Consider the following 72,089-nt stretch of genomic DNA (forward strand, 5'->3'; position numbering starts at 1 on the left):
AGCAAGGTGTCGGAGAGATAACCGTGGAAGCAAGAGAGCATGCCGAATCTCCTTGCGAATCGTTTTGACCTTGGCTAAGGGCAGACTGAGAGACTGATCCAAAGAGTTTATGGCAAAACCTAGAAACTCTACAGAGGTGTCCGGGACCAGACATGATTTCTCTAGATTGAGAACAAATCCCAACCCCTGCAGCAGGGATTTGGCCATCTCTAAATGATACAACAGAAGGGAAGGATTCTGGGCCATGATCAGGATGTCGTCCAAATAAATAATTAGACGCACCCCTCTCGCTCTGAGCCAAGCCACTACAGGTTTCATGATCTTTGTAAAACACCACGGGGCGGATGACAGGCCAAACGGGAGGCAAGTAAACCGCCATGTCTGGCCCTTCCATAAGAACTGAAGGAGATTTCGAGATGGAGGAGCTACTGGAACCGTTAAGTATGCATCCTTCAGATCCAGTTTGACGAACCAGTCTCCCGGAAGGAGCATATCCCGGAGAAGATGGATGCCCTCCATCTTGAAATGTCTGTAGCGAACGAAGACATTTAAATGTTTGAGATTTATGACTGGCCACCCTTCTTCTGTACCAGGAAGATACTGCTCAGAACCCCTGTGAAGGGATCGGGAGATAATTCTATGGCTCCTTTGAATAGAAGGGATGACAGTTCTGTATTTAGGAGCGACTGGTCCGAGGTTGGACCCCATGAAACAGTGGGAAGGCCCTGTGGGGTGGATACTAGCTCGATGGTAAAACCCCGGACCGTAGAAAGGACCCACTGGTCTGAGGTGATCCTTGACCACACATGGGAAAAGTGACGGAGTCTTCCCCCAACCTGCTGGGAACTCAGAGATGACACACAAGGACGACTTACCATATGGGCGCCTTGAACCAGGAGTGACTCGGAAACTTCTGGAATGGGAAGGACCTCCGCGGGACGGAAAGAAGGTAGGTTGGTACCTGGAGTCTTGCAGCGACTGTCGGTAATTAAAGGAGCCACGGCCCGTGCCTCTGGGCTGAAAGTTGGATCGGCCGGACAATCGGCCCCTAGGATTGCCGGCCCTGGAGGAAAAACGCGTCTGAAAGACACGGCGCATGGAGCTCTGCGCTTTATCAAGGGCCGTAAAGGCGCCAACATACTTCCCCAGCTCCTTTATGAAGGGGTCTCCAAACAATAGGCCTTGCGCCTCCTTCCCGGATTCTGACAGGGATAAATTTGCTAATTTCGGCTCAATTTTCATCAGTATGGCTTTCCTCCTTTCAATGGCAATCGAAGTATTTACATTGCCAGCCATACAAATAGCCCTTTGGGCCCAACCACTAAGATCTTCAGGGTCAACCTGTGTGCCCACTGCCTTGGCAGATTCGGCTAGGTCAAAAATTTTGGCCAACGGCCCTGTCATATCCAGTAACTTGTCTTGGCAAGCTTTTAATGCAGAGTCCAACCACTTACGCGGGTTGAACCCCGTTTTTGCTAGAAATTGAACCACTTTAGGGTCCACACTAGGTGTCTCACAAATCCTGTGAGGAATCAGGGGTCGTGGGCATTCTGCCCGAAGCTTACTGCGAGCTTCTTTGGAGAGGGGAGTACTAATCCTCGCTTCCAGATACTGCGCCACATGAGTGGCGGGAAGCCATTCTGAGGATCTAGGATGGTGTAACTGGTCCGGATTAAATAGGGGGTCACCCATGGGATCCAGAATTGTGTCCTTGCCGGACTCCAGAGGGTCTATATCGGTCCCCGCTAATTTAGACGGGTCCTCCTCAATAGCAGGATCAACTGCCACATCAATTAAATCATCTTCCCCAGAATGATGGGGGTAATCATCATAAGCCTCCTCAACAGACTCTGCGTCTGAATCAGAAACCTGCTCCGGTAAGGACCGGGCGGTCTTCCATGCACGTGCCCTTACTGCCGGGCGCGGATTAGCTCTTTTGCGCGATTTGACTGCGCATTCATTGGATGGGCCAGAGCTCACATTCACATTTTTTCTGGAGGCAGGAGGGGGCATTACCGGGTTAGTTTGAGCCCTTAGGGCCTGGGAAATAGTCTGTGATAAGGACACTGAAACTGACCCCATAGCAGCTACTATTGCCTCAGAAATAGACTGCTGTAAATTAGTAGCCTGCAACTCCTGGACAGGGGCATCATTAACCCTATGAGGGGGGGAAGGTGAAACCTGAATGGAGCGTCTGACCTGCACAGAGCTGGCCGGGGACACAGGGACCATAGACATTATGGAACAAATACCTGAGGAGTAGGTCACCCCACCAGATAGAAGAAGAAAAAACGCTGGCACAGAGAGCACAGTAACCGACGAGCGATGCGGACAGCACACTGCGATACAGTGAGCCGACGAGAAGCGCAAGGATAAGACTCCTCCCCTTCACCCAGAGAGACCAATGAGAAGACCGGGAGGAGAAAGATGGCGCCCGAGAATCTCGCCCAGAAGCGCGAGATCTCGGCGCCTGAGGGAAAAAATCAAGATGGCGCCCGAGAATCCCGTCCGACGAGATCTGAGAAGCCGAAGCCCGGGAAAACGGAGCGGGAAGGCACAGGTAGGGAAGAAGAAGAGGGGAGAAATATAAAGGGGGAGAGACAAAATGGCCGGGAGATAATTAATAAGGCTAAGGAAACGGCACCGAAACGGCCGGTGACTGACCGGGCGTCACGGGGGTGAGCGGGAGGGACAGCAAAGCGGCACAATTAACCCATGAAGGTGGGGACAAAACAGGATAAACAATTAAGGGAATGGCATAGAAAGATAAAGGACTAAAAGACCGTCCCAAGAGGGAACTGGGGCAATAAGATATATCAAAGAATACATCTCAAAATAGTACCCCTCAGAAACATATAAGGAGAAAAACACCAATACAGTTAGTATGGAAAATTTAACTACTTATCTGAGCTGGAGCAGCAAAGAAAGAGGAAGTGTCCAGCCAGAGATGTCCCTTATATAGGGGTAGAAGGGGTGGAGCTGTTACCATGGATACTCTTATGGTTTTTTCTTCAATTGTCTTTGCTGCTATATTCCAGTAAAGAAAGAGTTAAGCAAATATGAGCCTCCGTGTCTTGAAATAAAATTGGTGTGAACGGTGTCTCCTACCTGGGTACAGCTGGACTCCTGGATCACTTGCAATAAAATGGAGTGTAGCGATAGGAGGAGTAATAGAGGGATTTTGCAGCAGAAATTGAGGTCCAGACCTTTGGGTAAAGTTAAAACTTGTCTTTACTGAGGGTAACTTTCATCCAAGCAGGTACAGGTACAGCTTTTTGTCTTAGGTCCCAGCAGGCTTTCAGCAATGGTTGGCAGGAATGAAATCTTCTGCTCTATCAACCTGGAGCTTGCAGGAAAGGACATCTGCTTGTTAGCTCTAAAACTGTGCCAGGAATTTAGCGTCTGCACTACTCTTCTGCTTTATGGGGACTGAGTGGCTGAGGAGGAATATGGCTTCTCCTGGGTCTCTGGACTTTACTTACAGTTATCTTCTCAGGTATTGCTTTCTTCCTGGAATTCTGGAGTTTGTCTGCTTGCTTCATCCAGCTGAGGCTGCAGGGCTTAGGCTGGGGATTTGATCAATGTCTCAGCCAAGACAAGATCCTGGCTTTCTTCCCTATATCTGGGAGCTCCTAACACGCACACCCTACCCCAAGCAGGGGGTGGGCTGCACTCCTCACTAACTTCCTTCTCCACCCAGGATGTAGGCTGTGGGAATAGTCCACACCTTCACAGAGGGGGAGCTAAGCTGGAATAAACTATTCCAGCTTATATGTACTAAACTGAACCTAGCTCCTTACAAGCACAATGCTGCCACCTGCTGGTGAACATGGAAAATTGCAACAATAATTTACATTTAACATGGTTTAAAATGCACAGTTGTGAAGACATAATGTAAAATCATATCAGATGACAGTTTAAAGGCTCTTAACAAATTGTAGCAGGGTAGAAGAGTTTCGCAACACAACTCTGGGGTGTTACACCAACAGCACATACGCAAGTGCCAAAGGCAGCCCTCCATACTGTGCACAGGAGATTTGACAACTTTTCCAGGAGTTCAAAGAACTCCCTTTTCTTCAGGAGCCTTCTGGATGTTCCATAAAAGTTTTCAAATATGACTTTGAGTGACCTGAGTTTGTGGCAAATACACTGAACAAAAATATAAACGCAACACTTTCGGGTTTTGCTCCCATTGTGCATGAGCTTAACTTAAAAATCTGAAACATTTTCTAAATATACAAAAGACCCATTACCCTCAAATATTGTTCATAAATCTGTCTAAATCTGTGTTAGTGAGCACTTCTCCTTTGCCGAGATAATCCATCCCACCTCACAGGTATGGCATACCAAGGTGCTGATTAGACAGCATGAATATCGCACAGGTGTGCCTTAGACTGCCCACAATAAAAGGCCACACTGAAATGTGCAGTTTGATCACACAGCACAATGCCGCAGATGTTGCAATGTTTGAGGGAGCGTGCAATTGGCATGCTGACTGCAGGAATGTCTACCAGAGCTGTTGCCCGTGCAATGAATGTTCATTTCTCTACCATAAGCCGTCTCCAAAGGCATTTCAGAGAATTTGGCAGTACATCCAATCGGCCTTACAACCGCAGACCACTTGTAACCACACCAGTCCAGGACCTCCACATTCAGCATGTTCACCTCCATGATCGTCTGAGACCAGCCACCCGGACAGCTGCAGCAACAATCGGTTTGCATAACCAAAGAATTTCTGCAAAAACTGTCAGAAACCATCTCAGGGAAGATCATCTGCGTGCTCGTCGTCCTCATCGGGGTCTGGACCTGACTGCAGTTCGCCGCCGTAACCGACTTGAGTGGGCAAATGCTCACATTCGATGGCATCTGGCACATTGGAGAAGCGTTCTGTTCACCGATGAGTCCCGTTTTTCAGTGTTCAGGGCAGATGGCAGACAGAGTGTGTGGTGTCGTGTGGGTGAGCGGTTTGCGGTGGGGTTATGGTATGAGCAGGCGTATGTTATGGACAACAGACACAGGTGCATTTTATTGATGGCATTTTGAATGCACAGAGAAACCATGACGAGATCCTCCCCCTCCCCCCAGTAAGGCAAAACTGTGCAATATTCATGCAGTCTAATCAGTACCTTGATATGCCACACCTGTGAGGCGGGATGGATTAGGAAACGGAGAAGTGCTCACTAACACAGATGTAGACAGATTTGTGAACAATTTTTGAGAGTAATGGGTCTTTTCTGTATATAGAAAATGTTTTAGATCTTTGAGTTCAGCTCATGCAAAATGGAAGCTAGGGCTGCAACGATTAATCGACGTTATCGATAATATTCGATAACGGATTTCGTTGTCAACGAATCCCGTTATCGAATAATCGGCCAATTTGTTGCTATGCGGGCGGGAGTGGGCGGTCAGGCGCTATGCCTGCAGGTCCTTGAACTTTAGATCACCACATCTTTATTACCTTACAATGAAGCTCCAGTAACAGGCAGAGCGGGCGGCGGCGTAACGTCATTTACTCACGTGACACGCATGCTCCACCTGCTTCATTCATAAAGTAGGTGGAGCAGGCGCGTCACGTGATTAAGTGACGTTACGCCGCCGCCCGCTCTGCCTGTTACTGGAGCTTCATTGTAAGGTAAAAGAAGATGCGGTGATTTAAAATAAAAGTTACTGCCGGTTAAGGAATACTGCTGTGAGCGGCGGGGCCAGGGCTGTTATGGGGAGGAGGATCTGTGTATGGCACTGTTATGGAGGGGATCTGGGTATGGCACTGTTTTGGGGAGGGGGATCTGTGGATGACACTGCTATGGGGGAGATCTGTGGATGACACATAGAGCATAAGATGCTATATAGTGTCATCCATAGATCCCTCCCCATAACATTGTCATCCACAGATCCCCCTCCCCATAACAGTGCCATCCACAGATCCACCTCCCCATAACAGTGCCATCCACAGATCCACCTCCCCATAACAGTGCCATCCACAGATCCCCCTCCCCATAACAGTGCCATCCACAGATCCCCCTCCCCATAACAGTGCCATCCACAGATCCCCCTCCCCATAACAGTGCCATCCACAGATCCCTCTCCCATAACAGTGCACAGATCCCCCATAACAGTGCCATCCACAGATCCCCCATTACAGTGCCATCCACAGAACCCCTCCATAACAATGCCATCCACAGATCCCCCATAACAGTGTCATCCACAGATCCCCCATAACAGTGTCATCCACAGATCCCCATAACAGTGTCATCCACAGATCCCCCATAACAGTGTCATCCACAGATCCCCATAACAGTGCCATCCACAGATCCCCCTCCCCATACCAGTGCCATCCACAGATCCCCCTCCCCATAACAGTGCCATCCACAGATCCCCCTCCCCATAACAGTGCCATCCACAGATCAGATCCCTCTCCCCATAACAGTGCACAGATCCCCCATAACAGTGCCATTCACAGATCCCCCATAACAGTGCCATCCACAGAACCCCTCCATAACAATGCCATCCACAGATCCCCCATAACAGTGTCATCCACAGATCCCCCATAACAGTGTCATCCACAGATCCCCCATAACAGTGTCATCCACAGATCCCCATAACAGTGACATCCACAGATCCCCCATAACAGTGACATCCACAGATCCCCATAACAGTGTCATCCACAGATCCCCCCATAACAGCGCCATCCACAGATCCCCAATAACAGTGCCATCCACAGATCCCCAATACCAGTGCCATCCACAGATCCCCAATAACAGTGCCATCCACAGATCCCCAATAACAGTGCCATCTACAGATCCCCTCCATAAGTGCCATCCACAGATCCCCCATAACAGTGCCATTTACAATTTATTTTAAATATGGCCTTTGAACATAATTTTTCAAGTAAAATCATATAAATCCCTTTTTTTGTCATTTTGGTGTTTTTTTCTAGATTAATCGATGAAATTATCGACAACTAATCGATTATTCAAATAATCGTTAGCTGCAGCCCTAAAGGAAGCAAAACCAAAAGTGTTGCGTTTATATCTTTGTTCAGTGTAGTTGTGTGAGTGATATGTGAAATGTGTGTACAACATCAGTGGCATAGCTAGCAGTGGTCCAGGGTGGGCAATGGCCCTGGGACTACTCACATGATGGGGCCCAGGTAATGAAGATTGTCGATTCCTAGGTGAGAGCCACTTTGCAGTGTATTGGCATCCTTGGCATGGTGCCATATGAGCAATTACTCATACTGAATAATCAAACTTAACTTCTAAACTGGTTAAAATAAACACAAAACCAAGATTGTGGTAGAAATTGGCCGTGGTCTTTTATTAAGGGTTACATAAATATAATATTACTGATAAAATCACCATAATAATTAAATAAATAAATAACCAATAAATAAATACTTATTTTTAAAATGAGTATTCCATTCCAATTGTCCCCCCAGCAAAGCTGGGTGACTAACCCCCCTTCAATATCAGACCACGACTTCTAATTTTCCGTTTTTTTTTTTTTTTTTAAATAATGGGAGGTCGGGCGGACGGGACGACGTCCTCTTCTTCCAGGCTCCGCGGCGGACAAGCTCTGGACCTGATGCGACCTTCCTTAAATATTCGATTTTCCCGCCCCAGAAATCTTAATCTCCAATCAGGAACAGGCAGAGAACAGGTACCTCAGCAACAGGTAGGCAACCAGGTACCAATCAGATTGCAGCATTAGAATCACCTCAGAAAATGTAAAAATGACATTCATTAGAATACAAAAGGCAGGAAAATCAGAGAAATTATAAATTCCAATTAACCCTTACCCTGATGCTCAATGACACCATGGTGGGCATTCAGTATGCCTTCTGTGCCCACTATCATGGTGCCATATGAGCAATTACTCATACTGAATAATCAAACTTAACTTCTAAACTGTTTAAAATAAACACAAAACCAAGATTGTGGTAGAAATTGGCCGTGGTCTTTTATTAAGGGTTACATAAATATTACTGATACAATCACCATAATAATTAAATAAATAAATAACCAATAAATAAATACTCATTGAGTCCACAATTGTCCCCCCAGCAAAGCTGGGTTGCTAACCCACCAGACATGAGGAAATTATCCCACATGTCCCCCCCTAAAAACCACGGCCTTATCAATCATATCCTGCAGACCTGAATTAAAAATATCCAGCCCTATATCCGACAAATGGACCAAATCATTCCGATATAGACCTGCAATAAAACCCTGTAGCTCGGTAAGTCTTATTGACCATCCATTTAAATTAGGAAGAAATTTCTCTAAACTCCTATTAACCCTTTTCCTAATGTTTTCCATAAAACCATACTGATCACCCTTCCAAATTTATCTTGGAATAATTTCGGAAAAAATTAAGGTTACCTCCGGGATTAACGATTTAATATGATACAGGTTTGATTTCATGTGCTCCATTAAATCCAAAGTTTTAATTTTTCCCAAGTCATTACCCCCAGCATGAATAATTAACACATCTGGCTGTGGTAATGACCTCAATTCACCTTTCAGGATCGGAATGATCTGGTACCATTTCAAGCCTCTAAAACCTAACCAAACAATGGAAACAAAAACAGAACCAATAAAACTTTTTTGCAAATAATTACGCTCCGCAGCCCTTCTTTCGGCCCAAAACACGAAAGAATAGCGCAGAATCCATACGACCATTTGCTCTGGACCTGAAAAATATCAAATAAAATTAGAGCACCAGATTAGGTCTAATATACAACTTAAATCTGTCAGATTCCCAGCGACCAATTTTTTTAATTACTGCCTCATTCAATCCCAAACTAGCGGCAACTGTTGCCGCACCAATCCAAAATAAATAAGGCGAATAATTTTCTTTAGATAAGTTTAATAATACCAAACACTTTCTCAAAATAGCATTAAATTGATATATTGTCAATACTGAACCATCTTCGTGAATTAAAAAAGAACCATGTCTCTGAGGTCTAACGTCAAAATATTCACTAACCGTCTTGACTGGGCACAATAGCGATTCAGTTAACGTTAAATCATCCTTAAGAACTTTTGTAATCCTAACATGCGCATAAGGAGATTTTAACCCTTTCGTTGCCATATATAATCTCCTAGAAAAAACACGACCCACCGGAATGACCCTTGACGCAAAAGCCAAAACACCCAATAAACTCTGCACTTCTCGCAACTGAGCTTTTTTCACAGAACCAATTCTCCTAATCAATAAGATTTGCCTTCTCCACCTTTTCAATGGGTAACCTGACTTCCATATTCACTAAATCAATTATAATACCTAAAAATTCTATCACCTGGCAAGGACCTACTGATTTCTCCTCTGCTAAAGGAACACCAAAATACCGGCAGATCTGATTAAAACCTTCTAATAAACTAGAACAATCATTAAAAGAACCAACAAAAAAAAAGTCATCTAAATAATGCAGAACATTAACGGAACCCAACTCCTTAGTAACAACCCAATTAAAAAATGAAGAAAACGATTCAAAATAAAAACACGACCAAGAAAACTCCATTGGCAAACATTTATCAAAGAAAAATTGACCATTAAACTGAAAACCTAATGAATTAAAACCTGCCGGATCCACTGGTAACAAACGAAATGCAGCCTTAATGTCTGCCTATACCATAAAACACCCTCTCCCTACAGAACGTATTAAAGAAACCGCATCGTCAAAGGATGTATAGGCTACCGAAGCTATTTCCTTATCCAAAGAATCATTCAACGATTCTTTAGCAGGATACGATAAATGATGAATCAATCTAAATTCATTAGGATTCTTCTTTGGAACAATCCCCAAAGGAGAGACCCTAAAGTCAGAAAAAGGTGGAAAAGGAAAAGGACCAGCTACCCTACCTTCCTGCAATTCTTTCCGAATCTTAGATTCAACAATATCTAAATGCTTATTAACTGATGGCAAATTATCATGTACTACACAACCCTTCCCAGTAAATTTCGAAACATAAAACCTGTCAACAAAACCTCTAAGGATTAACTCCGCCTTCAGACGGTCTGGAAACAAATCTACCATGGAAGCATTCTTTTACAAAATCTCTATTGGGTTGATTCTGTAACACCGAAACATGGGGTGCGCACCTGAACAAAATGAACATTCATGCCTATATCTACAATTGCTCAGCCATCTGCATGCTGATTCATTATATGCAAAACAAAAACCTTTTTTACAAACAACTCCAGACACCATTGAATTAATTGGCCTAGCCTGAAAACCACTTTTCCGTGGCAACATCAAGCTAAGCCAAAGACCCACATCCTTAGAACCCCAATTCATATTACTATGTACCGCTAACTTCTGACGAAAAGTTTTGTCATATGTAAACCATGCGAAGCCACCAAAATTACAGTAAGCCTCTAAAATGGAATCCATATGTTGAAACAAGCCAACACAACTTTGAGGATGTTTCGCACAAAACACTGAAGCGTAAATAAAAAAGGCTTGCAGCCAATCATTAAAAGATCTTGGCACAATCCTCTTTCTTTCTTCCTCTTTTTCAAAGGCTTTCTTCTCGCTTCTAAAAGATTCTTTGGCAGAAGGAAGCAATGATAAAATATCAATATACTCCCTTCTCCAAATTTTTTCTTTCACGGATTGAGATAAGTGAAACCCCAACGGAGAGACGTCGCATGTCAAAGCTTCCTTTAAACAAGTTTCAATTATACCAACCCCATTATCTAAGGCTAATGTATTCACTGATTTATTAACACTTATCATATCAGCTCCTACATCAGCTGGCAAATTCCTCCACACTGATACAGGCTGATCTACAGAAACAGGCACACTAGCTGTAGCCCATTCAGAAAATAACTTAGCTAAACTAAGCAGTAACTTATTATCCTGAGTACCTATGTTGGTAGGCAAAGACAAGCTCTGCCCACATATCTCCTCACCAGTCTCCGGTCCATGGTCCATGCTGGGGGCACTGGAGGCCGGCAGTTGCACTTGACTCAAAACCCCAGGCTGCGATACCGCACATCTAGGGGAGGAGCGCACACTGCCACCTTTCCGGCTTCTTGATTCCGCTGGCGAATAAGCCCTCCTCGGCCTATTAATCCTCTTGGATACCCAAGCTTCAGCGCTGTGGGAAGCGCCTCCCGATGACATCACCGACGCCGTTGCTTGTTCAGTGACGTCACTGCGCAGTGCGACGTCACGAGGTCCCGCCTCTTCCTCTTCAGCCGACAAGCCATCAGCCAGGCAACGTTGAAGCCACGCCTCCCCTCCTTTTGACTCAGCGCGCTAAATCAGTAGCTCCTCCATCCGACCGGTGAGTTCTTTACTGTCGCCTTCTTTCTTCGGCCCTTGTGCAAGAAATCTTCCTCCTTAGGACAGCCCGCACCTCCGGAACTTCGGCGCCGCTATATTCTTCACAGCAGCGCTGACTCTCAGCTCACACGCCAAATTTTCACCGCAGCTCCTTCACCGTCGCTCCTTCACCGCCACTCCTTCACTGCTGTTTCTTCGCCGCCGCTATCCGAATTCCGCCTGGTAAGGCCGGCAAAGCCAATAGCTCTTTCGCAGCCACACCGGCATTTCCCAGGGCTTCAGACGACGTCCTCTTCTTCCAGGCTCCGCGGCGGACAAGATCCGGACCTGATGCGACCTTCCTTAAATATTCAATGTTTTATGGGGTTCGCTCACCTTCAGGCCCTCATCTCCAATGTTTCATACGGTCTGCTCACCTGTAGGCCCTAACTACAATGTTTTATGGGGTTTGCTCACCTTTAGGCCCTCACCTCCAATGTTTCATACGGTCTGCTCAGCTGTAGGCCTTCACTACAATGTTTTATGGGGTTTGCTCACCTGTAGGCCTTTACCTCCAATGTTTCATAGTCTGCTCAGCTGTAGGACCTCACCTCCAATGTTTCATACGGTGTCTCGGCTGTAGGCCCTCACTACAATGTTTCATATGGTCTGCTCACCTGTAGGCTCTCTTTACAATGTTTTATGGGGGTCGCTCACCTGTAGGCCTTCACCTCCAATGTTCCATACGGTCTGCTCACCTGTAATGCCCTCACTACAATGTTTTATGGGGTTGGCTCACCTTTAGGCCCTCACCTCCAATGTTTCATACGGTCTGCTCAGCTGTAGGCCCTCACTACAATGTTTTATGGGGTTCGCTCACCTGTAGGCCTTCACCTCCAATGTTTCATAGACTGCTCGGTTGTAGGCCCTCACTAAAATGTTTTATGGGGTTCGCTCACCTGTAGGCCTTCACCTCCAATGTTTCATAGTCTGCTCAGCTGTAGGCGCTCACCTCCATTGTTTCATACGGTGTGCTCAGCTGTAGGCCCTCACTACAATGTTTCATACAGTCTGCTCACCTGTAGGCTCTCTATATAATGTTTTATGGGGTTTGCTCAGCTTCAGGCCTCACCTCCAATGTTTCATACAGTCTGCTCAGCTGTAGGCCCTCACCTCCAATGTTTAATACGGTCGGTTCAGCCGTAGGCCCTCACTACAATGTTTTATGGGGTTTGCTTACCTGTAGGCCTTCACCTCCAATGATTTATACGGTCTGCTCAGCTGTAGGCCCTCACTACAATGTTTTATGGGGTTCGCTCACCTGTAGGCATTTACCTCCAATGTTTCATATGGTCTGCTCACCTGTAGGCCCTTACCTCCAATGTTTCATACAGTCTGCTCAGCTGTAGGCCCTCACCTCCATTGTTTTATACGGTCTTCTCAGCTGTAAGCCCTCACTACAATGTTTCATACAGTCTGCTCACCTGTAGGCCCTTATTACAATGTTTTATGGGGTTTGTTTACCTTCATGCCCTCACCTCCAATGTTTCATACGGTCTGCTCAGCTGAAGGCCCTCACAACAATGTTTTATGGGGTTCACTCACCTGTAGGCCTTCACCTCCAATGTTTCATACGGTGTGCTCAGCTGTAGGCCCTCACTACAATGTTTCATATGGACTGCTTACCTGTAGGCTCTCTTTACAATGTTTTATAGTGATCGCTCACCTGTAGGCCTTCACCTCCAATGTTCCACACGGTCTGCTCAGCTGTAGGCCCTCACTACAATGTTTTATAGGGTTCGCTCACCTGTAGGCGTTTAACACCAATGTTTCATACGGTCTGCTCACCTGTAGGCCCTCACCTCCAATGTTTCATACGATGTGCTCAGCTGTAGGCCCTCACTACAATGTTTCATAAGGTCTTCTCACCTGTAGGGTCTCTTTACAATGTTTTATGGGGTTTGCTCACCTTCAGGCCTCACCTCCAATGTTTCATACGGTCTTCTCAGCTGTAGACCCTCACCTCCAATGTTTCATACAGTCTGTTTAGCTGTAGGCCCTCACTACAATGTTTTATGAGGTTCGCTCACCTGTAGGCCTTCACCTTCAAAGTTTTATACGGTCTGCTCGGCTGTAGGCACTCACTACAATGTTTTATGGGGTTCGCTCACCTGTAGGCCTTTAACTCCAATGTTTCATACAGTCTGCTCACCTGTAGGCCCTCACCTCCAATGTTTCATACAGTCTGCTCAGCTGTAGGCCCTTACCTCCAATGTTTCATACGGTCTGCTCACCTGTAGGCCCTTAATGCAATGTTTTATTGGGTTTGTTTACCTTCAGGCCCTCACCTCCAATGTTTCATACGGTCTGCTCAGCTGTAGGCCCTCACTACAATGTTTTATGGGGTTCGCTCACCTGTAGGCCTTTACCTCTAATGTTTCATATGGTCTGCTCACCTGTAGGCCCTTACCTCCAATGTTTCATACAGTCTGCTCAGCTGTAGGCCCTCACCTCCATTGTTTTATACGGTCTTCTCAGCTGTAAGCCCTCACTACAATGTTTTATGGGGTTCACTCACCTGTAGGCCTTCACCTCCAATGTTTCATACGGTGTGCTCAGCTGTAGGCCCTCACTACAATATTTCATATGGACTGCTTACCTGTAGGCTCTCTTTACAATGTTTTATAGTGATCGCTCACCTGTAGGCCTTCACCTCCAATGTTCCACACGGTCTGCTCAGCTGTAGGCCCTCACTACAATGTTTTATGGGGTTCGCTCACCTGTAGGCGTTAATCTCCAAAGTTTTATACAGTCTGCTAGGCTGTAGGCCCTCACTACAATGTTTTATGGGGTTCGCTCACCTGTAGGCCTTTAACTCCAATGTTTCATACGGTCTGCTCACCTGTAGGCCCTCACCTCCAATGTTTCATACGATGTGCTCAGCTGTAGGCCCTCACTACAATGTTTCATAAGGTCTGCTCACCTGTAGGGTCTCTTTACAATGTTTTATGGGGTTTGCTCACCTTCAGGCCTCACCTCCAATGTTTCATACGGTCTTCTCAGCTGTAGACCCTCACCTCCAATGTTTCATACAGTCTGTTTAGCTGTAGGCCCTCACTACAATGTTTTATGAGGTTCGCTCACCTGTAGGCCTTCACCTTCAAAGTTTTATATGGTCTGCTCGGCTGTAGGCACTCACTACAATGTTTTATGGGGTTCGCTCACCTGTAGGCCTTTAACTCCAATGTTTCATACAGTCTGTTCACCTGTAGGCCCTCACCTCCAATGTTTCATACAGTCTGCTCAGCTGTAGGCCCTCACCTCCAATGTTTCATACGGTCTGCTCACCTGTAGGCCCTTAATGCAATGTTTTATGGGGTTTGTTTACCTTCAGGCCCTCACCTCCAATGTTTCATACGGTCTGCTCAGCTGTAGGCCCTCACTACAATGTTTTATGGGGTTCGCTCACCTGTAGGCCTTTACCTCTAATGTTTCATATGGTCTGCTCACCTGTAGGCCCTTACCTCCAATGTTTCATACAGTCTGCTCAGCTGTAGGCCCTCACCTCCATTGTTTTATACGGTCTTCTCAGCTGTAAGCCCTCACTACAATGTTTTATGGAGTTCACTCACCTGTAGGCCTTCACCTCCAATGTTTCATACGGTGTGCTCAGCTGTAGGCCCTCACTACAATATTTCATATGGACTGCTTACCTGTAGGCTCTCTTTACAATGTTTTATAGTGATCGCTCACCTGTAGGCCTTCACCTCCAATGTTCCACACGGTCTGCTCACCTGTAGGCTCTCACTACAATGTTTTATTGGGGTCGCTCACCTGTAGGCCTTCACCTCCAATTTTCCATACGGTCTGCTCACCTGTAGGACCTCACTACAATGTTTTATGGGGTTTGCTCACCTTTAGGCCCTCACCTCCAATGTTTCATACGGTCTGCTCAGCTGTAGGCCCTCACTACAATGTTTTATGAGGTTCGCTCACCTGTAGGCTTCACTTCCAATGTTTCATAAATTGTTCAGTTGTAGGCCCTCACCTCCAAACTTTCACGCGGTGTGCTCAGCTGTAGGCCCTCACTACCATGTTTCATATGGTCTGCTCACCTGTAGGCTCTCTTTACAATGTTTTATGGGGTTTGCTCACCTTCAGACCTCACCTCCAATGTTTCATACAGTCTTCTCAGCTGTAGACCCTCACCTCCAATGTTTTATACGGTCTGCTCAGCTGTAGGCCCTCACTACAATGTTTTATGGGGTTCGCTCACCTTCAGGCCCTCATCTCCAATGTTTCATACAGTCTTCTCACTTGTAGGCCCTCACTACAATGTTTTATGGGGTTTGCTCACCTTTAGGCCCTCACCTCCAATGTTTCATACGGTCTGCTCAGCTGTAGGCCCTCACTACAATGTTTTATGGGGTTCGCTCACCTGTAGGCCTTCACCTCCAATGTTTCATAGTCTGCTCAGCTGTAGGCACTCACCTCCAATGTTTCATACGGTCTGCTCAGCTGTAGGCCCTCACTACAATGTTTTATGGGGTTCGCTCACCTGTAGGCCTTCACCTCCAATGTTTCATAGTCTGCTCAGCTGTAGGCACTCACCTCCAATATTCCATACGGTCTGCAAAGCTGTAGGCCCTCACTACAATGTTTTATGGGGTTTGCTCACCTTTAGGCCCTCACCTCCAATGTTTCATACGGTCTGCTAAGCTGTAGGCCTCACTACAATGTTTTATGGGGTTTGCTCACCTGTAGGCCTTCACCTCCAAAGTTTTATACGGTTTGCTCGGCTGTAGGCCCTCACTACAATGTTTTACGTGGTTAGCTCATCTGTATGCCTTACCTCCAATGTTCCACACGGTCTGCTCAGCTGTAGGCCCTCAGTACAATGTTTTATGGAGTTTGCTAACCTTTACGCACTCACCTCCAAAGTTTCATACGGTCTGTCCACCTGTAGGCCCTCACTACAATGTTTCATGGGGTTTGCTCACCTTTAGGCCCTCAACTACAATGTTTCATACGATCTGCTCAGCTGTAGGCCCTCACTACAATGTTTTATGGGGTTCGCTCACCTGTAGGCCTTTACCTCTAATGTTTTATACGGTCTGCTCGGCTGTAGGCCCTCACTACGATGTTTTACAGGGTGTGCTCACCTGTAGGCCTTCACCTCCAAAGTTCCATACGGTCTGCTTACCTGTAGGCCCTTATTGCAATGTTTTATAGGGTTTGTTTACCTTCAGGCCCTCACCTTTAATGTTTCATACGGTCTGCTCAGCTGTAGGCCCTCACTACAATGTTTTATGGGGTTCGCTCACCTTCAGGCCCTTATCTCCAATGTTCCATACGGTCTTCTAATCTGTAGACCCTCACTACAATGTTTTATGGGGTTTGCTCACCTTTAGGCCCTCATCTCCAATGTTTCATACGGTCTGCTCAGCTGTAGGCCCTCACTATAATGTTTTATGTGGTTCGCTCACCTTTAGGCCTTTACCTCCAATGTTTCATAGTCTGCTCAGCTGTAGGCCCTCACCTGAAATGTTTCACACGGTGTGCTCAGCTGTAGGCCCTCACTACAATGCTTCATATGGCCTGCTAACCTGTAGGCTCTCTTTACAATTTTTTATGGGGTTTGCTCACCTTCACGCCTCAACTCCAATGTTTCATATGGTCTTCTAAGCTGTAGACACTCACCTCCAATGTTTTATACGGTCTGTTCAGCTGTAGGCCCTCACTACTATGTTTTATGGGGTTTGCTCACCTGTAGGCCTTCACCTCCAATGTTTTATACCGTCTGCTCAGCTGTAGGCTCTCACTGCAATGTTTTATGGGGTTCGCTCACCTTCAGGCCCTCATCTCCAATGCTTCATACGGTCTGCTCACCTGTAGGCCCTCACTACAATATTTTATGGGTTTCGCTCACCTGTAGGCCTTCACCTCCAATGTTTTATACGGTCTGCTCGGCTAAAGGCCCTCACTACAATATTTTATGGGGTTCGCTCACCTGTAGGTCTTCACCTCCAATGTTGCATACGGTCTTCTCACCTGTAGGCCCTTACTGCAATGTTTTATGGGGTTTGTTTACCTTCAGTCCTTCATCTGCAATGTTACATACGGTCTGCTCAGCTGTAGGCTCACACTAGTTTTATGGAATTCGCTCACCTTCAGGCCCTCATGTCCAATGTTTCATATGGTCAGCTCACCTGTAGCCCCTCACTATTATGTTTTATGGGGTTTGCTCACCTTCAGTCCCTCACCTCCAATGCTTCATACGGTCTGCTCAGCTGTAGGCCCACACTACAGTTTTATGGGGTTCGCTCACCTTCAGGCCCTCACCTCCAATGTTTCATACGGTCTGCTCAGCTGTAGGCCCTCACTACAATGTTTTATGAGGTTTGCTCACCTTCAGGCCCTCATCTCCAAAGTTTCATACGGTCTTATCACCTGTACGCCCTCACTACAATGTTTTACGAGGTTCGCTCACCTGTATGCCTTCACCTCCAATATTCCATACAGTCTGCAAAGCTGTAAGCCCTCACTACAATGTTTAATGGGGTTTGCTCACCTGTAGGCCTTCACCTCCAATGTTTTATACGGTCTGCTCGGCTGTAGGCCCTCACTACAATGTTTTACGGGGTTCACTCACCTGTATGCCTTCACCTCCAATGTTCAATACGGTCTGCTCACCTGTAGGCCCTTACTGCAATGTTTTATAGGGTTCGCTCACCTGTAGGCCCTCATCTCCAATGCTCCAAACAGTCTGCACGGTGAAGGTGTTTTATGAGGTTTGCTCACCTTCAGGCCCTCATCTCCAAAGTTTCATACGGTCTGCTCACCTGTACGCCCTCACTACAATGTTTTACGGGGTTCGCTCACCTGTATGCCTTCACCTCCAATATTCCATACAGTCTGCAAAGCTGTAGGCCCTCACTACAATGTTTTACGTGGTTAGCTCATCTGTATGCCTTACCTCCAATGTTCCACACGGTCTGCTCAGCTGTAGGCCCTCAGTACAATGTTTTATGGAGTTTGCTAACCTTTACGCACTCACCTCCAAAGTTTCATACGGTCTGTCCACCTGTAGGCCCTCACTACAATGTTTCATGGGGTTTGCTCACCTTTAGGCCCTCAACTACAATGTTTCATACGATCTGCTCAGCTGTAGGCCCTCACTACAATGTTTTATGGGGTTCGCTCACCTGTAGGCCTTTACCTCTAATGTTTTATACGGTCTGCTCGGCTGTAGGCCCTCACTACGATGTTTTACAGGGTTTGCTCACCTGTAGGCCTTCACCTCCAAAGTTCCATACGGTCTGCTTACCTGTAGGCCCTTATTGCAATGTTTTATAGGGTTTGTTTACCTTCAGGCCCTCACCTTTAATGTTTCATACGGTCTGCTCAGCTGTAGGCCCTCACTACAATGTTTTATGGGGTTCGCTCACCTTCAGGCCCTTATCTCCAATGTTCCATACGGTCTTCTAATCTGTAGACCCTCACTACAATGTTTTATGGGGTTTGCTCACCTTTAGGCCCTCATCTCCAATGTTTCATACGGTCTGCTCAGCTGTAGGCCCTCACTATAATGTTTTATGTGGTTCGCTCACCTTTAGGCCTTTACCTCCAATGTTTCATAGTCTGCTCAGCTGTAGGCCCTCACCTCAAATGTTTCACACGGTGTGCTCAGCTGTAGGCCCTCACTACAATGCTTCATATGGCCTGCTAACCTGTAGGCTCTCTTTACAATTTTTTATGGGGTTTGCTCACCTTCACGCCTCAACTCCAATGTTTCATATGGTCTTCTAAGCTGTAGACACTCACCTCCAATGTTTTATACGGTCTGTTCAGCTGTAGGCCCTCACTACTATGTTTTATGGGGTTTGCTCACCTGTAGGCCTTCACCTCCAATGTTTTATACCGTCTGCTCAGCTGTAGGCTCTCACTGCAATGTTTTATGGGGTTCGCTCACCTTCAGGCCCTCATCTCCAATGCTTCATACGGTCTGCTCACCTGTAGGCCCTCACTACAATATTTTATGGGTCTCGCTCACCTGTAGGCCTTCACCTCCAATGTTTTATACGGTCTGCTCGGCTAAAGGCCCTCACTACAATATTTTATGGGGTTCGCTCACCTGTAGGTCTTCACCTCCAATGTTGCATACGGTCTTCTCACCTGTAGGCCCTTACTGCAATGTTTTATGGGGTTTGTTTACCTTCAGTCCTTCATCTGCAATGTTACATACGGTCTGCTCAGCTGTAGGCTCACACTAGTTTTATGGAATTCGCTCACCTTCAGGCCCTCATGTCCAATGTTTCATATGGTCAGCTCACCTGTAGCCCCTCACTATTATGTTTTATGGGGTTTGCTCACCTTCAGTCCCTCACCTCCAATGCTTCATACGGTCTGCTCAGCTGTAGGCCCACACTACAGTTTTATGGGGTTCGCTCACCTTCAGGCCCTCACCTCCAATGTTTCATACGGTCTGCTCAGCTGTAGGCCCTCACTACAATGTTTTATGAGGTTTGCTCACCTTCAGGCCCTCATCTCCAAAGTTTCATACGGTCTTATCACCTGTACGCCCTCACTACATTGTTTTACGGGGTTCGCTCACCTGTATGCCTTCACCTCCAATATTCCATACAGTCTGCAAAGCTGTAAGCCCTCACTACAATGTTTAATGGGGTTTGCTCACCTGTAGGCCTTCACCTCCAATGTTTTATACGGTCTGCTCGGCTGTAGGCCCTCACTACAATGTTTTACGGGGTTCACTCACCTGTATGCCTTCACCTCCAATGTTCAATACGGTCTGCTCACCTGTAGGCCCTTACTGCAATGTTTTATAGGGTTCGCTCACCTGTAGGCCCTCATCTCCAATGCTCCAAACAGTCTGCTCACCTGTAGGCCCTCACTACAATGTTTTATGGGTTTCGCTCACCTGTAGGCACTCACCTCCAATGTTTCATACGGTCTGCTCAGCTGTAGGCCCTCACTACAATGTTTTATGAGGTTTGCTCACCTTCAGGCCCTCATCTCCAAAGTTTCATACGGTCTGCTCACCTGTACGCCCTCACTACAATGTTTTACGGGGTTCGCTCACCTGTATGCCTTCACCTCCAATATTCCATACAGTCTGCAAAGCTGTAGGCCCTCACTACAATGTTTTATGGGGTTTGCTCACCTGTAGGCCTTCACCTCCAATGTTTTATACGGTCTGCTCGGCTGTAGGCCCTCACTACAATGTTTTACGGGGTTCACTCACCTGTATGCCTTCACCTCCAATGTTCAATACGGTCTGCTCACCTGTAGGCCCTTACTGCAATGTTTTATAGGGTTCGCTCACCTGTAGGCCCTCATCTCCAATGCTCCAAACGGTCTGCTCACCTGTAGGCCCTCACTACAATGTTTTATGGGTTTCGCTCACCTGTAGGCCTTAACCTCCAATGTTTTATACGGTCTGCTCAGCTGTAGGCCCTCACTACAATGTTTTATGGGGTTTGCTCACCTTTAGGCACTTACCTCCAATGTTTCATATGGTCTCCTCAGCTGTAGGCCCTCACTACAATGTTTTATGGGGTTTGCTCACCTTCAGGCCCTCATCTCCAAAGTTCCATACGGTCTGCTCAGCTATAGGCCCTCACTACAATGTTTTATGGGATTTGCTCACCTGTAGGCCTTCACCTCCAATGTTTTATACGGTCTGCTCGGCTGTAGGCCCTCACTACAATGTTTTACAGGGTTCGCTCACCTGTATGCCTCCACCTCCAATGTTCAAGACGGTTTGCTCACCTTTAGGCCCTTACTGCAATGTTTTATGGGGTTCGCTCACCTGTAGGCCTTCACCTCCAATGTTTCATAGTCTGCTCAGCTGCAGGCCCTCACCTCCAATGTTTCACATGGTGTGCTCAGCTGTAGGCCCTCACTACAATGTTTCATATGGTCTGCTAACCTGTAGGCTCTCTTTACAATGTTTTATGGGGTTTGATGACCTTCAGGCCTCAACTCCAATGTTTCATATATTCTTCTTAGCTGTCGACACTCACCTCCAATGTTTCATACGGTCTGTTCAGCTGTAGGCCCTCACTACAATGTTTTATGGTGTTTGCTCACCTGTAGGCCTTCACCTCAAATGTTTTATACCGTCTGCTCAGCTGTAGGCCCTCACTGCAATGTTTTGTGGGGTTCTCTCACCTTCATACCCAAATTTCCAATGCTCCATACGGTCTGCTCACCTGTAGGCCCTCACTACAATGTTTTATGGGTTTCGCTCACTTGTAGGCCTTCACCTCCAATGTTTTATACGGTCTGCTCAGCTGTAGGCCCTCACTGCACTGTTTTGTGGGGTTCTCTCACCTTCATACCCTCATTTCTAATGCTCCATACGGTCTGCTCACCTGTAGGCCTTCACCTCCAATATTCCATACGGTCTACAAAGCTGTAGGCCCTCACTACAATGTTTTATGGGGTTTGCTCACTTTTAGGCACTCACCTCCAATGTTTCATACGGTCTGCTCAGCTGTAGGCCCTCACTACAATGTTTTATGGGGTTTGCTCACCTTCAGGCCCTCATCTCCAATGTTTTATACGATCTTCTCAGCTGTAGGCCCTCACTACAATGTTTTATGGGGTTCGCTCACCTGTAGGCCTTTACCTCCAATGCTTTATACGGTCTGCTCAGCTGTAGGCCCTCACTACAATGTTTTATGGGGTTTGCTCACCTTTAGGCACTTACCTCCAATGTTTCATACGGTCTGCTCAGCTGTAGGCCCTCACTACAATGTTTTATGGGGTTTGCTCACCTTCAGGCCCTCATCTCCAAAGTTTCATACGGTCTGCTCAGCTATAGGCCCTCACTACAATGTTTTATGGGGTTTGCTCACATTCAGGCCCTCATCTCAAATGTTTTATACGGTCTGCTCAGCTGTAGGCCCTCACTACAATGTTTTATGGGATTTGCTCACCTGTAGGCCTTCACCTCCAATGTTTTATACGGTCTGCTCGGCTGTAGGCTCTCTTTACAATGTTTTATGGGGTTTGCTCACCTTCAGACCTCACCTCCAATGTTTCATACAGTCTTCTCAGCTGTAGACCCTCACCTCCAATGTTTTATACGGTCTGCTCAGCTGTAGGCCCTCACTACAATGTTTTATGGGGTTCGCTCACCTTCAGGCCCTCATCTCCAATGTTTCATACAGTCTTCTCACTTGTAGGCCCTCACTACAATGTTTTATGGGGTTTGCTCACCTTTAGGCCCTCACCTCCAATGTTTCATACGGTCTGCTCAGCTGTAGGCCCTCACTACAATGTTTTATGGGGTTCGCTCACCTGTAGGCCTTCACCTCCAATGTTTCATAGTCTGCTCAGCTGTAGGCACTCACCTCCAATGTTTCATACGGTCTGCTCAGCTGTAGGCCCTCACTACAATGTTTTATGGGGTTCGCTCACCTGTAGGCCTTCACCTCCAATGTTTCATAGTCTGCTCAGCTGTAGGCACTCACCTCCAATATTCCATACGGTCTGCAAAGCTGTAGGCCCTCACTACAATGTTTTATGGGGTTTGCTCACCTTTAGGCCCTCACCTCCAATGTTTCATACGGTCTGCTAAGCTGTAGGCCTCACTACAATGTTTTATGGGGTTTGCTCACCTGTAGGCCTTCACCTCCAAAGTTTTATACGGTTTGCTCGGCTGTAGGCCCTCACTACAATGTTTTACGTGGTTAGCTCATCTGTATGCCTTACCTCCAATGTTCCACACGGTCTGCTCAGCTGTAGGCCCTCAGTACAATGTTTTATGGAGTTTGCTAACCTTTACGCACTCACCTCCAAAGTTTCATACGGTCTGTCCACCTGTAGGCCCTCACTACAATGTTTCATGGGGTTTGCTCACCTTTAGGCCCTCAACTACAATGTTTCATACGATCTGCTCAGCTGTAGGCCCTCACTACAATGTTTTATGGGGTTCGCTCACCTGTAGGCCTTTACCTCTAATGTTTTATACGGTCTGCTCGGCTGTAGGCCCTCACTACGATGTTTTACAGGGTTTGCTCACCTGTAGGCCTTCACCTCCAAAGTTCCATACGGTCTGCTTACCTGTAGGCCCTTATTGCAATGTTTTATAGGGTTTGTTTACCTTCAGGCCCTCACCTTTAATGTTTCATACGGTCTGCTCAGCTGTAGGCCCTCACTACAATGTTTTATGGGGTTCGCTCACCTTCAGGCCCTTATCTCCAATGTTCCATACGGTCTTCTAATCTGTAGACCCTCACTACAATGTTTTATGGGGTTTGCTCACCTTTAGGCCCTCATCTCCAATGTTCCATACGGTCTGCTCAGCTGTAGGCCCTCACTATAATGTTTTATGTGGTTCGCTCACCTTTAGGCCTTTACCTCCAATGTTTCATAGTCTGCTCAGCTGTAGGCCCTCACCTCAAATGTTTCACACGGTGTGCTCAGCTGTAGGCCCTCACTACAATGCTTCATATGGCCTGCTAACCTGTAGGCTCTCTTTACAATTTTTTATGGGGTTTGCTCACCTTCACGCCTCAACTCCAATGTTTCATATGGTCTTCTAAGCTGTAGACACTCACCTCCAATGTTTTATACGGTCTGTTCAGCTGTAGGCCCTCACTACTATGTTTTATGGGGTTTGCTCACCTGTAGGCCTTCACCTCCAATGTTTTATACCGTCTGCTCAGCTGTAGGCTCTCACTGCAATGTTTTATGGGGTTCGCTCACCTTCAGGCCCTCATCTCCAATGCTTCATACGGTCTGCTCACCTGTAGGCCCTCACTACAATATTTTATGGGTTTCGCTCACCTGTAGGCCTTCACCTCCAATGTTTTATACGGTCTGCTCGGCTAAAGGCCCTCACTACAATATTTTATGGGGTTCGCTCACCTGTAGGTCTTCACCTCCAATGTTGCATACGGTCTTCTCACCTGTAGGCCCTTACTGCAATGTTTTATGGGGTTTGTTTACCTTCAGTCCTTCATCTGCAATGTTTCATACGGTCTGCTCAGCTGTAGGCCCTCACTATAATGTTTTATGTGGTTCGCTCACCTTTAGGCCTTTACCTCCAATGTTTCATAGTCTGCTCAGCTGTAGGCCCTCACCTCAAATGTTTCACACGGTGTGCTCAGCTGTAGGCCCTCACTACAATGCTTCATATGGCCTGCTAACCTGTAGGCTCTCTTTACAATTTTTTATGGGGTTTGCTCACCTTCACGCCTCAACTCCAATGTTTCATATGGTCTTCTAAGCTGTAGACACTCACCTCCAATGTTTTATACGGTCTGTTCAGCTGTAGGCCCTCACTACTATGTTTTATGGGGTTTGCTCACCTGTAGGCCTTCACCTCCAATGTTTTATACCGTCTGCTCAGCTGTAGGCTCTCACTGCAATGTTTTATGGGGTTCGCTCACCTTCAGGCCCTCATCTCCAATGCTTCATACGGTCTGCTCACCTGTAGGCCCTCACTACAATATTTTATGGGTTTCGCTCACCTGTAGGCCTTCACCTCCAATGTTTTATACGGTCTGCTCGGCTAAAGGCCCTCACTACAATATTTTATGGGGTTCGCTCACCTGTAGGTCTTCACCTCCAATGTTGCATACGGTCTTCTCACCTGTAGGCCCTTACTGCAATGTTTTATGGGGTTTGTTTACCTTCAGTCCTTCATCTGCAATGTTACATACGGTCTGCTCAGCTGTAGGCTCACACTAGTTTTATGGAATTCGCTCACCTTTAGGCCCTCATGTCCAATGTTTCATATGGTCAGCTCACCTGTAGCCCCTCACTATTATGTTTTATGGGGTTTGCTCACCTTCAGTCCCTCACCTCCAATGCTTCATACGGTCTGCTCAGCTGTAGGCCCACACTACAGTTTTATGGGGTTCGCTCACCTTCAGGCCCTCACCTCCAATGTTTCATACGGTCTGCTCAGCTGTAGGCCCTCACTACAATGTTTTATGAGGTTTGCTCACCTTCAGGCCCTCATCTCCAAAGTTTCATACGGTCTTATCACCTGTACGCCCTCACTACAATGTTTTACGGGGTTCGCTCACCTGTATGCCTTCACCTCCAATATTCCATACAGTCTGCAAAGCTGTAAGCCCTCACTACAATGTTTAATGGGGTTTGCTCACCTGTAGGCCTTCACCTCCAATGTTCAATACGGTCTGCTCACCTGTAGGCCCTTACTGCAATGTTTTATAGGGTTCGCTCACCTGTAGGCCCTCATCTCCAATGCTCCAAACAGTCTGCTCACCTGTAGGCCCTCACTACAATGTTTTATGGGTTTCGCTCACCTGTAGGCACTCACCTCCAATGTTTCATACGGTCTGCTCAGCTGTAGGCCCTCACTACAATGTTTTATGAGGTTTGCTCACCTTCAGGCCCTCATCTCCAAAGTTTCATACGGTCTGCTCACCTGTACGCCCTCACTACAATGTTTTACGGGGTTCGCTCACCTGTATGCCTTCACCTCCAATATTCCATACAGTCTGCAAAGCTGTAGGCCCTCACTACAATGTTTTATGGGGTTTGCTCACCTGTAGGCCTTCACCTCCAATGTTTTATACGGTCTGCTCGGCTGTAGGCCCTCACTACAATGTTTTACGGGGTTCACTCACCTGTATGCCTTCACCTCCAATGTTCAATACGGTCTGCTCACCTGTAGGCCCTTACTGCAATGTTTTATAGGGTTCGCTCACCTGTAGGCCCTCATCTCCAATGCTCCAAACGGTCTGCTCACCTGTAGGCCCTCACTACAATGTTTTATGGGTTTCGCTCACCTGTAGGCCTTAACCTCCAATGTTTTATACGGTCTGCTCAGCTGTAGGCCCTCACTACAATGTTTTATGGGGTTTGCTCACCTTTAGGCACTTACCTCCAATGTTTCATATGGTCTCCTCAGCTGTAGGCCCTCACTACAATGTTTTATGGGGTTTGCTCACCTTCAGGCCCTCATCTCCAAAGTTCCATACGGTCTGCTCAGCTATAGGCCCTCACTACAATGTTTTATGGGATTTGCTCACCTGTAGGCCTTCACCTCCAATGTTTTATACGGTCTGCTCGGCTGTAGGCCCTCACTACAATGTTTTACAGGGTTCGCTCACCTGTATGCCTTCACCTCCAATGTTCAAGACGGTTTGCTCACCTTTAGGCCCTTACTGCAATGTTTTATGGGGTTCGCTCACCTGTAGGCCTTCACCTCCAATGTTTCATAGTCTGCTCAGCTGCAGGCCCTCACCTCCAATGTTTCACATGGTGTGCTCAGCTGTAGGCCCTCACTACAATGTTTCATATGGTCTGCTAACCTGTAGGCTCTCTTTACAATGTTTTATGGGGTTTGATGACCTTCAGGCCTCAACTCCAATGTTTCATATATTCTTCTTAGCTGTCGACACTCACCTCCAATGTTTCATACGGTCTGTTCAGCTGTAGGCCCTCACTACAATGTTTTATGGTGTTTGCTCACCTGTAGGCCTTCACCTCAAATGTTTTATACCGTCTGCTCAGCTGTAGGCCCTCACTGCAATGTTTTGTGGGGTTCTCTCACCTTCATACCCAAATTTCCAATGCTCCATACGGTCTGCTCACCTGTAGGCCCTCACTACAATGTTTTATGGGTTTCGCTCACTTGTAGGCCTTCACCTCCAATGTTTTATACGGTCTGCTCAGCTGTAGGCCCTCACTGCACTGTTTTGTGGGGTTCTCTCACCTTCATACCCTCATTTCTAATGCTCCATACGGTCTGCTCACCTGTAGGCCTTCACCTCCAATATTCCATACGGTCTACAAAGCTGTAGGCCCTCACTACAATGTTTTATGGGGTTTGCTCACTTTTAGGCACTCACCTCCAATGTTTCATACGGTCTGCTCAGCTGTAGGCCCTCACTACAATGTTTTATGGGGTTTGCTCACCTTCAGGCCCTCATCTCCAATGTTTTATACGATCTGCTCAGCTGTAGGCCCTCACTACAATGTTTTATGGGGTTCGCTCACCTGTAGGCCTTTACCTCCAATGCTTTATACGGTCTGCTCAGCTGTAGGCCCTCACTACAATGTTTTATGGGGTTTGCTCACCTTTAGGCACTTACCTCCAATGTTTCATACGGTCTGCTCAGCTGTAGGCCCTCACTACAATGTTTTATGGGGTTTGCTCACCTTCAGGCCCTCATCTCCAAAGTTTCATACGGTCTGCTCAGCTATAGGCCCTCACTACAATGTTTTATGGGGTTTGCTCACATTCAGGCCCTCATCTCAAATGTTTTATACGGTCTGCTCAGCTGTAGGCCCTCACTACAATGTTTTATGGGATTTGCTCACCTGTAGGCCTTCACCTCCAATGTTTTATACGGTCTGCTCGGCTGTAGGCCCTCACTACAATGCTTTACAGGGTTCGCTCACCTGTATGCCTTCACCTCCAATGTTTAAGACGGTTTGCTCACCTTTAGGCCCTTACTGCAATGTTTTATGGGGTTCGCTCACCTGTAGGCCTTCACCTCCAATGTTTCATAGTCTGCTCAGCTGCAGGCCCTCACCTCCAATGTTTCACATGGTGTGCTCAGCTGTAGGCCCTCACTACAATGTTTCATATGGTCTGCTAACCTGTAGGCTCTCTTTACAATGTTTTATGGGGTTTGATCACTTTCAGGCCTCAACTCCAATGTTTCATATATTCTTCTTAGCTGTCGACACTCACCTCCAATGTTTCATACGGTCTGTTCAGCTGTAGGCCCTCACTACAATGTTTTATGGTGTTTGCTCACCTGTAGGCCTTCACCTCAAATGTTTTATACCGTCTGCTCAGCTGTAGGCCCTCACTGCAATGTTTTGTGGGGTTCTCTCACCTTCATACCCAAATTTCCAATGCTCCATACGGTCTGCTCACCTGTAGGCCCTCACTACAATGTTTTATGGGTTTCGCTCACTTGTAGGCCTTCACCTCCAATGTTTTATACGGTGTGCTCAGCTGTAGGCCCTCACTGCACTGTTTTGTGGGGTTCTCTCACCTTCATACCCTCATTTCTAATGCTCCATACGGTCTGCTCACCTGTAGGCCTTCACCTCCAATATTCCATACGGTCTACAAAGCTGTAGGCCCTCACTACAATGTTTTATGGTGTTTGCTCACCTGTAGGCCTTCACCTCAAATGTTTTATACCGTCTGCTCAGCTGTAGGCCCTCACTACAATGTTTTATGGGTTTCGCTCACTTGTAGGCCTTCACCTCCAATGTTTTATACGGTCTGCTCAGCTGTAGGCCCTCACTGCAATGTTTTGTGGGGTTCTCTCACCTTCATACCCTCATTTCCAATGCTCCATACGGTCTGCTCACCTGTATGCTTTCACCTCCAATATTCCATACGGTCTGCAAAGCTGTAGGCCCTCACTACAATGTTTTATGGGGTTTGCTCACTTTTAGGCACTCACCTCCAATGTTTCATACGGTCTGCTCAGCTGTAGGCCCTCACTACAATGTTTTATGGGGTTTGCTCACCTTCAGGCCCTCATCTCCAATGTTTTATACGATCTGCTCGGCTGTAGGCCCTCACTACGATGTTTTACGTGGTTCGCTCACCTGTAGGCCTTCACCTCCAAAGTTCCATACAGTCTGCTCACCTGTATGCTTTCACCTCCAATATTCCATACGGTCTGCAAAGCTGTAGGCCCTCACTAAAATGTTTTATGGGGTTCGCTCACCTTCAGGCCCTCATCTCCAATGTTCCATACAGTCTTCTCACCTTTAGGCCCTCACCTCCAATGTTTCATATGGTCTGCTCAGCTGTAGGCCCTAACTACAATTTTTTATGGGGTTCGCTCACCTGTAGGCCTTTCCCTCCAATGTTTCATAGTCTGCTCAGCTGCAGGCCCTCACTACAATGTTTCATATGGTCTGCTAACCTGTAGGCTCTCTTTACAATTTTTTATGGGGTCTGCTCACCTTAAGGCCTCAACTCCAATGTTTCATATATTCTTCTCAGCTGTAGACACTCACCTCCAATGTTTCATACGGTCTGTTCAGCTGTAGGACCTCACTAAAATGTTTTATGGGGTTTGCTCACCTGTAGGCCTTCACCTCCAATGTATTATACCGTCTTCTCAGCTGTAGGCCCTCACTGCAATGTTTTATGGGGTTTGTTTACCTTCAGGCCCTCACCTCCAATGTTTCATACGGTCTGCTCAGCTGTAGGCCCTCACTACAATGTTTTATGGGGTTCGCTCACCTTCAGGCCCTCATCTCCAATGTTCCATACGGTCTGCTCAGCTGTAGGCCCTAACTACAATGTTTTATGGGGTTCGCTCACCTGTAGGCCTTCCCCTCCAATGTTTCATAGTCTGCTCAGCTGCAGGCCCTCACTACAATGTTTCATATGGTCTGCTAACCTGTAGGCTCTCCTTACAATTTTTTATGGGGTCTGCTCACCTTAAGGCCTCAACTCCAATGTTTCATATATTCTTCTCAGCTGTAGACACTCACCTCCAATGTTTCATACGGTCTGTTAAGCTGTAGGCCCTCACTACAATGTTTTATGGGGTTTGCTCACCTGTAGGCCTTCACCTCCAATGTATTATACCGTCTTCTCAGCTGTAGGCCCTCACTTCAATGTTTTATGGGGTTCTCTCACCTTCAGGCCCTCATCTCCAATGCTCCATACGGTCTGCTCACCTGTAGGCCCTCACTACAATGTTTAATGGGGTTTGCTCACCTGTAGGCCTTTACCTCCAATGTTTCATACGGTCTGCTCACCTGTAGGACCTCACCTTCAATGTTTCATACGGTCTGCTCACCTATAGGCCCTTACTGCAATGTTTTATGGGGTTTGTTTACCTTCAGGCCCTCACCTCCAATGTTCCATACGGTCTTCTCACCTGTAGACCCTCACTACAATGTTTTATGGGGTTTGCTCACCTTTAGGTCCTCACCTCCAATGTTTCATACGGTCTGTTTAGCTGTAGGCCCTCTCTACAATGTTTTATAGGGTTCGCTCACCTGTAGGCCTTCACCTCCAATGTTTCATAGTCTGCTCAGCTGCAGGACCTCACCTAAAATGTTTCACACAGTGTGCTCAGCTGTAGGCCCTCACTACAATGTTTCATATGGTCTGCTAACCTGTAGGCTCTCTTTACAATGTTTTATGGGGTTTGCTCAACTTTAGGCCTCAACTCCAATGTTTCATATATTCTTTCCAGCTGTAGACACTCACCTCCAATGTTTCATACGGTCTGTTCGGCTGTAGGCCCTCACTACAATATTTTATGGGGTTCGCTCACCTGTAGGCCTTCACCTCCAATGTTGCATATGGACTTCTCACCTGTAGGCCCTTACTGCAATGTTTTATGGGGTTTGTTTACCTTGAGTCCCTCACCTGCAATGTTACATTCGGTCTGCTCAGCTGTAGGCCCACACTACAGTTTTATTGGGTTCGCTCACCTTCAGGCCCTCATGTCCAATGTTTCATACGGTCAGCTCACCTGTAGGCCCTCACTATAATGTTTTATGGGGTTTGCTCACCCTCAGTCCCTCACCTCACATGCTTCATACGGTCTGCTCAGCTGTAAGCCCACACTACAGTTTTATGGGGTTTGCTCACCTTCAGGCCCTCATCTCCAATGTTTCATACGGTCTGCTCACCTGTAGGCCCTCACTACAATGTTTTATGGGGTTTGCTCACCTTTAGGCACTCACCTCCAATGTTTCATACGGTCTGCTCAGCTGTAGGCCCTCACTACAATGTTTTATGGGGTTTGCTCACCTTCAGGCCCTCATCTCCAAAGTTTCATACGGTTTGCTCACCTGTAGGCCCTCAATACAATGTTTTACGAGGTTCGCTCACCTGTATGCCTTCACCTCCAATATTCCATACAGTCTGCAAAGCTGTAGGCCCTCACTACAATGTTTTATGGGGTTTGCTCACCTGTAGGCCTTCACCTCCAATGTTTTATACGGTCTGCTCGGCTGTAGGCCCTCACTACAATGTTTTCCGGGGTTCGCTCACCTGTATGCATTCACCTCCATTGTTCAATACGGTCTGCTCACCTGTAGGCCCTTACTGCAATGTTTTATGGGGTTCGCTCACCTGTAGGCCTTCACCTCCAATTTTTCACACGGTCTACTCAGCTGTAGGACCTCAGAACAATATTTTATAGGGTTTGCTTACCTGTAGGCCTTCACCTCCAAAGTTTTATACTGTCTGCTCGGCTGTAGGCCCTCACTACAATGTTTCATATGGTTTGCTCACCTGTAGGCCCTCACTACAATGTTTTATGGGGGTCGCTCAACTGTAGGCCTTCACCTGCAATGTTCCATACGGTCTGCTCACCTGTAGGCCCTCAGTACAATGTTTTATGGGGTGTGCTCACCTTTAGGCACTCACCTCCAATGTTTCATACGGTCTGCTCACCTGTAGGCCCTCACTACATTGTTTTATCAGGTCTGCTCACCTGTAGGCCCTCACTACAATGTTTCATGGGGTTTGCTCACCTTTAGGCCCTCACCTTCAATGTTTCATACGATCTGCTCAGCTGTAGGCCCTCACTACAATGTTTTATGGGGTTCGCTCACCTGTAGGCCTTTAGCTCCAATGCTTTATACGGTCTGCTCGGCTGTAGTCCCTCACTACGATGTTTTACGGGGTTCGCTCACCTGTAGGCCTTCACCTCCAAAGTTCCATATGGTCTACTCACATGTAGGCCCTTACTGCAATGTTTTATAGGGTTTGTTTACCTTCAGGCCCTCACCTCCAATGTTTCATACGGTCTGCTCAGCTGTAGGCCCTCACTACAATGTTTTATGGGGTTCGCTCACCTTCAGGCCCTCATCTCCAATGTTCCATACGGTCTTCTCACCTGTAGACCCTCACTACAATGTTTTATGGGGTTTGCTCACCCTTAGGCCCTCACCTCCAATGTTTCATACGGTCTGTTTAGCTGTAGGCCCTCTCTACAATGTTTTATGGGGTTCGCTCACTTGTAGGCCTTCACCTCTAATGTTTCATAGTCTGCTCAGCTGCAGGACCTCACCTCCAATGTTTCACACAGTGTGCTCAGCTGTAGGCCCTCACTACAATGTTTCATATGGTCTGCTAACCTGTAGGCCCTCTTTACAATGTTTTATGGGGTTTGCTCACCTTTAGGCCTCAACTCCAATGTTTCATATATTCTTTCCAGCTGTAGACACTCACCTCCAATGTTTCATACGGTCTGTTCGGCTGTAGGCCCTCACTACAATATTTTATGGGGTTTGCTCACCTGTAGGCCTTCACCTCCAATGTTGCATATGGTCTTCTAACCTGTAGGCCCTTACTGCAATGTTTTATGGGGTTTGTTTACCTTCAGTCCCTCACCTGCAATGTTACATTCGGTCTGCTGAGCTGTAGGCCCACACTACAGTTTTAACAAAGATGTTTATTTGCATTGTGTCATGAGCTTGCAAAATTCACATTACAGTATTATCCAGTACAGAACAACTGCACAATAGGTGACACATCACCATCGAAATCCATCAGCATAACACAATACAATACATTTTATATTTTCTCCCCCCCCCTCCCCAATCCCTTTCCCCCCACCCCCCTTCCCCAATCCCTTTCCCCCCACCCCCCTTCCCCAAGGTAATCAAACAAATGATCCCAACACACCGAGCACAACTGGCAAGGGTAAACCCACCTCTCTGAGCACTGCCTTATTTGCCATTAACACTAGACTCTTGACCTAGCTCTCCTTTGCCACCTCTCTCTTGTCTCTTCTCAAGACCCTAACGGTCACCGACTTTCAACCTACCCAGCTTTCCTTTGATATCCTCCTGCAAATACCAGGCTGTCAGGGTGAACGGTCTCATGATCCTGAGAGATTCCGCCTCCTCCATGAAATGTAACAGGAATTTTTTCCAGGTCTTGTACAGCTTCCTTCCAAATGTTTCCTTCTTACCCATTGCTTCTAACCACTCCAGATGGAGCATATGCCTCAAACGCCCTAAAAACTCAGACTTTGATGGTACCTTTGGCTCCAACCATACCGATAGCAAGCATCTCTTAGCCTCAAGAACTATCCTATGACCCATTGCTGAAAGGCCCCTACTCTGCTCACTTCCACCGTCAGTCGACTCCACCTGCTTACCCGCATGCAGCATTGCCACCTGAATGTCTAGTTCCTCAGTAAAATTACTACCATCCCGTAAGACCAGCCCCACCATCTTCCAATATTCCTCCAATTTAGTGCAGCTCCACAGCCCATGTACAAGGTCAGTTCTAGGGGTGGAACATCTAGGACAGGCCACCAACCTATCCGGTTTCGCACTAGTGGCCGGCATGTCAAATCCATACAGGGCATGATGTATAATTTTAAAATGAGTCTCCCTCATTGTCTCATTTACCACTGCCCTGTGTAGGGCTGCAATACCGTTCCTCACTATTGGGTAAACCTCCTCCAGGCCTAATTTGCTCCCCCATCTTCCGAACAATCCCTGGGAGAAAGAGTCCTCCCAATGGCATCTCAGACTACTGTATAAGAGCGATATGGATTGCCTGTTGCCAGAGATAATGAGCGTATCGAATTTGTTCCGAACCCATTCACCAGTCATGTTAGTAGCCAGACTCTTACAATAGTGCCTGACCTGCAGATATGGGAACAAATCAGATCCCGTCAGCCCCCACCTATCCGTTAGTTCTCGTAGAGTCGCCCATCTGCTCTCCTGAGTATGGAACAAGTCCCCTACTGTCTTCAATCCCTTGATTTTCCATTCCCGCAACGGCCGCTCCGACTGCCCTGGAGGAAAAGCTGGATTATTGCACAAAGGAAGGTGTTTCGAGATCTGGCATGGCAGTCTATATATCTTTCTAAGGTTCTTCCATGTTACAATGGAATCACGTAGTATCAGCGAACACCTAGCTAAGCGTGGGAGTAGGGATATTTTGGTATGCACTAAAGCCTTTAAATCCCAGGGCGCCGCTAGCTGCTTTTCCAACTTCAGATTAGAGTAGTGGGAAGTCTCATTTAACCAATCTATCAGGTGCCTACTCAGACAAGCTAAATTGTAGCCCCTAACATCAGGAACACTGAGCCCTCCGATCTCCCTTCGCAATTTCAGCTTCCTCAACGATATCCTTGGCTTTTTACCATTCCAAATGAATTTTATAAAACATCCCTCCAAGCTCCTCACATCTGCATGTCTCAGAAGCACCGGTATGGTTTGGAGTGGGTACATCAATTTAGACACTGCTAGCATTTTGATTAAATGACACCTCCCCATTAACGACAGCGGTAACTTCTGCCATCTGGCCAGGTCATCCCTAATTTTGTTGAGCAAAGGCGGATAATTTAGCTGGTAAATGGAGTGCGGTTGCCGGCCAATTCTTATACCTAGGTATTTGATTTGGGATTTTATTAAGGAACCCATTATGCCCTTGTTCCCGTCCGTCCCAAGCCTATTGTTCTGGCCTAGTGGTAAAAGTTCACATTTTGACATATTAACTTTGTATCCGGAATACTTCCCGAACCTCTCCAATGCCTCAAAGACGTTTTCGATTTGTCCCTGTGGGTTTGACATAAATAGGATTACATCATCGGCAAATAATGCCGCTTTCACTTGCGCCTTGCCCACCTTAATCCCCTCAAATAAGTCAGACCTGCATAATTCCCTAGCCAGCGGTTCCAATGCCAAATTAAATAATAGTGGGGATAGAGGGCAACCCTGTCTGGTCCCCTTCTGTAAGTCGAATGGTTTGGACAGGTGGCCTTGCGTATATACCCTCGCCTGCGGTCTATGATACATCTGCGACAAGACTCCCCTAAAAGCCCCTGTAATCTCCATTTTATCTAGGACCGCCTCCAGCCATGCCCACCGAACATTGTCAAACGCTTTCTCAGCATCCAATGTGAGCATGGCTGGTGACTCCCCCTTCACTGGATCATGTTGCACCCTGTCCATAACGGTAAGTACTGTCCTAATATTTGTCACCGCAGCTCGACCCTGGATGAAACCCACCTGTTCCTGTCCTACTAAAGATGGCATAATTTTAGCCAAACGATCCGCAATAATTTTGGACAGTATCTTTGCGTCCACATTTATCAGGGAAATGGGTCTATAAGAGCCCGGCAGTAATGGATCCTTCTCGGGCTTGGGTATCAATTTAATATAGGAGAGGCTAGTTCCATCCAGGGTCGGTTCACCCCTAAACATGCCATTATAAACGTCTACCAGCACCGGCAAAACCTGAGTACACAAAGCTTTGTAGTACTCTCCTGTATAACCGTCCGGTCCAGGAGCCTTAGAGTTCCCCAACCCTTTGATCACGCCCTGCAACTCTGTCACCGTGACCTCCGCATTTAAAATAAGTCGTTGTTCCTCGGTCATCTTAGGTAGTCTAATTTTGTCAAGAAGGGTGTCACTCAGGTCAGCACTCTCCCCATCCCCATACAGCTTTTCATAATAATTTCCCAAAATGGAGTTGATCTTTGCAGGATCATGGACCGTCGTCCCTACGGAGTCTTTCAAGCTATTTATGTATTGCGGTTGTCTCAATCCCTTTGCCAGATTGGCTAGAAGCCTCCCCGACTTGTTACCATACTTGAACATCTTGGCCTCAAACTCAGAACTACGTAGTAGTTCTTTCTCCTTAATACACTGTTCGAAACCCTGGCGCTCCTCTGACCACCTTTTCCTATTTGACTCCGTGGGGTCCTGTTTAAACTCGGCATAAGCTGCTCTAACTTTCTGGCTTGCCTGTTCCAACCGTGCTTGAGCCTTTCTTTTAAGACCTGTCAGGTACCCCATGATTCTGCCTCTCAACACCGCTTTAGAAGCGTTCCAAAAGAGGTTTGGGGTGTCAATGTGTTTCTCATTATCTGTCCGGTATTCCTCCCACCAAATAGACAATTTTTCCACGAACTCTTCCCTCGCGCACAATTGTGAGGGAAATCTCCATATGAAATCGGGGCCTCTAGGGAAATCATCTCTCACCACTAGGGTCACCGGCGCATGGTCAGAAATCACCAAGTCTCCGATATCAGACAGCTCCACTCTAGGCACTAAATTGGGGGTCACTAATAAATAGTCGATACGAGACCAAGCGTTCTGAGGGTGGGAGTAGAAGGTAAAACTGCTATCGTCCGGATGGATCTGACGCCAGACATCTACCAGTCCCCCACCTACCAATAACTGCCGCAGTGCCTTGTCTTGCGAGGCCTCCCCCCCTACCTTTCCGTCAATTCTTCTCCTATCTACCACCCCACTCAGAACCGCATTAAAATCGCCTCCGACTATCTTATTCACGCACGTGTCCTCTAGCAGTCTCAGTTCTAGGTTTCTTAGAAAGGTTGAATTTCCCGTGTTAGGACAGTAAACATTGTACATGCTATATTGTGTATTCTGTACTTGTATTACAGCATGCACCCATCTCCCCTGAGAATCGTTAGCCTGTGCTAAAACCTGGCAGTTCAATTGCTTATTGATAAGCATCAATACCCCAGCTTTCCGGTTGAGTGACGGGGACCCAATAACTCTGCCTACCCATAGCTTCTTCATTCTATCAAAATCTTGCGCCTCAAGATGGGTCTCTTGTAGGAAAACCACATCCGGTTTAAGTTTTTTGAGGTGCCTAAGAACCATCCACCGCTTATGAGGCGATTTCAAACCTTTGACGTTCCAAGTTATCACTTTCATGTCCGCCACCAAGGTTTTTTCTTTTTTTTTTTTTTGTTATTCCCCCCCTTAATTTGTATTCTGTCTGTTTTTTTTTTTTTTTTTTTTTTTTTTTTTTTTTTCCCCCCTTTTGGATTTTGGAATTTCGTCCCTCCTTTACTTTGAATATATAGACTATCCCACCTACCGAGCCAGGGGTCCACGTCACTCACCGAAAGCGCTCAGAGAGGTCCCTTACAAAACAAGCAAACAAAAGAAAATTGTTAGATTACCTACAACTTTTGTGCCACCGGCACTAACTTTTAGTAGCTCTACCTCCTTTCTCCTCCAATCACCACCCCTTTTAACTTCTCTAGTAACTTCCCTTTTTTTCTGGGTTGCGGGTCCCTCTCACAATGGTAATTAGGAAAATACTCCTACTATTCCCAAGTGAGGACTCACTATTAAATATGCTAGACATCCACCCGCGACAATCATATCTCCTGCTGTTGTCATTCTCCCCACGCATAACATGTCATTGGTATTGCAATTAGCACACAGTAAGAACATAACTTAACTTGGCGGACTGAACTAAAGTCCTCCCCAACATAAATGCTGTATCAGCTCAATACCAGTAGATATACCAGTCCCACAGGTACTTTGGGAGATCTCATCTGTCCCCCCGTGATACGTCCAGGGGCTAAAGTCATCTCCTAGGGTAGGAACCTTCTCTCCGTTCCGAAGATCTCCGCCTCCTAGCCCCAGGCTCTGGATACTCTCTTTCTCTCTCCCTTCTCCTTTCCAGATCCCTCGGGTTCTCCATTCTGGATGAGCTTCTTCCTCTCCTCCTGTCTTCTGTCACCGTCTCCCCCAGGGTCTGTACGGATTTAATCCACTCCTCAGCTGCCGCCGCCTCATGGTAGATCGTGCTGGAACCATTAGAATGTAGCACCTTTAACTTTGCGGGGTACAGCAGTTGGAACCTGCGTCCCTTTTGATGTAGCAGGGTGCAAACGTGGCTGAACTCCCTCCTTTTCCTAGCCACAGCTGCAGAATAGTCACCAAAAAGTAATACAGAGTGCCCCAACAACTTTAGTGGGCCCTTCTTAGCTCTGTACGCTCGCAACAGGGCTTCCTTGTCACAATAGTCCAGATATTTCATAATGACCTGGCGAGACTTGGGGCCCAAGCCTCTAGCCGAACCTGTCTGATCCTGCTGTTCCCCTGTTACCGGGCCAATTCTGTGGGCCCTCTCCACCTTGCAACGCCCCTCTAGTCCCAGGGCCTTTGGTAGCTCTTTCTCACAGATCTCAATCAGGTTCTGTGGCTTGAATTTTTCAGGGAGTCCCACCAGTCTCAGGTTACTTCTTCTGGACCGGTTCTCCAGGTCCTCCACCCGATCATACAAAATCATGTTCTGTTTTGAAAGTTCATTCACTTTTTGAGCAGAAGCAGCTGTTTCATTCTCAGCCCTGGACAATCTCTGCTCAAGCTCCTCCAGTCTTGTGTCATGCTGGGAGACCGCCTCATGCAGCTGCTGCAACGAGGCAGACAAAGTTATAGAGAGCGTCTCTCTAATATCAGGAGCTAAATGCCTGGCCACCTCAATAGCCAATCTTTTGTAATCAATGTCCACTGAGGCATTTGGCTGATCAACCTGATCCTCGATCTTACCCCTCTCCAGCAGTACTTGCGTTAGTGGAGATGGAGGAGAAGGGCGCGAGTCCGCCATCTTGCCAAGCGTGTCCTCCATGGCTCTGCCCCGACCTTTAGAGATCCTCCGTTTGCCGCTCCGCAACAAGTAGCGGTCCATATACTTATGGACTCTGGATGTTCAGGGGCCAGGACGCTCACGTCTCAGACCCCTCCTGCCGATTTACACCGAGCGGGGTATAGTAATATGTGAGAGGTCACCGGAGCTCCCTCACGCTGCCACCCGCATCACCAGCGCCGGAACCGGAAGTCCACACTACAGTTTTATAGTGTTCGCTCACCTTCAGGCCCTCATGTCCAATGTTTCATACGGTCAGCTCACCTGTAGGCCCTCACTACAATGTTTTATGGGGTTTGCTCACCTTCAGGCCCTCATCTCCAAAGTTTCATACGGTCTGCTCACCTGTAGGCCCTCAATACAATGTTTTACGGGGTTCGCTCACCTGTATGCCTTCACATCCAATATTCCATACAGTCTGCAAAGCTGTAGGCCCTCACTACAATGTTTTATGGGGTTTGCTCACCTTTAGGCACTCACCTCCAATGTTTCATATGTTCTGATCAGCTGTAGGCCCTCACTACAATGTTTTATGGGGTTTGCTCACCTTCAGGCCCTCATCTCCAATGTTTCATACGGTCTGCTCACCTGTAAGCCCTCAATACAATGTTTTACAGGGTTCGCTCACCTGTATGCCTTCACCTCCAATATTCCATACAGTCTGCAAAGCTGTAGGCCCTCACTACAATGTTTTATGGGGTTTGCTCACCTGTAGGCCTTCACCTCCATTGTTTTATACGGTCTGCTCGGCTGTAGGCCCTTACTACAATGTTTTACGGGGTTCGCTCACCTGTATGCCTTCACCTCCAATGTTCCATACGGTCTGCTCACCTGTAGCCCTTACTGCAATGTTTTATGGGGTTCGCTCACCTGTAGGCCTTCACCTCCAATGTTTCACACGGTCTGCTCAGCTGTAGGACCTCAGAACAATATTTTATATGGTTCGCTTACTTGTAGGACTTCACCTCCAAAGTTTTATACGGTCTGCTCGGCTGTAGGCCCTCACTACAATGTTTCATATGGTTTGCTCACCTGTAGGCCCTCACTACAATGTTTTATGGGGGTCGCTCAACTGTAGGCCTTCACCTGCAATGTTCCATACGGTCTGCTCAACTGTAGGCCCTCACTACATTGTTTTATGGGGTTTGCTCACCTTTAGGCCCTCATCTTCAATGTTTCATACGGTTTGCTCAACTGTAGGCCCTCACTACAATGTTTCATGGGGTTTGCTCACCTTTAGGCCCTCACCTTCAATGTTTCATACGATCTGCTCAACTGTAGGCCCTCACTACAATGTTTTATGGGGTTCGCTCACCTGTAGGCCTTTACCTCCAAATCTTTATACGGTCTGCTCGGCTGTAGGCCCTCACTACGATGTTTTACAGGGTTCGCTCACCTGTAGGCCTTCACCTCCAAAGTTCCATACGGTCTGCTTACCTGTAGGCCCTTATTGCAATGTTTTATAGGGTTTGTTTACCTTCAGGCCCTCACCTCCAATGTTTCACACGGTGTGCTCAGCTGTAGTTCCTCACTACAATGCTTCATATGGTCTGCTAACCTGTAGGCTCTCTTTACAATTTTTTATGGGGTTTGCTCACCTTCACGCCTCAACTCCAATGTTTCATATGGTCTTCTCAGCTGTAGACACTCACCTCCAATGTTTCATACGGTCTGTTCAGCTGTAGGCCCTCACTACAATGTTTTATGGGGTTTGCTCACCTGTAGGCCTTCACCTCCAATGTTTTATACCGTCTGCTCAGCTGTAGGCCCTCACTGCAATGTTTTATGGGGTTCTCTCACCTTCTGGCCCTCATCTCCAATGCTTCATACGGTCTGCTCACCTGTAGGCCCTCACTACAATGTTTTATGGGTTTCGCTCATCTGTAGGCTTTCACCTCCAATGTTTTATACGGTCTGCTCGGCTGTAGGCCCTCACTACAATATTTTATGGGGTTCGCTCACCTGTAGGCCTTCACCTCCAATGTTGCATACGGTCTTCTCACCTGTAGGCCCTTACTGCAATGTTTTATAGGGTTTGTTTACCTTCAGTCCCTCATCTGCAATGTTACATACGGTCTGCTCAGCTGTAGGCCCACACTACAGTTTTATGGGGTTCGCTCACCTTCAGGCCCTCATGTCCAATGTTTCATACGGTCAGCTCACCTGTAGGCCCTCACTATAATGTTTTATAGGGTTTGCTCACCTTCAGTCCCTCACCTCCAGTGCTTCATAGGTCTGCTCAGCTGTAGGCCGACACTACAGTTTTATGGGGTTCGCTCACCTTCAGGCCCTCATCTCCAATGTTTCATACGGTCTGCTCACCTGTACGCCCTCACTACAATGTTTTATGGGGGTTTGCTCACCTTTAGGCACTCACCTCCAATGTTTCATACGGTCTGCTCAGCTGTAGGCCCTCACTACAATGTTTTATGGGGTTTGCTCACCTTCAGGCCCTCATCTCCAAAGTTTCATATGGTCTGCTCACCTGTACGCCCTCACTACAATGTTTTACGGGGTTCGCTCACATGTATGCTTTCACCTCCAATATTGCATACAGTCTGCAAAGCTGTAGGCCCTCACTACAATGTTTAATGGGGTTTGCTCACCTGTAGGCCTTCACCTCCATTGTTTTATACGGTCTGCTCGGCTGTAGGCCCTCACTACAATGTTTTACGGGGGTCGCTCACCTGTATGCCTTCACCTCCAATGTTCAATACGGTCTACTCACCTGTAGGCCCTTACTGCAATGTTTTATGGGGTTCGCTCACCTGTAGGCCCTCATCTCCAATGCTCCATACGGTCTGCTCAGCTGTAGGCCCTCACTACAATGTTTTATGGTGTTCGCTCACCTGTAGGCCTTTACCTCCAATGCTTTATACGGTCTGCTCGGCTGTAGGCCCTCACTACGATGTTTTACGGGGTTCTCTCACCTGTAGGCCTTCACCTCCAAAGTTCCATACGGTCTGTTCACCTGTAGGCCCTTACTGCAATGTTTTATAGGGTTTGTTTACCTTCAGGCCCTCACCTCCAATGTTTCATACGGTCTGTTCAGCTGTAGGCCCTCACTTCAGTTTTATGGGGTTTGCTCACCTTTAGGCCTTCACCTCCAATGTTTTATATCGTCTGCTCAGCTGTAGGCCCTCACTGCAATGTTTTATGGGGTTCTCTTACCTTCAGGCCCTCATCTCCAATGCTCCATACGGTCTGCTCACCTGTAGGCCCTCACTACAATGTTGTATGGGTTTCGCTTACCTGTAGGCCTTCACCTCCAATGTTTTATGCGGTCTGCTCACCTGTAGGCCCTCACTACAATGTTTTACGGGGTTCGCTCACCTGTATGCCTTCACCTCCAATATTCCATACGGTCTGCAAAGCTGTAGGCCCTCACTAAAATGTTTTATGATGTTTGCTCACCTTTAGGCACTCACCTCAAATGTTTCATACGGTCTGCTCAGCTGTAGGCCCTCACTACAATGTTTTATGGGGTTTGCTCACCTTCAGGCCCTCATCTCCAATGTTTCATACGGTCTGCTCAACTGTAGGCCCTCACTACAATGTTTCATGGGGTTTGCTCACCTTTAGGCCCTCACCTACAATGTTTCATACGATCTGCTCAGCTATAGGCCCTCACTACAATGTTTTATGGGGTTCGCTCACCTGTAGGCCTTCACCTCCAAAGTTCCATACGGTCTGCTCAGCTGTAGGCCCTCACTACAATGTTTTACGTGGTTCGCTCACTTTCAGGCCTTCACCTCCAATGTTCTATACGGTCTTCTCACCTGTAGACCCTCACTACAATGTTTTATGGGGTTTGCTCACCTTTAGGCCCTCACCTCCAATGTTTCATACGGTCTGCTCAGCTGTAGGCCCTCACTACAATTTTTTATGGGGTTCACTCACCTGTAGGCCTTCACCTCCAATGTTTCATAGTCTCCTCAGCTGCAGGCCCTCACCTCCAATGTTTCACACGGTGTGCTCAGCTGTAGGCCCTCACTACAATGCTACAATGCTTCATATGGTCTGCTAACCTGTACGCTCTCTTTACAATTTTTTATGGGGTTTGCTCACCTTCAGGCCTCAACTCTAATGTTTCATATATTCTTCTCAGCTGTAGACACTCACCTCCAATGTTTCATATGGTCTGTTCAGCTGTAGGCCCTCACTTCAGTTTTATGGGGTTTGCTCACCTTTAGGCCTTCACCTCCAATGTTTTATACCGTCTGCTCAGCTGTAGGCCCTCACTGCAATGTTTTATGGGGTTCTCTCACCTTCAGGCCCTCATCTCCAATGCTCCATACGGTCTGCTCAACTGTAGGCCCTCACTACAATGTTGTATGGGTTTCGCTTAGCTGTAGACCTTCACCTCCAATGTTTTATGCGGTCTGCTCACCTGTAGGCCCTCACTACAATGTTTTACGGGGTTCGCTCACCTGTATGCCTTCACCTCCAATATTCCATACGGTCTGCTCAGCTGTAGGCCCTCACTACAATGTTTTATGGGGTTTGCTCACCTTCAGGCCCTCATCTCCAATGTTTTATACGGTTTGCTCAACTGTAAGCCCTCACTACAATGTTTTATGGGGTTTGCTCACCTTCAGGCCCTCATCTCCAATGTTTCATACGGTCTGCTCAACTGTAGGCCCTCATTACAATGTTTCATGGGGTTTGCTCACCTTTAGGCCCTTACCTTCAATGTTTCATACGATCTGCTCAGCTATAGGCCCTCACTACAATGTTTTATGGGGTTCGCTCACCTGTACGCCTTTACCTCCAATGCTGTATACGGTCTGCTCGGCTGTAGGCCCTCATTACGATGTTTTACGTGGTTCGCTCACCTGTAGGCCTTCACCTCCAAAGTTCCATACGGTCTGCTCAGCTGTAGGCCCTCACTACAATGTATTATGGGGTTCGCTCACCTTCAGGCCCTCATCTCTAATGTTCCATACGGTCTTCTCACCTGTAGACCCTAACTACATTTTTTTGGGGGATTTGCTCACCTTTAGGCCCTCACCTCCAATGTTTCATACGGTCTGCTCAGCTGTAGGCCCTCACTACAATGTTTTATGGGGTTCGCTCACCTGTAGGCCTTCACCTCCAATGTTTCATATATTCTTCTCACCTCCAATGTTTCATATGGTCTGTTCAGCTGTAGGCCCTCACTTCAGTTTTATGGGGTTTGCTCACCTTTAGGCTTTCACCTCCAATGTTTTATACCATCTGCTCAGCTGTAGGCCCTCACTGCAATGTTTATTGGGGTTTTCTCACCTTCAGGCCCTCATCTCCAATGCTCCATACGGTCTTCTCACCTGTAGGCCCTCACTACAATGTTGTATGGGTTTTGCTTACCTGTAGGCCTTCACCTCCAATGTTTTATGCAGTCTGCTCATCTGTAGGCCCTCACTACAATGTTTTACGGGGTTCGCTCACCTGTATGCCTTCACCTCCAATATTCCATATGGTCTGCAAAGCTGTAGGCCCTCACTACAATGTTTTATGGGGTTTGCTCACCTTTAGGCACTCACCTCCAATGTTTCATACGGTCTGCTCAGCTGTAGGCCCTCACTACAATGTTTTATGGGGGTTTGCTCACCTTCAGGCCCTCATCTCCAATGTTTCATACGGTCTGCTCAACTGTAGGCCCTCACTACAATGTTTCATGGGGTTTGCTCACCTTTAGGCCCTCACCTACAATGTTTCATATGATCTGCTCAGCTATAGGCCCTCACTACAATGTTTTATGGGGTTCGCTCACCTGTAGGCCTTTACCTCCAATGCTGTATACGGTCTGCTCGGCTGTAGGCCCTCACTACGATGTTTTACGTGGTTCGCTCACCTGTAGGCCTTCACCTCCAAAGTTCCATACGGTCTGCTCAGCTGTAGGCCCTCACTACAATGTTTTATGGGGTTCGCTCACCTTCAGGCCCTCATCTCCAATGTTCCATACGGTCTTCTCACCTGTAGACCCTAACTACATTTATTAGGGGGGTTTGCTCACCTTTAGGCCCTCACCTCCAATGTTTCATACGGTCTGTTCAGCTGTAGGCCCTCACTACAATGTCTTATGGGGTTTGCTCACCTGTAGGCCGTCACCTCCAATGCTTTATTCGGTCTGCTCAGCTGTAGGCCCTCACTACAATGTTTTATGGGGTTCACTCACCTGTAGGCCTTCACCTCAAATATTTCATAAGGTCTACTCAGCTGTAGGCCCTCAGTACAATATTTCATATTGTTTGCTCACCTGTAGGCTCTCACTACAATGTTTTATGGGGGTCGCTCACCTGTAGGCCTTCACCTTCAATGTTCCATACGGTCTGCTCATCTGTAGGCCCTCACTACAATGTTTTATGGGGTTTGCTCACCTTCATTCCCTCACCTCCAATGCTTCATACGGTCTGCTAAGCTGTAGGCCCACACTACAGTTTTATCGGGTTCGCTCACTTTCAGGCCCTCATCTCCAATGTTTCATACGGTCTGCTCACCTGTAGGCCCTCACTACAATGTTTTATGGGGTTTGCTCACCTTTAGGCACTCACCTCCAATGTTTCATACGATCTGCTCAGCTGTAGGCCCTCACTACAAAGTTTTATGGGGTTTGCTCACCTTCAGGCCCTCATCTCCAAAGTTTCATACGGTCTGCTCACCTATAGGCCCTCACTACAATGTTTTATGGGGTTCGCTCACCTGTATGCCTTCACCTCCAATATTCCATACGGTCTGCAAAGCTGTAGGCCCTTACTGCAATGTTTTATGGGGTTTACTCACCTGTAGGCCTTCACCTCCAATGTTATTTACGGTCTGCTCGGCTGTAGGCCCTCACTACAATGTTTTACGGGGTTCGCTCACCTGTATGCCTTCACCTCCAATGTTCCATACGGTCTGCTCACCTGTAGGCCCTTACCGCAATGTTTTATGGAGTTCGCTCACCTGTAGGCCTTCACCTCCAATGTTTCACAAGGTCTCCTCAGCTGTAGGACCTCAGAACAATATTTTATAGGGTTCGCTTACCTGTAGGCCTTCACATCCAAAGTTTTATACGGTCTGCTCGGCTGTAGGCCCTCACTACAATGTTTTATTGGGGTTCGCTTACCTGTAGGCCTTCCCCTCCAATGTTTCACACGGTCTGCTCAGCAGTAGGCCCTCAGTACAATATTTTATGGGGTTCGCTCACCTGTAGGCCTTCACCTCCAAAGTTTTAGACGGTCTGCTCGGCTGTAGGCCCTCACTACAATGTTTAATGGGGTTCGCTCACCTGTAGGCCTTTACCTCCAATGTTTCATACGGTCTGCACACCTGTAGGCCCTCACCTTCAATGTTTCATACGGTCTGATAACCTGTAGGCTCTCTTTACAATGTTTTATGGGGTTTGCTCACCTTCAGGCCTCACCTCCAATGTTTCATGCGGTCTTCTCAGCTGTAGACCCTCACCTCCAATGTTTCATACGGTCTGTTCAGCTGTAGGCCCTCACTACAATGTCTTATGGGGTTTGCTCACCTGTAGGCCGTCACCTCCAATGCTTTATTCGGTCTGCTAGTCTGTAGGCCCTCACTACAATGTTTTATGGGGTTCACTCACCTGTAGGCCTTCACCTCAAATATTTCATGAGGTCTACTCAGCTGTAGGCCCTCAGTACAATGTTTCATATGGTTTGCTCACCTGTAGGCTCTCACTACAATGTTTTATGGGGGTCGCTCACCTGTAGGCCTTCACCTCCAATGTTCCATACGGTCTGCTCACCTGTAGGCCCTCACTACAATGTTTTATGGGGTTTGCTCACATTCATTCCCTCACATCCAATGCTTCATACGGTCTGCTCAGCTGTAGGCCCACACTACTGCTAACCTGTAGGCTCTCTTTACAATGTTTTATGGGGTTTGCTCACCTTCAGGCCTCAACTCCAATATTTCATATGGTCTTCTCAACTGAATACACTCACCTCCAATGTTTCATACGGTCTGTTCAGCTGTAGGCCCTCACTACAATGTTTTATGGGGTTTGCTCACCTGTAGGCCTTTATCTACAATGTTTCATACGATCAGCTCACCTATAGCCCCTCACTACAATGTTTCATGGGGTTTTCTCACCTTTAGGCCCTCACCTACAATGTTTCATACGATCTGCTCAGCTGTAGGCCCTCACTACAATGTTTTATGGGGTTCGCTCACCTGAAGGCCTTTACCTCCAATGCTTTCTACGGTCTGTTCGGCTGTAGGCCCTCACTACGATGTTTTACGGGGTTCGCTCACTGTAGGCCTTCACCTCCGAAGTTCCATACGGTCTTCTCACCTGTAGGCCCTTACTGCAATGTTTTATAGGGTTTGTTTTCCTTCAGGCCCTCACCTCCAATGTTTCAAACGGTCTGCTCAGCTGTAGGCCCTCACTACAATGTTTTATGGGGTTCGCTCACCTTCAGGCCCTCATCTCCAATGTTCCATACGGTCTTCTCACATGTAGACCCTCACTACAATGTTTTATGGGGTTTGCTCACATTTAGGCCCTCACCTCCAATGTTTCATACGGTCTGCTCAGCTGTAGGCCCTCACTACAATGTTTAATGGGATTTGCTCACCTTCAGGCCCTCATCTCCAATGTTCCATACAGTCTTCTCACCTGTAGACCCTCACTACAATGGTTTATGGGGTTTGCTCACCTTTAGGCCCTCACCTCCAATGTTTCATACTGTCTGCTCAGCTGTAGGCCCTCACTACAATGTTTTATGGGGGTCGCTCACCTGTAGGCTTTCACCTCCAATGTTTCATAGTCTGCTCAGCTGAAGGCCCTCACCTCTAATGTTTCACACGGTGTGCTCAGCTGTAGGCCCTCACTACAATGTTTCATATGGTCTGCTAACCTGTAGGCTCTCTTTACAATGTTTTATGGGGTTTGCTCACCTTCAGGCCTCAACTCCAATGTTTCATATGGTCTTCTCAGCTGTAGACACTCACCTCCAATGTTTCATACGGTCTGTTCAGCTGTAGGCCCTCACTACAATGTTTTATGGGGTTTCGCTCACCTGTAGGCCTTCACCTCCATTTTTTTTTCAATTCATTTTATACTCAGATATGTTTACAACATAACAGATTTCCTATATAGTACCTATATCAAAATTAAAGTTATTGAGGGGCATTTATGAAAGTCTTTACACAACCATTGCGCGTCAAAAAGTCACAATTTATAACTCACACCATATTTGCACCATAATTTGTGCCTTTTAAGCTTCTAGCCAGTTTTCCAAAGTGATTAGAAAAGGGGTGGGGCTTAGCAGGAGGGACACAACACAGCCTGCCAGGTTTACTATAACATGCCAGAAACTGGCATAAGTTATTGTTCAAATCTACACCAGTTCCAAGCTGGCATTTGAGTTTCTGGCACTTAAGTGCCAAAGATCCATTTAATTTATTAAGAGGCATTTATCTATGTCTTAATAAATTAGGCGCATCTTACTCCAGAGCACAGGGGATCAAGATTGGTATATGGGCACACTCGTTTTAATAAATATTCCCTACAGAGTTTTAAAATCTGCTAAACTGAAAACTGTCCTACTCTCTTTTCCTCTTTCCCATCCTTCTCCTTAACTGCTAGGACCTTCCTTCTCATCCTTCACCTCAAAATCCATAAACTTTGCCTGCATTCTCCTAGTTAGCCTTTAGGTCCCCTTCTCTTATACGCCTACTCCTTTCCTTAACATACTGTCTTATTCACCACATTCTCAACCTCCACATCCTCCTATTTCATCCTATTCCTTTTCAGATTCTCTATCATAGATTTTAAATATACCATACCTAATAGTAATAAACACTACATAGAGACAGAAAGGTAACATTGGTATAGACATGTGTATAATATAATAACTAAATAAATAAAATGGCCTCCTCATACCCCTTCATAGCCAGCCAACCCTCTCCTAGTATCCTTAACGGTCATAACAACAATGTTATGAACGAGAGGAAATCAGACTAATAATAACTTTTAAAATAGTCATCTGCAAGTTATGAATTAAAATCACAATGATTTTCTTTTTTTATGATTGATAAAAAACTATTTTGGACTGATTTACATTATATAGACCCATGACTGCACCACATGCTGCTGCCATTATAAGACTAAGTAAATCTAATAATGGTAAATGAAATATATATTTTTTACTTTTTAAATCATTTTATACACATATATGTTTGCAACAGATTTCAAACAATATAACATTCAATGACTTTTGTTTTATTACTTTCAGTACCTATATCAAAATTAAAGTTATTGAGGGGCATTTATTAAAGTCTTTACACCTCCACTGTGCGTGAAAAAGTCACAAATTATGAATTACACCATAATTTGTGCCTTTCAAGCTTCTCGCTAGTTTTCCAAAGTGATTAGAAAAGGGGTGGGGCTTAGCAGGAGGTACAAATCACAGCCTGCCAGGTTTACTATAAAACTTATGCCAGAAAATGGCAAAAACTGGCATAAGTTATTGCTCAAATCTATGCCAGCCCCTAGCTGGCATTTGAGTTTGTGGCACATAAGTGCCAAAGATCCATTTAATTTATTAAGAGGCATTTATCTGTGTCATAATAAATTAGGCGCATCTTACTCCATAACACAGGGGATCAAGATTGGTATATGTGAACACTCTTCTTAATAACTATTCCCTACAGAGTTTTAAAACCTGCTAAACTGAATACTGTCCTACTCTTTTTTCCTCTTCCCCAACTTCCTCCTTCTTAACTGCTAAGACCTTCCTTCTCATCCTTCACCTCAACATCCATGACCTTCGCCTGCATTCTCTTAGTTAGCCTTCAGGTCCACTTCTCTTATAAGCCTACTCCTCTCCTTAACATACTGTCTTATCCACCACATTTTCAACCTTAACATCCTCCTTTCATCCTATTCCTCGTCCATAGCTTTATTCTAACTGCACATGCACTGCTTTTCCTAATAAGAGCAGGGCATGCCCAGTCTGCCCCTGCCACTGGCAAGCTCCCTGCTCCGACTCTGTCTCTACAACCGACTTATTCCTGTCAGAGTTCGGAGTGGGAATAAAAGTCTGATCCCCGACGCGCTCTTACTTTTCTTCCCGCTCTGAACTCTGACAGCAATAAAAACATAAAAACATTAACATTCAGATTTTTTTTTATAAAGTATATTAGGAAACTCTTTTTTACCCTACCTCTTACTACATAGTGGAAAGTACTTATATAGTGGCCAACTCCTTTAACATTAAAATCTCAATTTTTGATTAATTTAACAATTGATAAAAAACAATTATGGACTGATTTATATTGTATAGACCCATGACTGCACCACATATTGCTGCCATCATAGACTAAGTAAATCTAATAATGGTAAGTGAATATATATTTTTTTTTTCAAATCATTTTATACACATATATATATATATATATATATATATTTACAACATAACAGATTTCAAACATTATAACATTCAATGATTATTGCTTTCTTACTCTAGGTAATTATATCAAAATTAAAGTTTTTGAGGGGCATTTATCAAAGTCTTTACACCACTATTCGCATCAAAAAGCCACAAATTATTACTCACACCATATTTGCACCATAATTTGTGCCTTTTAAGCTTCCTGCCAGTTTTCCAAAGTGGTGAGAAAAGGGGTGGGGCTTAGCAGGAGGGACACATCGCAGCCTGCCAGGTTTACTATATGTTATGCCAGAAATTGGTCCCTAGCTGGCATCTGGCACTTGGGTCTCTGGCACACGAGTGCCAGAGATCCACTTAATTTATTAAGAGGTATTTATTTGTGTCTTAATAAATTAGTTGCTTCTTACTCTGGAGGGGATCAAGATTGGTACATGGGAACAGCCATCTTAATAAATATTCTCGAGTTCCAAAACCTTCTAAGCTCAATATTGTCCTACTCTCTTTTCCTCCTCCCCATCTTCCTCCTTCTTAATTTCTAAGACCTTTCTTCTCATCCTTAACCTCAGCCCCATGACCTATCCCTTCATTCTCCTACTCAGCCTTTAGGTTCTCTTCTCTTATCCACCTACTCCTTAACGTACTGTCTCATCCACCACCTTCTCAACTTCCACATCCTCCTCTATTATCCGCCTCCCATCTCATCCTCTTTCTTCTCAGACTGTTTCCAAGTTCTTAAATATAACACATACAGACAATCATTACTGATAGACAGAAAAGTAAAATTATCATTGACATGTACGGTATATATAATATTTAGAGAAAAAAATGGCCTTGTGTACTTCTTCATAACCTTTTATGTTGTTACAAATAATAGGAAATCAAACTAATGATTGATGTAAAAATGAACATAGTCATTTGCTATATCTGAATTGAAATCACAAATTTGTACTTTCGTATGTATTAATAAATGTCCATTGTGCACTGATTTATATTGTTTAGGCCCATGACTGCACTACATGCTGCTGCTATGAAGAGACTAAGGTTACTGGTAAGTGAAATGTTTTTGTTATTTTCTATTTTTTTTTTTGCACATTTCTATGTTAATAACACAACACATCTTGGACATACCGTACTCTGACAGCCGACTCTGTATTTCTTGCTTACTCATTAGTACCTGCATTGAAAATTTAAAAAGTCTTTGAGTTCTTAAAGCTACTAAACAGTGAAATACAGTACTCTCCTCCTTTCTTATCCTTGACTTCAGTGTCCATTAAGCCCCTCCCCATTCTCCTAATTCTAATCTCTCATTCACAGTTTCCATGTCCTCCTTTTTCATGATCTGTCTTTATGTTGTTTTAGCAAACATTTATTCATAGCTTCCATGCCCTACTATTATTATTTTCTGAGTTTTACCAGTTGGATTGGTGTCTCTGTATAGTTTGACTATCTAATCAATGCTTCCAGTGTCAGACTGTGCAGGGATACAACCTCTCCAATTATACCACCAGTTAGAACTTCATTGCAGACTGCTGGAAATTCATTCATAAACTTCTAGTAGGAATAATAGAAGAATGGCAAAACATAGTGTCTTAATGATATCACTCTTTTACCAAGGAAATGCAAATATTAACTAAAGCAGTCATGTCAGGAGACGCGATACGTCCTCTTTAACCCCTTAGTGACCACCTATATGCCTTTTTATGGTGGTCACTAAGAGGCGTTAGGCTGAGCCACCACCTTTTCACGGTAACCCAGTCTAAGCCCAACCCAGTATCATGAGAGCAGAGCTCCTGCTGTAACAGCCCGTACCAGTAGAGGTGCCAATCAGGGCTGTTTAACCCCTTACGGCCACATGTAAGCAATTACAGAGGTAGTGGACCCATTCTGTATCCCATCAACACCCTGCGTGGTGCTGATTTCAGTGATCGCAGACTGCGACCTAGTGTAGGCCTCAGGTCTGCCTCTAGAGTTTTTTTTATCCGGCTGCCAGTTGGTCAATGTCAGTATAGCACTGACAGTAAAACTACAATGCACAATAGGAAAAGTGCAATGTACTTTAGTAGCAATCAAAATATTGCCTGTTATAGTCCCCTTGTGGGAATATTAAATGGTTAATGAAAAAAATATGCTTTTTTAAATTGAAATAAAGCTTTTAATTGGGAAAAAATTGCAAAAATACAATGTCCCCCATGTTTGGTATCCCCGCATCTGTAACGACCCACACTACACAAATATCATGTAAATTATCCCATACGTTGAACTCCCTATAAAAAAAATGCAGGATTATTAGTTGCCACAATAAAAAGAGTTATGTATCCCAAATGATACAAAAAAATAAAGCTCTCACACAGCTCTGTAGAAAGAAAAACAAAAATTTAGGGGTCTTGGGATGAGGCAATGAAAAAAATGTTCAACTTTAAAAAAAATTGATTTTTATTGAGCAAAAGTAGTAAAATGTATGAAAAAACTATATGTATTTGGTATTGCTGTAATTGTACTGATTGAGAATAAAGTTATCATGTCATTTATGCCGAAAAATGAACGCCAAAAAATTTATAACATAAAAACTCAGTGGCAGTATTGCTGATTTTTCCCATCTCCCTCCAAGAAAGAGTTTATAAAAGTTCATCAGTAAATTATGTGTACCCCAAAATAGCACCATTAAAACTCCAACTTGTTCTGCTAAAACAAGCCCTCATACTGCTTTATAGACAAAAAAATATAAAAGTTATAGTTCTTGTAAGACGACGATTAAAAAATAAAAAAAATAAAAAGCTTGGTCAGTAAGTCCCAACACAGGCTGGTCACTACAGGGTTAAAGCTGCAATACAATTTAGGCAACAGAGTCCTTATATAACTGCTACCTTTGATTTGTCTTTAGTTCCAGCACACATCCATTGCCTGATTTTCATGTTTAGATTAGGCACACATTCTTTGTTAGGTATTTTCTGCCAAAAGCAGTTGTACAATACCTAAAACACAAGTAACTCAACTAATTATCATTATACAGGGTGGGCCATTTATATGGATACACCTTAATAAAATGGGAACGGTTGGTTATTTTAACTTCCTGTTTGTGGAACATTAGTATATGTGAGGGGGGAAACTTTTCAAGATGGGTGGTGACCATGGCGGCCATTTTGAAGTTGGCTATTTTGAATCCAACTTTTGTTTTTTCAATAGGAAGAGGGTCATGTGACACATCAAACTTATTGGGAATTTCACAATTTGGGTCATGTGAAAAACAATGGTGTGCTTGGTTTTAACGTAACTTTATTCTTTCATGAGTTATTTACAAGTTTCTGACCACTTATAAAATGTGTTCAATGTGCTGCCCATTGAGTTGGATTGTCAATGCAACCCTCTTCTCCCACTCTTCACACACTGATAGCAACACCGCAGGAGAAATGCTAGCACAGGCTTCCAGTATCCTTAGTTTCAGGTGCTGCACATCTCGCATCTCCACAGCATATGATAGATACGAGATGTGCAGCACCTGAAACTACGGATACTGGAAGCCTGTGCTAGCATTTCTCCTGCGGGGGAAACTAAAAAATTTACGTTAAACCCAAGCACACCATTGTTTTTCTTGTGAAATTCCCAATAAGTTTGATGTGTCACATGACCCTCTGCCTATTGAAAAAACAAAAGTTGGATTCAAAATGGCCGACTTTAAAATGGCCGCAATGGTCACCACCCATCTTGAAAAGTTTTCCCCCTCCCATATACTAATGTGCCACAAACAGGAAGTTAATATCACCAACCATTCCCATTTTATGAAGGTGTATCCATCTAAATGGCCCACCCTGTATAATACTTCATAACTATGAACAAATGGCGCTAAACTATATATATATTTTTTACCAATGTTACTTTGGAGTCTGGCAGGGGCAGTGCTGAATCTGTAGGAATCTGAATCTGTACTGCTCAATTTCAGGACCGTATTTAGAGTTCATGCTGCCCTCCAAACTCATCCATACGTATGCATGCTAAAAGGGGTTGTCTAACTTCAGCAAACAGCATTTATTATGTAAAGGAAGTTAATACAACCCACTTACTAATGTATTGTTATTATCCATATTGCATCCTTTGATTGCTAGATTCATTTTTCCATCACATTATACATTGCTCGTTTCCATGGTTACGACCACCATGTGTCACGACCCTTGGTCATGGTCGTGACTCCTTGGGAGCCGCATGCAGTTACCCGCGGTTTTGGTGTTGTGTCAACCGCAGCTGGGGGCACTTAGTGGTTTGCCTCAGGTGCGGTTGCCGCGGATAACAGGCATGCGTGCGGTTGCCCTTGGCAACGTGTTTTACGTGCACTCCCTTTGTGTGTTTGTTGTGCACGAGGTTGTGTTGGTTGTATGCACTTGGACACCTCCCTTCACCTGCGGTTGTCCGCGGCAACGTCTGGTGTTGTGTGCATGTGGTGGCAGGGTCTCGGCCTGCTGGTTGTTCTTCAGGACACGGTTGCCACGCATGCCGTTGCCAGCGGTAACAGGTGAGTGAGTGTGTGTGCTATTTCCCTTTAAGTTGGTGTTTTCCCTTCTCTTCTGTGGTGTAGGAAGGGTTATCTCCCTTCCCAATGTGTGTGATGTCACTGGGTGTGTTCTGACCGGTGGGTGTGGCCACTCAGGCCTATAAAGCCTCTGTCTCTGGCTTGGCTCAGTAGGTTGCTCTCAGCCAGGCATAGCTGGAGCAGCCTCCTGTATATTACCATCTACCAGTGGGGGCCTCCCTTCTGGTCATAAATCTTTGTTACACGGTGTTATCTAGGTGTGTGTGGGGTTTCTGTATCATTGCAGCTTATGGTCCGGGTCCCTGTGTGATGTCTGTGTGTGCTGTCATTGTTGGTGTCCTGAACAAACAGCACCTGCACATGGGTTCCTGGTTGTGTTGTTCTGTGGCAGGTGAGTGTTGTGTTGATTGCGTTTGCCTGTCACTGCCATAAGGTGTTTTCTGTTTCCCCTTGTTGCTTGGCCATTGAGACTCCTGCTCCTCCGTGCCAAGGAGGAGTAGGTCGTCTCACCCAGCTCCTAGGTCAGGGATCTGCGGAGGGTCAGCAGGGATCCGAGGTTCCTGAGTATGGGCCCTCCTACCATCAAGGTCGGCCCATGCAGGTAGGAGACAGGGTCAGAGTTAGGGACGCAACAGGAGGTGACCTGCTCCCTAATTCTGTGTTGTTTGGCCAAGTGGTAACCCTACCATCTCCTGGCACCGCACGGCTGGGGGTTTCCCCCACCTCCAGCCGTGACACCATGTAATCCATCAGTGGTGGTTGTGCTTGCACACTATCCTATGTGCAGTACCGGCCACCAAATAGGTTGGCATTTTTTTACTACAGTGTGCAAGCTCGACCACCACTCATGACCATGGAAACAAGCAGTGTATGATGTGATGGAAAAATAAATCCAGCCAGCAAAGGAAGCAATATAGATAATAACAATACATTAGTAAGTGCCTTGTATTAACTTCCTCTACATAATAAATGCTATTTGCTGAAGTGAGACAACCCCTTATGCTATGGGCTCATGTACACGACCATATGCACTTTGCAATCTACAAAAAACAGATCTGCAAAAAATACAGATGACGTCGTGTGAATTCCATATTTTGCGGAACGAAACAGTTGGCCCCTAATAGAATAGTACTATCCTTGTCCGTAATGTAAACAATAATAGGACATGTTCTATTATTTTTGTGGAAAGGACATACGGAAACGGAATGCACATGGAGTAACTTCCGTTTTTTGCGGACCTATTGAAATTAATGGTTCTGCATACAGTCTGCAAAAAAATAGAACATGTCCTAATTTTTATTGTAGGCATTACTAACAAGCATACTAATACTGTTCTATTAGGGGCCAGCTGTTCCGTTCCGCAAAAAAAGGAATGCACAGACGCCATCCATATTTTTTGCGGATCCCTTTTTTGGGGACGGCAAAATACATACGGTCGTGTGCATGAGCCCTAAGGCTGAGAAGCCTACTGGAGTTCGGTGCATCTAATTTATCAACAAGCGCACACCTCTTAATAATTTAGGCACCTCTTACAGCATTCCATGCAACTAAATGCAAAACAATACCAGCTATGAGCTCTGCCAAATTGTCTTAGATGAGATCAGATATAGTCTCTCATACTCCCACCAGAACATTACCAGTTAGTATAAGGCCTCATGTGCACGACGGTACTAATTTTGTGGTCAGCAAATTATGGATCTGCAAAATACTTTAATTTATTTGCAGACCCATTGACTTCAATGGGTCCATGGGTTGCAGTTTGTGGACATATTCTATCTTTTTGCGGAACAGACATACAGTGTGGAACAGAAGAATTTGCGACTTTGCAAGTTCTCCCACTTAGAAATCATGGAGGGGTCTGAAATTCACATTGTAGGTGCATTCCCACTCTGAGAGACAGAATAAATAGAAAAATTCAGGAAATCACATTGTATGATTTTGAAAGAATTTATTTGTCTTGCACTGCTGAACATAAGTATTTGAACACCTGAGAAACAGCAAGAATTCTGTCTCTCAAAGACCTGTTACTGGGCCTTTAATGAGTCCACCTCTACTCCACTCATTAATCTAACTTAGTAGCACCTGTCTGGGCTCTTTAAAGACACCTGTCCACCCCAAAGTCAGTCAGACGCCAACTTCTACCATGGACAAGACCAAAGAGCTGTCAGCAGACACTAGAGACAGAATTGTGGACCTCCACAATGCTGCAATGGGCTACGGGGCAATTGTCAAGCAGCTTGGTGAAAATAGAGAAAATGGAAGAGGCTAAAGACAACTGTCAGTCTCCCTCAAACTGGGGCTCCAAGCAAGATCTCACCTCGTGGGGTATTACTGATGATGAGAAAGGTGAGGAATCAGCCCAAAACTACAATGGAGGAGCTGGTCAATGACATGAAGAGAGCTGGGACTACAGTTTCAAAGGTCACTGTCGGTAGAACACTACACCGTCATGGTTTCAAATCATGCATTGCACGGAAGGTTCTCCTGCTCAAGTTATCACATGTCCAGGCCCGTCTGAAGTTTGCCAATGTCCATCTGGATGATCCAGAGGAGGCATGGGAGAAAGTCATGTGGTCAGATGAGACCAAAGTAGAACTTTTTGGTCTAAACTTCACTCGTCGTGTTTGGAGGAAAAAGAAGGATGAGTTGCATCCCAAGAACACCATTCCTACTGTGAAGCATGGCGGTGGTAACATCATGCTTTGGGGGTGCTTTTTTGCGAAGGGGACAGGACGACTGCACTGTATTAAGGAGAGGATGAATGGGGCCATTTATTGTGAGATTTTGAGCAACAACCTCCTTCCCTCAGTCAGAGCATTGAAGATGGGTCGTAAGAAGCATATCAAGGTTCTGGAGTGGCCTAGCCAGTCTACAGACCTAAATCCAATAGAACATCTTTGGAGGGAGCTGAAACTCTGTGTTGCTCAGCGACAGCCCGAAACCTGACAGATCTAGATGAGATCTTTGTGGAGGAGTGGGCCAAAATCCCTGTTGCAGTGTGTGCAAACCTGGTCAAGAGATACAGGAAACGTTTGACCTCTGTAACTGCAAACAAAGGCTTCTGTACCAAATATTAACACTGATTTTCTCAGGTGTTCAAATAGTTATGTTCAGCAGTGCAAGGCAAATACATTCTTTAAAAAATTCATACAATGGGATTTCCTGATTTTTTTATTTTTTTATTCTGTCTCTCAGAGTGGGAATGCACCTACAATGTGAATTTCAGACCCCTCCATGATCTCTAAGTGGGCGAATTTGCAAAATCGCAGGGTGTTCAAACACTTCTGTTCCTCACTGTATGGATGCAGAAAGCATGCCTATGTATGTCCGCAAAAAGAACATGTCTCATACTTGGCTGCAAAATGCAACCCGTGGACCCATTGAAGTCAATGGCTTCACAAAAGATGCGGATGCAACACGGACCGCATCCATATCTTGTAGATCGGCAATGGATGGTGCAGATTTGTGAGCAAAAAATCCACATACAGACCATATCAAAAATGTGATATAAAACACACATAAATCTGTACTATTTTATATTTTTGTTATCAACCCCATTAAAGTCTACGCGGAAAAACTGTGCATATAAGGAGTGGAGTCGCACAAACAATTGGCATGCTGTGGATTTTAAAAATAAAGTGTACATCAGATCTCATTCACATTGCTGGTACTGTATTTTTCTGCATGAAAACCCACACGGAATCTGCAACATGAGCAGGTAGCCTAAGGCCACCTGCACACATTGTGTAATACGTGCGGTTTTTCATGCAGAAAACCACAGCACATCACAGTATCCCGCAAATTATTCCCATGCAGAAAAACTGCAGCATATTACAGTACCAGCAATTATAGTACCAGATTACACAAATCTCATGTGCATGTGATTTTTTTCAGTGTGGAAATTGACCTGCTGAGGCTACTTTCACACTTGTGTTTTTGCCTGATCCGACAGGGATCAGCAAAAACTCTTCCGCTACTGAAAATACAACCATCTGCAATCGTAATGAACGGATCTGGTTGTATTATCTTTAATATAGCCAAGACTGATCCGTCATGAACACCATTGAAAGTCAATGGAGAATGGATTCGTTTTCTATTGTCGTTTTGCTCCGCATTTAACCACTTCAACCCCGCTAGCTAAAACCCCCTTAATGACCAGGCCACTTTTTACACTTCTGCACTACACTACTTTCACCGTTTATCGCTCAGTCATGCAACTTACCACCCAAATGAATTTTACCTCCTTTTCTTCTCGCTAATAGAGCTTTCATTTGGTGGTATTTCATTGCTGCTGACATTTTTACTTTTTTTGTTATTAATCGAAATTTAACGATTTTTTTGCAAAAAAATGACATTTTCACTTTCAGCTGTAAAATTTTGCAAAAAAAAGACATCCATATATAAATTTTTCGCTACATTTTTTGTTCTACATGTCTTTGATAAAAAAAAAATGTTTGGGCAAAAAAAAATAAAAAATGGTTTGGGTAAAAGTTATAGCGTTTACAAACTATGGTACAAAAATGTGAATTTCCGCTTTTTGAAGCAGCTCTGACTTTCTGAGCACCTGTCATGTTTCCTGAGGTTCTACAATGCCCAAACAGTAGAAAAACCCCACAAATGACACCATTTCGGAAAGTAGACACCCTAAGGTATTCGCTGATGGGCATAGTGAGTTCATAGAACTTTTTATTTTTTGTCACAAGTTAGCGGAAAATGATGATTTATTTTTTTTTTTCTTACAAAGTCTCATATTCCACTAACTTGCGACAAAAAATAAAAAATTCTCGGAACTCGCCGTGCCCCTCACGGAATATCTTGGGGTGTCTTCTTTCCAAAATGGGGTCACTTGTGGGGTAGTTATACTGCCTTGGCAATTTAGGGGCCCAAATGTGTCAGAAGTACTTTGCAATCAAAATGTGTAAAAAATGGCCTGCGAAATCCGAAAGGTGCACTTTGGAATATGTGCCCCTTTGCCCACCTTGGCTGCAAAAAAGTGTCACACATCTGGTATCGCCGTACTCAGGAGAAGTTGGGGAATGTGTTTTGGGGTGTCATTTTACATATAACCATGCTGGGTGAGAGAAATATCTTGGCAAAAGACAACTTTTCCAATTTTTTTATACAAAGTTGGCATTTGACCAAGATATTTTTCTCACCCAGCATGGGTATATGTAAAATGACACCCCAAAACACATTCCCCAACTTCTCCTGAGTACGGCGATACCAGATGTGTGACACTTTTTTGCATTTTTTGCATTTTTTTTTTTTGGCATAAGTTAGCGGAAATTTTTTATTTTATTTTTTTTCTCACAAAGTCTCACTTTCCGCTAACTTAGGACAAAAATTTCAATCTTTCATGGACTCAATATGCCCCTCAGCGAATACCTTGGGGTGTCTTCTTTCCAAAATGGGGTCAGTTGTGGGGTGTTTGTACTGCCCTGGCATTTGAGGGTCTCCGCAATCATTACATGTATGGCCAGCATTAGGAGTTTCTGCTATTCTCCTTATATTGAGCATACAGGTAATGAGAGTTTTTTTCTGGGCTGAAAGAAAAAAATGAACGGCACAGATTTCTTCATTCGCATCGATCAATGTGGATGGAAAAATCTCTGCCAAAAAAAAAAAAGGAGGGGAAAGGCGTCTGCCAGGACATAGGAGCTCCACCCAACATCCATACCCACTTAGCTCGTATGCCCTGGCAAACCAGATTTCTCCATTCACATCAATCGATGTGGATGAATAAATCATTGCCGGGATTTTTATATTTTTTATATACAAAGTGTTTGCCAAAGCATTGGAACGCTGCCTCCTCCTCAGCTCGTATGCCTTGGCAAACGTATCTTTTACTGCAGAGTAGAAATCTCGTCTTGCAGCGCCGCATACACCGACTTGCGTGTAATCTGACAGCAGCGCAATGCTTCTGTCAGAATGCACATCAGTGCTGCAGCTAGTCGATCGGTTGGTCCACCTGGAAGGTAATAAAAAAAAGAAAAAAAAAAAAGAAAAACCAGGCCGCAACGCAATAATTTTATTAACTTTGGAACAGAACATATATTTTATAGAACAAACCTCTCCTTCCCCATGGGTCAATGTGCAAAGCGCAAATCGCCCAAAGATGTGTCGAAGTGTGTTATGCACTTTGTCCCAGGTGAAAGGAGACGTTTGCAGCAGCTGTATGTGAATGGGCCCTAATAGCCCTGTGTGCCTGTCCTGGTGAGATGTGATCCCTATGCTAAGTGTACCTGTGTGTGGTACTTCCGGAAACACTCTCCAAAGCATAGGGCAGGGTGGTCAGGACAGTCAGGACAGAAATAGCGGGTGTCACGCCTTATTCCACTCCTGCTACAGACACAAATTTTTTTTCGGGGTGGCGGTCGGTTTGAGGTACCAGCAACGACACTGGGGAAATGTCGCTCGTGTAGACGGCTAACTACACTGGTGGATGGGGCCATGGAACCTCCTGGGTACAGGAGGTTCGCGATGATCTCTTCCTGAAATTTGAGGAAGGATCCAGTTCTCCCAGCCTTACTGTAGAGAACAAAACTATTATACAGAGCCAATTGAATTAAATATACAGACACCTTCTTATACCAGAGTCTGGTTCTGCGGGACACTAAATACAGAGCCAACATCTGGTCATTGAAGTCCACCCCTCCCATGTGAAGGTTATAGTCGTGGACTGAGAGGGGCTTTTCAATGACACGGGTTGCTCGCTCAATTTGGATTGTCGTGTCTGCGTGAATGGAGGAGAGCATGTAAACGTCACGCTTGTCTCTCTATTTCACCGCGAGCAGTTCTTCGTTACACAATGCGGCCCTCTGCCCCCTTGCAAGACGGGTGGTAACGAGCCGTTGGGGGAAGCCCGCGCGACTAGTTCGCGCGGTGCCACAGGCGCCAATCCGTTCTAGAAACAAATGCCTAAAGAGGGCCACACTTGTGTAGAAATTGTCCACATAAAGATGGTACCCCTTGCCAAATAAGGGTGACACCAAGTCCCAGACTGTCTTCCCACTGCTCCCCAGGTAGTCAGGGCAACCGACCGGCTCCAGGGTCTGATCTTTTCCCTCATAGATCCGAAATTTGTGGGTATAGCCTGTGGCCCTTTCACAGAGCTTATACAATTTGACCCCATACCGGGCGCGCTTGCTTGGGATGTATTGTTTGAAGCCAAGGCGCCCGGTAAAATGTATAAGGGACTCGTCTACGCAGATGTTTTGCTCAGGGGTATACAAATCTGCACATTTCTGGTTGAAATGGTCTATGAGGGGCCGAATTTTGTAGAGCCGGTCAAAAGCTGGGTGGCCTCTGGGACGGGAGGTGGTGTTGTCGCTAAAGTGCAGGAAACGCAGGATGGTCTCAAATCGTGTCCTGGACATAGCAGCAGAGAACATGGGCATGTGATGAATTGGGTTCGTGGACCAATATGACCGCAATTCATGCTTTTTAGTTAGACCCATGTTGAGGAGAAGGCCCATAAAAATTCTAAATTCGGAAACTTGGACTGGTTTCCACCGGAAAGACTGGGCATAAGAGCTTCCCGGGTTAGCGGATATAAATTGTGTGGCATACCGATTTGTTTCGGCCACAACTAAGTCCAAGAGCTCCGCAGTCAAGAACAGCTCAAAAAATCCCAGGGCTGAACCGATCTGAGCTGTCTCAACCCGAACTCCAGACTGGGCGGTGAAAGGGGGAACTACAGGTGCGGCTGAAGTTGGGGACTGCCAATCAGGGTTTGCCAGCACCTCAGGGATTCTAGGGGCTCTACGGGCACGTCTTTGCGGTGACTGCGACGGGGTCACTACTGCTCGTGCCACCGTACCAGCTTCAACTGCCCTTCTGGTGCTCGCTACTTCACCAGGTTGTACGGCAGTGCTGGTACTAGGTCCAGGAAGGGCTGCGCTGCTGGTGTATGCCTCACCACGTAATCCGACAGCACCAGCCCCACTCTGCTGCTCTTGAAGCGGATCCTGCGCAACCTGTGGTCTAGCGACACGGGGCCGGGTACGCCTGGTGGTATCAGGGACCTCAGCCTCCTCGTCCGAATTTTGGGTCAGAGAGCCACTGCTTTCTACAGGTTCGTATTCTGACCCGCTGGATTCATCAGATGAGGGTTCCCATTCATCATCCGACTGGGTCAGAAGCCTGTAGGCCTCTTCAGAAGAATACCCCGTTTGACATTTGGGCAACTAAATTTAGGGGTATTCCCTGAGACTACCCAAGAAAAAAAGCAAGCCTGTCTTAGGCTAGTTTCACACTAGCGTTCGGCTGTCCGCTCGTGACCTCCGTTTGAAGGGGCTCACGAGCGGACCCGAACGCTTCCGTCCAGCCCTGATGCAGTCTGAATGGATGCGGATCCGCTCAGACTGCATCAGTCTGGCGGCGTTCAGCCTCCGCTCCGCTCAGCAGGCGGACACCTGAACGCTGCTTGCAGCGTTCGGGTGTCCGCCTGGCTGTGCGGATCCGTCCAGACTTACAATGTAAGTCAATGGGGACGGATCCGTTTGAAGATGCCACAATATGGCTCAATCTTCAAACGGATCCGTCCCCCATTGACTTTCAATGTAAAAGTCTGGACGGATCCGCTCAGGCTAATTTCACACTTTTTTTGCCAATATAATGCAGACGGATCCGTTCTGAACGGAGCCACCGTCTGCATTAATATGAGCGGATCCGTTCAGAACTGATCCGATCGAACGCTAGTGTGAAAGTAGCCTTACAAAGGGGAGGCTAGCGAAGTACCGGAGGCCGCTGTGGTTGATAAAAAATATCAAAACTGATTTTTTTATCGCCACAGTGCGTGTAAAGTGAATGTGCAGTGATCAAAAAAAAATAAATTTTTTGTCACTGCGGTGGGGCGGGCGTGGGTGAACGCACGTGTGGGCGACCGATCAGGCTTGATCGGGCAAACACTGCGTGTTGGGTGGAGGGTGAACTAAAGTGACACTAATACTATTATAGATCTGACCGTGATCAGTTTTGATCACTTCCAGATACTATAAAAGTACAAATGCTGATTAGCGATACGCTAATCAGCGAATAAGGGACTGCGGTGTGGTGGGCTGGGCGCTAACCGATCGCTAAACTACCTAACCAAGGGACCTAAACTATACTAAAACCTATCAGTCAATACCAGTGAAAAAATGAAAAGTGACAGTTTGCACTGATCACTTTTTTCCTTTTTACTAGTGATTGAAAGGGGCAAGAAGGGGTGATCAAGGGGTTAATTGGGGTGCTGGGAGGTGATCTGGGGGCTAAGTGTGGTGTTGGTGGGTACTCACAGTGATGTGTGCTCCTCTGTTGGAACCAACCGACCAAAAGAAGGAGCAGAGGAGCACAGCAGCCATATAACCACATCATATTTACTAATATGATGTGTTATCTGGCTGCTGATTTTTTGAAAATCAGCAATCTGCCAGCCACGATCATTGGCTGGCAGGTTGATGACGAACTTGTCTTTTAAATTTTGCCGGCCCGCAATGCGCATGCGCGGGCCGGCTTTCCCCAAAATCTCGCGTCTCGCGAGATGACGCACCGGCGAGTCCACCCAGAGAAACAGGACCGCCGCAAAGACGCAATCCTGCGTACGGCGGTCCTGAGCAGGTTGATAAATGGAAAGAAAACCGCAGCTTGCCTCTGCCGGATCTCATTACCGGAAAATGAAAACGCTAGTGTGAAAGTAGCCTGAGCGGATCTCAAATTTAATAGAATATCAATTATATTTGCGGTTTTAGTTGCAGATTTCATCCTTTTCCACGGAAGGGTGGGATCTGCAGCAAAAACGCATCATATTTGCGCCAAAAAACGCTGTTGGCCTTTGCAAATTTTGGTGGGGATATGTTGTAGAAACACATAAAATGGAAATTCGTGCAGATCCCTTATGTGCGCTCACCCACAATCATGTGCAGGTAGCCTAATGCAGTAACATCAGTCATTTATGCAAGTGACCACCAGTGAGTAATAAAGTGAATACATATACACCCAAGAAGCTTGAAAAACAAATTTAAGGGGTTTTCTGAGATTCTGATGTTGATCCTCAGGATATGTCATTAATATCAGATTGGCTTGGTCCGATATGCTGCACCCCCGCCCTAGGGATCGACCGATTATCTGAGTTACTAATATTATCGGCCGATATTCATGATTTTCAAAGTTATCGGTATCGGCATCTAACCTTGCCGATAACGCGTCCAGCGCGCTATCACAGAACATGAGCGCACTGCTCTCAGCACGCTCATGTTCCCTCAGCAGCACAGGGGAGAAGGAATCACTCTCTCCCTCCCCCCTGTGCCGCGCTGCCAATGAGGAGAGACGGGAGGAGGGGCGGGGACACTGCACCACCAATCATAATCAACGTATAATACAAATACAGGAGGTGGTGCCCAGCCTGTATGACAGGAAGCTGCGATCAGCTGCAGTTAACCCCTCAGGTGCCGCACCTGACAGGTTAACTGCTGCCGCTGATCGCAGCTCCCTGTCAGAGGCATGGTGCCGGTTATGTGATTCTGCGCCGACACACCCGCCTTCTGTATTAAACGTTAATTATCATTGGTGGCGCAGTGTGACCTTCCCCCACCCCCAGTATTAAAAACATTGGTGGCGCACTGCGCCCTACGCCCCCCACCCCTCAGTATTAAAATCATTAGTGGCACAGTGCCCCCTTACCCCAGCATTAAAATCACTGGGGCTCTGATCGGTTACCATGGCAGCCAGGACGCTACTGAATCTCTGGCTGCCATGGTAAGCTCCCTGCTGCTGTGTGTACTATGCATAGGATAGCAGGGAGACTGTAAGATCCTATTCACCCTGATAGAGCTCTATTAGGATGAATAGGACAAGGGATTAAAAGATCCCAGGTTCAGGCCCTAAGGGGGGAAATAGTTATTAAATAAAAAGTAAAAAATAAAAAAGTTTAAAGAAAATATTATATTTATTATATTATAGTATAAATTACCCTCTGTCCATATTTTACATATAAAATATATAAACAATAAATAAACATATCACATATTGCCACGTTGGAAAAGTCCAAACTATTAAAATATATTTTTTTTTAAATCTCCTATGTGGTGAACGCCGTAACAGAATTTTATTTTATTTTTAAATAAAAATGCACAGAATATCGGTATACTGTACGTTATCGGCTATCGGCCTGAAAGTTCACAGGTTATTGGTATCGGCTCTAAAAAAATCAATATCAGTCGATTCCCTACTCAGCTCTATTCACTTGATTAGGCCATGTGACCGATGAACGTGATGTCACTGGCCTAGGAATAGGCTGCGGTGCTCACTGGAGGGCCGTGGGCTCTTCTTAACTGATTGGCAGGGGGTCGGAGAGGGCCATCCACATAAAAAAATTGGACAACCCCTTTCATAAGGAGTGCACTGCTACCCATTGATATTTAGGAATAAAATCACACAATTAATGATTAAGGTGATCAGAAGTCACAATAACGCCTGTACAAGAATCATACATGCTTGTTCAGGCCATTTTGCTCCCTAGAAAAAGTCCAAGGGGTCTTGCACAAGACTGTATGGCTATCCTCTGGCTAGATCATCAGCTTCTGATCGGCGGGGGTCCGACATCCGGGACCCCCGCCGATCAGCTGTTTGAGATGGTCCAAAATCCCCCTTTATAAATGCAGACCTGATGGAAGTGCACAGTACCTCTATAGCGGTACATGGAAGGCGGCGTCAACATCTTTACTATTATTTCAGTTTATCTGTTCTGTTATAGGAACAGAAAATCAGAGACCAAATCACCACATGAGGGACATGAACAGCCACAATCAGTGCTCAGAGACTACAATGGGGCCACCATCAGTGCTCAGAGACTACAATGGGGCCATCATCAGTGCTCAGAGACTACAATGGGGCCACCATCAGTGCTCAGAGACTACAATGGGGCCATCGGGTATCATGTTACTGGAATAACTAGCTGCCATCTCTGCCATTGTCTCCGGACTACAATCTGCATCAGAGGCTCCTAATGGACACAACCTAAGCTGCACAGACCCGTGTGGGCACCAGGTGACATTTCAGAAGAGTCGCATATAAAATCATACCGTGCCAAGAACTGCCACTAGATGGAGCCATCCTCCTGCTGTCATCATCGGCTGGTAACCTTACTTCACTTCCTGAGGCTCCGCACCAGGGGCCGATCTCCTCTCCTGATGTTCTCGTCCTTCGATTCCTGTAGCTCCGCACCCTCCAGGCATTTGGCAGCGTTGTCTCTGCTCCTCTCAGGCGGTCTTCTGCCCCAGCTGCAGGGAAGCCGTTAGGTTACTATAACAACCATGACTGTTGCGTCACACAGCTGGCAGGTGGCCTCTGATTGGTCAACAGTCTGCTTACATAACTGCAATAGACCAATGACGGCCAGGCAAAGAGTTTTCATATTGTCAATGGCGCAAAAAGCCTATTCCCGCCATTTACTGGTGACTCTAGCAGGCTTATGTACGCTGTATACTGTATTTAAAACACTATACCAAGAACTGCCACTAGATGGAGCTGTCATTCTTGCTGCTAACCTACCTTCCGTTTCGTGGCTTCGCAGCCTTCACATACTGGATGGCCTCTCCTCTGGTGCCCCCTGCTGCTGCTGCCCTGAAGTTTATTTTCCTCTGTGTAGTCTGGTAATTAGGGGCGTGGCTTTGCGTAAAATGGGCGTGGCACAATGCGATTGGGGCGTGGCCTAGCGGAGCCAGGTCTGTAGCGTCTGTAAAACCGCAGGTCAGTTCTGTTGCAGTGTGAATTAGGTGTTTGGGTTATCATGTAGTGAACCAGTCTCGGACTGAGAAGCTGTAAAGGGCGGATGGCTGGTGGACCACACTGTTTACTATTTAAGTGGCCCCCAAGTCCTGGCAGCCCCTGGAACATGTAGCAGTGGCCCTGTAACCTGCATAACTCAGTCACCTCCTCTGCCCAGGCTGCACATAGGTCGCTCTGTCACGCCAGACCTCAGTGAATGCGCTCCTCCTCCTGACCAGCATCAGGACGTTCTGTGTGGGCGGAGCCAGCACGGCCCCGCCCCTCCTCACCTGAGCTTGCTCCAGCCCCCAATGCCCAAACTTATAAGTGTGGCTGCTGGACCGCACTCCAGGGACCCACTCTCACCCAAGCACCTGGCCTCTGCCTTTTCCATAACAGTTATTGGCTGCAGTGGACCATCGGACCGTACCCGTGCAGCCCCGGGACCAGGACATGGACACAGGTGGCGTGAAGGATGTGTCTTCCAGTCAGGCAGCCACGGGCACTGACCTACGTGACGCCAGCAGTCACCGCGGGAGGCAGATGCACTCGGCCCGGCTAGGGGATGGCATAGTATTCTATGTTATGACAGCTAGAGCTTCATTCTCACACATGCACTATGGTTACGGAGCACAGGGGGCAGACCGCGAATGTGTCATCAGTGACGACTGACACGTTCATTGTGGGATCACATGCATAATGTAAGGCAAGTGATCCACGAAGGGCCAGTAATACATCATTTGTCATAAAAAGAAAAAAATATACTTGGAATACCCCTTTAACATAAGAGGAATTGATATTACGCTTTTAAAACTTCTCTAGCCAGTTTCCCATGAGTGTTACCGGTTTCATTTGTGTATTCATAGTGTGATTATACTCTGTATGCTGCCTCTGTACAATTTGTATCTAACCGCTATATCAGGGGTCGGGAACCTCTGGCTGTTCCGAGACTACAACTCCCAAAATCCTCCTTTTACTTCTTATGGGAGTTACAAGAACAGTGTGAAGTGTGCATGATGGGAGTTGTAGTTTCACAGCAGCTGGAGTGCCGAAGGTTGTTTATCCCTGCCCTATATGGTCACAGTTTGGCGGTATTTTTTGACCATATGTGTTGCTGACTGTGATTTGGTGTTTTGTATGTTCCACTTTTTTTTCCCCATTTTTAAAGGGGTTGTCCCATCTGAAGCATTTATGACATATGTCTAGGATATGTCAGGTAGGTGCGTGTCCCACCTCTGGGACCCACTCCTGTCTCCAGAACGGGGCCAACAAACTGAAGGGAGAGCACACTGCGCGTGAATGGTAGGTGGGCACTCATGTGAGGTGTGCTCTTCCTTGACTTAAAGGGTCCAGATGGGACAGCCTTTTAAAGGGAGTGGCAAGGGGTCTAACCAAGTAAAGGCATATTTGCTTCAGCATGCATTGCACATATTGAGGGGGGGGGGGGGGGCGGCAATACTTTATGTGGGCTGGTGGGGCTTGTGTGCGAGGGCTGCTTTTTAGTCTCAGCTCTGGAGTGAAATGTGTATGGTGTGTATTAGGGGCAGTGCTCCAGACTAAAAAAAATACCTAGTAGCCATTGGCCCCTGAACTGAAAAATTTAGGAGCCAAATGAAATTTGAAACAAATCAAAATTTTGGTATCGTGACAACGCTACGCCGATCAGATCGGCATAGGGTTGTTTTGATACCAAAATTTTGATTCGCTTTCGTCACCATAAAAAAGTATTGCGATACTCAATACCGCGCAAAAAAAAAAAAAGCCGCGTGCATTTCGCATTTTATAAAACATTCGGCCCATAATAGAACAGTCCTATCCTATTTTTTGGGGTGACAAGGTGACTAAAAAATGGCGAATGCTCACCGCATAGGAGATATTTTTTAATAATTTAATAGTTTGGACAGCACTATGTAATATGTTTATTTATTTATTGTTTATATATTTTATATGTAAAATTGGGAAAGGGGGGATTTAAACTTAATATTTTAGGGTACTTTCACACTAGTGTTTTTCTTTTCCGGCACGGAGTTCAGTCCTAGGGGCTCAATACCGGAAAAGAACTGATCAGGCATATCCCCATGCATTCTGAATGGAGAGTAATCCGTTCAGGATGCATCAGGATGTCTTCAGTTCAGTCATTTTGACTAATCAGGCAAAAGATAAAACCGCAGCATGCTACGGTTTTATCTCCGGCGAAAAAAACTGAAGATTTGCCTGAATGCCGGATCCAGCATTTTTTCCCATAGGAATGTATTAGTGCCGGATCTGGCATTCAAAATACTGGAATGCACCCGCACTAAATCCGGACCCATTCACTTCTATGGGGCTGTGCACATGAGGGGTGATTTTCACACATCACTTGTGCGTTGCGTGAAAATCGCAGCAAGCTCTATGTTGTGTGTTTTTCACGCAACGCAGACCCCATAGAAGTGAATGGGGCTGCGTGAAAACCCCAAGCATCCGCAAGCAAGTGCGGATGCGGTGCGATTTTCACGCATGGTTGCTAGGATGAAAGTCTATTCACTGTATTATTTTCCCTTATAACATGGTTCTAAGGGAAAATAATAGCATTCTTTAATACAGAATGCATAGTAGAAGGTCAATATAATAAACATTGGTGGCGCAGTGTGCCCCCCCAACACCCCAGTATGATAAACATTGGTGGCGCAGTGCGCCCCCCCAATATAAGAAACATTGGTGGCGCAGTGCGCCCCCAACACCCCAGTATAATAAACATTGGTGGCGCAGTGCGCCCCCCAATATAAGAAACATTGGGGGCGCAGTGCGCCCCCAACACCCCAGTATAATAAACATTGGTGGCGCAGTGCGCCCCCCAATATAAGAAACATTGGTGGCGCAGTGCGCCCCCAACACCCCAGTATAATAAACATTGGTGGCGCAGTGTGCCCCCCTCAATATAATAAACATTGGTGGCGCAGTGCGCCCCCCCAACACCCCAGTATAATAAACATTGGTGGCGCAGTGTGCACCCCCTCAATATGATAAACATTGGTGGTGCAGTGCGCACCCCCCCAACACCCCAGTATAATAAACATTGGTGGCGCAGTGTGCCCCCCTCAATATAATAAACATTGGTGGCGCAGTGCGCACCCCCCAACACCCCAGTATAATAAACATTGGTGGCGCAGTGTGCCCCCTCAATATAATAAACATTGGTGGCGCAGTGTGCACCCCCCCAACACCCCAGTATAATAAACATTGGTGGCGCAGTGTGCCCCCCCTCAATATAATAAACATTGGTGGCGCAGTGCGCCTTCCCTCAATATAATGAACATTGGTGGCGCAGTGGGCAGTGCCAATGAGGGTTAAAAAATAAAAATAATAATTAACTCACCTCCTCCAATTGATCGTCTCCTGTTCTTTCTTCAGGAACTGTCAAAGGACCTGTGGTGACATCACTATGCTCATCACATGATACATCACATGATTCATCACCATGGTAATGGACCATGTGATGAGCTCAGTGACATCACCACAGGTCCTGAAGAAAGAACAGGAGACCGGCAGCTACGCGATTAACTGGAGGAGGTGAGTTAATTTTTTTAAATTATTTTTTAACCCTCATTGGCACTTCCCACTAAGCCACCAATGTTTCTTATACTGGGGGGGGGGCGCACTGTGCCACTAATGTTTCTTATACGGGGGAGGGGCGCACTGTGCCATTAATGTTTCTTATACTGGGGTGTTGGGGGGGCACACTGTGCCACTAATGTTTCTTATACTGGGGTGTTGGGGGGGGCACACTGTGCCACCAATGTTTCTTATACTGGGGTGTTGGGGGGGGGCACACTGTACAGGAAGTCTAAGAAAGAATCGAATGAGTCACTAAGTTGGATCTTTAGTTCTTTTCACCTGTGACTCATTCGATTCTTAGACTCCCTGTACTCTGTGACTCAGACTCAGAGCTGCTAGTGCTTGCCTTGCCTCAGCTCTGATTGGTTGGTGGGCGGGGAGGGGAGGGGCTAGCAGAAGCAGCTTCCACTCTAGGATCAGATTACACTCCTCCCGAGCCCCTCCCCTCCCTGCTGCCAGCGTCTCTGCCATTGTGTGCTGTGACCGAGCTGACTCAGACTGAGAAGAACATTGGCGGCGGGGCAGAGAATTATCAGCTTCTGTGCCCGCCGCTGTTCAACTGCAGAGCTGCCGCGGAGGGTCTAGTCGCAAATGGCGACAAGACTAAAAAGTCTTGTCGCCATTTGTAAATTTTAAGTCGCATTGGCGACCATTTTGGTCGCCATCTGGAGCCCTGAGGGGTGGGCGATATGGCCTAAAATCTATATTGCAATATAATTTTAAGCATGTGCAATATGCGATATATATCACGATATATTGTTTTCTATATTGGGGGGGGGGGGGGGGTTTAAACTTTTTCTTTTACTTTTTATTTAATAACTATTAGTGTAGTGTCCCACTAGGTAAAGGTGGGCACTACACAAGGGTTAATGTGTTTATTGCATTTACTGTCATGTGTTGTATTTCCCTGTGTTATCTGGGTGTCAGGCCTGTCAGGGTGCAGTTTAGCCTCCCAGACGTTAGAGGGAGCTAGAGAGCCCTAGTTATATATAGGACGGCCCAGACAGGGGAGAGGTAGTGTATTCCAGGGGACTAGAGGAGTTACCTCGTCAGCCTGAAGCTCCTGAGGCTAAGCTTAGCTCAGTTGAGATACCCCGGTAGTAGGAGAGGACCTCCTGGGAGCAACCTGCAGTTTCCCTACCAAGAGAGGAGAACACAACCAAGTACAGATAA

The sequence above is a fragment of the Bufo gargarizans genome, chromosome 6 (assembly GCF_014858855.1).
Source record: "Bufo gargarizans isolate SCDJY-AF-19 chromosome 6, ASM1485885v1, whole genome shotgun sequence".
In the NCBI taxonomy this organism is placed as follows: Eukaryota; Metazoa; Chordata; class Amphibia; order Anura; family Bufonidae; genus Bufo; species Bufo gargarizans.